At 40.9% G+C, this 72,089-nt stretch overlaps 3 protein-coding genes across 3 annotated transcripts in view; 1 reads left to right on the top strand and 2 right to left on the bottom strand.

Moving 5' to 3' along the window:
• Positions 1 to 14,831: 14,831 nt before the first annotated feature.
• LOC137915438 (A disintegrin and metalloproteinase with thrombospondin motifs 16) lies at positions 14,832 to 59,360 on the top strand. The gene is made up of 24 exons (XM_068758732.1): positions 14,832 to 14,915; positions 15,046 to 15,136; positions 17,726 to 18,081; positions 27,092 to 27,422; positions 29,558 to 29,760; positions 31,769 to 31,852; positions 32,794 to 32,953; positions 34,010 to 34,115; positions 34,466 to 34,603; positions 37,790 to 37,943; positions 40,529 to 40,624; positions 42,953 to 43,101; positions 44,609 to 44,781; positions 45,032 to 45,162; positions 45,532 to 45,655; positions 45,866 to 46,110; positions 46,229 to 46,364; positions 47,775 to 47,901; positions 57,149 to 57,353; positions 58,163 to 58,348; positions 58,454 to 58,510; positions 58,642 to 58,857; positions 58,938 to 59,085; positions 59,245 to 59,360. Exons 1-24 carry the CDS (start codon positions 14,832 to 14,834, stop codon positions 59,358 to 59,360), a joined length of 3,816 nt encoding a protein of 1,271 aa, XP_068614833.1.
• A 5,018-nt stretch (positions 59,361 to 64,378) lies between these two features.
• On the bottom strand, positions 64,379 to 66,748 carry iqcg (IQ motif containing G). Its single transcript, XM_068758697.1, has 8 exons — positions 66,620 to 66,748; positions 66,235 to 66,353; positions 65,945 to 66,029; positions 65,631 to 65,792; positions 65,258 to 65,332; positions 64,738 to 64,869; positions 64,576 to 64,665; positions 64,379 to 64,483 (listed from the first exon to the last, which is right to left on the bottom strand). Exons 1-8 carry the CDS (start codon positions 66,746 to 66,748, stop codon positions 64,379 to 64,381), a joined length of 897 nt encoding a protein of 298 aa, XP_068614798.1.
• Positions 66,749 to 68,041: 1,293 nt separating this feature from the next.
• LOC137917597 (lipid scramblase CLPTM1L-like) overlaps positions 68,042 to 72,089 on the bottom strand; it is a 5,501-nt gene continuing 1,453 nt past the window's right edge. Inside the window, exons 4-17 of the mRNA XM_068760319.1 lie at positions 71,938 to 72,065; positions 71,569 to 71,647; positions 71,373 to 71,490; positions 71,091 to 71,185; positions 70,852 to 70,936; positions 70,575 to 70,675; positions 70,429 to 70,488; positions 70,291 to 70,338; positions 70,120 to 70,202; positions 69,888 to 69,922; positions 69,690 to 69,745; positions 69,532 to 69,576; positions 68,952 to 69,085; positions 68,042 to 68,108 (exon numbers count right to left, since the gene is read on the bottom strand). Coding sequence (XP_068616420.1) covers positions 68,042 to 68,108; positions 68,952 to 69,085; positions 69,532 to 69,576; positions 69,690 to 69,745; positions 69,888 to 69,922; positions 70,120 to 70,202; positions 70,291 to 70,338; positions 70,429 to 70,488; positions 70,575 to 70,675; positions 70,852 to 70,936; positions 71,091 to 71,185; positions 71,373 to 71,490; positions 71,569 to 71,647; positions 71,938 to 72,065 — 1,134 coding nt within the window. The remainder of the gene's footprint in view (positions 68,109 to 68,951; positions 69,086 to 69,531; positions 69,577 to 69,689; positions 69,746 to 69,887; positions 69,923 to 70,119; positions 70,203 to 70,290; positions 70,339 to 70,428; positions 70,489 to 70,574; positions 70,676 to 70,851; positions 70,937 to 71,090; positions 71,186 to 71,372; positions 71,491 to 71,568; positions 71,648 to 71,937; positions 72,066 to 72,089) is intronic.

Below are 72,089 nucleotides of genomic sequence, written 5' to 3'. Positions count from 1 at the left end.
ACAGTTCTGGGGTTTCCCCATCCGACTCAAATCATTTTTTGGATTTCTCCAAGTTCCTTGGGGGAGTTTGATATTACCAACAGATTAACATACCCTGCCACCCGTGGACAGTGGGGATGTCTTTGCCGTAATATAATACAGGGGAATTGATCCATTCATGACATGAATCAATTAAAGTTTCAAAAGAAATAAATAAAGCCTCAGTAATGGCAAGTGGAGGAAAGTACTCTGATGGCCAGTGTATACCTTGCAAATAAATACATGTTAATGAGTAAAGATAAAGGGTTGCGTGTGCAACATGGACAGAAAAAGGCTGGTGGCTATGTAGCTGGTGCAGGTGGTCAGTGGCAGGTGTTGACTTGCCCTCAATTTTGTTCAAATATCAAAACCTCATCAATAATGCATGACCGAGACTATGTTTGAATGCCAAAGTCAAAATGTTCCAACTGATGAGTTTACACCAAGGTCATGTACCGTGTATTATCACATTATTTCCAAATGACACATGCAAATATTGTGCTTACACTGCTTGCATTCCAAGTATCTGAGCAGGTGCCAGTCATTCATCTTCTTAAAGAACAGCAGCTCTAATTATACAACAATCACAGAGCAATATTTCATCCTTTGAAAACAGAATTATAGACGCACTCACAATTTTTCAATTATAACAGAATGCTACTATGGCTATGTCTCTGTGTGTGTGTGTGTGTGTGTGTGTGTGTGTGTGTGTGTGTGTGTGTGCGTAGGTTAGTGGAAATAACCAAGAAAAAGGAGCCGATTAGGTGAGATGTGTAACAGGTGCGTCTCGTTCAATTCGACAATGCCTCCGCAGCTGTGCAGGGGCAGAAATCAACCCTGCAGCAAAACATCGTGGCAACCCTCACACATGTTAGGCTATATATGGTTCACAGCATCTCAGTGTTTCACAATCTCCTCTTTCTCAAATAACTTTCCACGGGGGTTCGCTGATGCCCTGACACAAGACACAATCTAGAGAATGCTTATAAAGATACTCTCACACAATCATGTATAAATGTAACATGCTCCCATCACCCCTCTTTTGCAGTGACATTTCCCACAGTACTTGCCAGTCATAGGGGAGTCCTTGCACTGACAATGCTAGACTTTGTCTGGTAGATGAAGTTTGGGAATATTCACAAAATCCCGAAGGGGTGAACAATTGAAGTTGGTGCCCATGAAGCAAGGCTGGAAAGCATGATAAGTAGAATACTTTACAAAGGTCATTCGGAGGCAACAATGTGAGATTAGAGGAAAAACATTCCCTGCATGGGACGTCCCACTTACGAAGACAGATTGCATGAAAATAAGAGATTTCAGAACATATTGCGCATAAGTCTCACTTTCTAACTGTAATTCATCATTGACCTCAGAAGCATATGCGTAATGTAAACCACAGACACAACTCTTCTGTTTCAGCTCATGTGCGTAAACCAGTTCTAATAGTGTAATAGAACTATAAAGGTTTGGAAGTGTACAGATGGCAGAATTTAGAGCAACCACGGTGAAAAAACAATTCATTGATTTAAGACCTGAAGTAGTATACGTCAACCAGTGCATGAATTATATCTAACTGCAGTTTCATGCACTTGAGATCTTGGTTAAAGTGATATGGTTTCAAGAACAAGTGTCTGGCTGGTGTATGAAACCCCCACTGCTCCATAGCCACTAATCATCATAAAACATCTGAAAAGATCATCTATTATTTTAAGCAAAATCGACATCCGACACATCTCAGAGAAAACCGTCCATGCTTCTTAAATCAACCTCCTGAGTATCAACAGGGACCAAGAAAAACTTGAAAACACCTGTTAAGGCAAGGGATCATACTGGTAAGTGCCATGTGGCTTTAATTATCACAACAGGTGTCTTCACTTGGCTGTTCTCCCAAATAGCAAAGACATAAAAGGGATTATTCAGACAGTTGGTAAAAAAAAACAACTGGTAGGAAGATATTATGTCATTTGGTAAACTGAATATATTAATACATCAGAGTGAAATCCATTTTCGCTTTCAAGCCTCCATCGTGCTGATGCCTGTATCAAATCTATAATCCACAATCCACAATGCCTGGAAAATCATTTTTAGTGACAACCACACTCTCGAGGGAAAAAAAACTCGTGAAGGATGCTTTAAGAAAGTAAAAAATATCTATGCATCAACACATAAAAACTGGTTATGAAGTAGAAAAATTGACACAGGAGTACATTTCTATAGTAATTTATGAATACCAGGTAAACTGCAAATACTATGGCAGAAGAAGAGGTCTATTTTTTTAGGTTCCACAATCTCAAAATGAAAACTGTTTTGAGCTCTCTCTCTCTCTTTCCTTTTTGAGGGGGAGATAGATGCTGCACCCTTTTACGCATTGGCTTTGGTACATGCTTGGCACAAAAGAGATTCAGCTTATCCACACAAAATATTTTTTTATATCAAATGATACCCCAAAAATCTCCCAAAGTACAATTGTTGAATTTAATTTGTGATGTTATCCTTCTCTTTTGACCTCGCAGGAATTTCCACCACCTGAGACTCTGGCTTCTCCTGCCTTTCTTGAATCTGCACTGACACTTCATTCACATCAAGAGAGCTTATAGATTCACTGAGGCATGAAAGCTTCTCCTGCTCCATGTTCATGACAATAGTGCAACTGAATGCTGACATATAATATACCACTCAACATCAACACACATTTTTACATCACATCATCTAGGGTGTGTTCAAATCACTCACACCACACCTTATGGATTCATTCAGGCAAGATGTGTGTACTTTTCACCCCTCAATACAAATCAACTCCACTCAGCAGTGAGTTCATCAAGATCCAATACTGCTAAAAAAGCTCCCACTGGCATTTAGTGTATCTGTGTTGGCACTGTTCCTGCTAGCCTCACATTAACTGCAATGATTATGGCCAAGGAGCCCTGGACAATGTCAAATATTCAAATTGTGAATTTTTACTTGACTTTTTTTTTCTTTTTCTTTTTGAGATTTTTAGTTTACCGGTAGTTTAAAATGTAATATAAACATGTTAAACATGTTTGTGTTCTAGTCTCGATTGTTTGAGGCTGCTTTAATTTTGATAATCAATATTGTGATTAACAATCTGTTTTCCAATTTTACTAGATTGTTTAAATCTTATACAGCAGGGGGGGGAAACAGTTTCTAAAAGTTAAACATTTCTCCTAAACCTTTTTAAAATCAGGTCTGTCATGCAATGCCTTGGCCTGTTTGGCCACCTGGGTGTGTTTGATCTCTTTTTGATGGAAGAGCTAACCCTAAACTCCTTTCATCTGGATGTTATGAACCAACTCATCCTTCCACAGTGTGTGGCGGATGGAAAAATGTACTCCCCTTATTCAAACATGAAATCACAACTTTGAACAGAATTGCTTTTTTTCATATTTTTTTTGTCTGCATTTGTGCTCAACAGTGACAACATACATGACGTTAGTCACTGCTAGAGTTTTATGCCATTTATTTTTACTGTGATTGTGACCGTCACCTGCCCTCTTGACAGACTAGCCTATTATAATTTATTACGTTTTATTTTCCTGCTTTGCTTTGATGGTGGTGAACTACTACTGTAGCCACAGCTGCACCGGGGCAGACTGACAGGAGTGAGGCTGCCAATTTGTGCCATCGGCCCTCCTGACCAGTTTTATATATTTTTTTACCTTTATTTAACCAGATAAGTCAATTGAGAATTAATTATCTTTTTCATTAACAAGCCGGACCTAAGTTGCATGTTTTTGGTGGTGGGAGGAAGCCGGGGAACCCGGAGAAACCCCACGCAGATACGGGGAGAACATACAAACTCCTCACAGAAAAGGCGCAAGTTGGATTTGAACCTGCGACTTTCTTGCTGTGTGGCGATGGCGCTAACCACTGTGCCCATTTTCTAGACACTAGTTATATTCAAGAAATGTCCAGATATAATCTAGATCCAATCTAGCTGGAATGTTGGAAAATATAAAAATGCTAACAATGTCAGAATGCACAAGAACACATTAGTTGAAGCAAAATGTTAAATAGAGGTGCAGTTGCTCCTTTCTTCCATTGGTTAAGCACCTCCTTTCATGCTGCTGTGGGTCAGCATGATGCCAATAAGCATGAACCACTTTAAAAAAAGAAATAATGACAAGCCACGGCTTCTGTCCACATGAGAATGAAAGTTTGATGTTTGCTGTCACAGCATGGTAACCTCACAGTATGTGTCTATTCTACTACAGTATAGTATAGTACAGGAACGCACCTACAGAAAAGTATACATACTTATTTGGTGTCGACGATGTGTGTAATAGATTCTGCCTATGACAAAGTAATATTGGGACCGAGTTGACTTGCACTAAGGCTACAACGCGCCTCTCCTGCATCATATTCAGGGCAGCTGCTACCAAGGGAGGCTGTTTCCAATGAAGGGGATTAGTGAAAACCAGTTGCCAGTGGATAAATGAGAGGCATGGGAGCAGTGGGCTCTTCCTGAAACAGAAAAGCACATACATCTTTGCAAAAGCCCATAATTTACAAGAGTACACAGTTGTACCATGAAATGGAAGGAAACCATTTGACTCAATACCACATACAAGCAGGCATATGCAGACAGAGCACTTAAAACCTTATTTCAGTACCTTGCATTTGCCCTACTTTTGCCTATTTTACAAGTGAAATTGATATTTGTACAACTACAAAGAGTACAGGTGCTTTTATTGTTCTGTCTATTGAACCAAAGATGGTTTAAAGACAATAACTCGCATTTTCAGAACAGAGAAAATAGTATAGCTGACCTCCGGGGCAAATATGAGTCTTGCAGAGCTTTGCTTAGAGAGTGGAGCATTTTATCATCTCTCTGTTTCGTCATGGACTTTAACGCTCGACAGATTTATTCCTTGTCTCTTCTCCCCTCCCACCCATCATTTTGCCCAGCAGTGTTAAAGGTCTCATCTTTACTTCCTTTATGTTGGCTCTGTAGAGAAACATTCTTTGTGCCAGGAGACTGATGGTCTTCTATTTTCAAATAATGGCCTTTCATCGACAACAGCCTGGGGAAAGACCACACAAAAAAATACTTTGTGGCATTCACACGAGGAAAGGCTTTGGTAGAACAGATTGATTGGCGACGGGCTTGGTTGGCTGTGTGCTGTTTTCTATTGTGTCACTATCATTATCCATTAATGGATGATACCAACTTTAAAATAAAGATTACTGTGAGCGAAACACTTTTGGATTTACGTCACTACTGATCTATGGAACTATGTTCTATCTTATTTTCACACAGCAGTTTGGAGTTTTCAGTCGTGAACGCTGACAATTATTAAACATATACTGTATATTCCACTGATTGTTTGGCATCTATATTAACTCCAGCGCTGATTAAAAAAAATAAAAATAGTGTAGCATAATGCTCGCCAAGATTTTTAGACTGAGGGCAAGAATGCAAAAATGTAAATAAAGCATTTTCATATTAATTGAATGTATTACCTCATTTCTGTCATCTTCCATATTGGACTTTGTTCATTACTGCTGACAAAACATTGATATGAGCATACCGAACTTGCAGGAATTCTGATCTTACTGTTCACACTCATGTCACTTCAATTGTGTCATATATATATATATACATATATATCTATATGTATCTGATTCTGGACCAAATATGAAGGTGGATCAAATACAGATGGAAACCAGATGGTTCTATGTGATTTGTTGTATTCACACGGCCTTAAAAAATGTTTTCACCAATTTTTAGATCTTGGAAAACAGTAATCAAAAACATGCCAAAGCTCTCTTTCTTTCTCGGCTGGAGGTTTAACTAAAACCATGTGTGGATCTTTGTATTTTAAAGTAACTTTTCATATAGTTAATGAAAAGAAGGAACAGGCATCTTTCACACCTCATCGTTACGTTAATTCTTTACTACTAAGAAATGAAGACTACGTGAAACGGGATCTTTATTTTCCCACCAAAGGACAGTCCCTAGAAAAGAAAAATGATTCACTAAGCAAATTATTACTGTTTAAATAATCCTCGTGCTAATAGGCAGGTAATTAGATTGTGTTTTTTGTTTCAAAAGGGGCCGTCAGATTGGGTGACCTTGTGGAAGAGAGATTATTGAATGTCCATAAAATGCAAAGTAATCCATCCGAGTCCAGGGACCTATCATTTCGTTCTCTCCCGTACTTTCTTGTCTGGTGTTTAAATCAGTTTTAAATAGGATCATGGCATAATTCAATTGAAAGGGACTGTTGGCAGACATTTCCTTCCACTATAAGATATTTATCTCACTTTCTAAACAAATTTGACATCCCACAACATGCATTTCACATTTTCAATGGTTGCATATACTATAGAATGCTGATAGAAAGTGACCTGATTCCAAGTTCATTGTGTTCAACTGTGGCCGGCATCAGGTTCTTCTCCCTATCTTCTCTGTCAGACTTTCTATTATTTGTATTTATCAAATGATGTCAGAATGATGTGTGGGATTTTTCTCTTCTCTATCTGAACAATGCACCGCTTTCAATGCACCTGAAGTTCAAATACTGCAGTAATTTAATTTTAGAAACAGTAATGAAAATTAGCACTGGTAGTGTCAGTAATAGTTTTTTTCAGAAAACCTGATAAATTTAATTCTATACATATTGTTTAGCAATGAGGGAAAACATGCCTCTGTACTCTGCTAAATAATGTCACAGTAGCCTACAGAAATCAACTTTGTGCATCCAGCATGTCTGCTGATGCAGGTTCCTCTAAAATCAAGAAAGAGCGTTGCCCTCCCACTTCATCTCATTGCCAGTTTGACTGTGTGCTACAATTACCCACCCGCATCACTGATGTGTGTAAATGATAAGAGCAAAAATTAATTACGGTTTAGAAATCCAAAAGGAGGATGTCCAGAAATATATGGCAACCAACAAATTCACAATTAGATGAGATGAGATGGAGATAAGATCAAAGTTGGTGCAGTAAATTACTCGACATCTGTGTGTAGTAATATATGACTATATTTTATTGTAGTCTTATGCATATGTCTTCCAAATTGTGTGCCTGAGTGTGAGATCTGTCTCCATTGTCAACGTCAGATCCCTGACGTCTTTTATCTCTGACCCAGATTGAAGGTAGGAATGTAGTTTTTACTAGTGGAGACATGGATATGTAAACTCCCTGTGCTGTGAGGTCAAAGGGCACGCCACATTCCAAAGGAGGCCCTTTTTCTAAGTCATAATAGTGACAGTAGGAATATGTTCATACTAAATTTATGGATGATGGTTTCACAGCACATTGTGGTGTTGACTAATTCTAATAGTTGTGTAAACTTTAGAAAGATGGGCAGAATAAAGTTTCAAAGGATGTAGAAATGCTTGATTTCTGTAACTTTTTTCAGGGTTTGATAGTGAGGCACTAAAAATACGTCACTGTATAATAGAGCTAAGTGGAAATGTTTGTGATTCCCTTCATTACCAATCATAATGTTGACTCGTGTTTGATGCTTCAAAACAAATATGTTCAGGTTCACTGTCACAGCCACTCAGACAGCCATGACAGCATCCGTCAACTTGCATCTGAGGACCTTTGAACCTCACAACCAAAATAAAGCTTTGCCCCGGCTACAGATGGTCGCCTACTCTGTCACTGATGGCGACACATGCTGACAGAGGTGGTGACCTGTGATCACTTCCTTCTTTATGGAGAGAGCTGTTGTTTCTCGAGGTGTGTGTGTGTGTGTGTGTGCATGTGTAGGTGTGTGTGTGTGTGTGATAGAAAGAAAGAAAGAGATAAGGGGAAGTTGCTGTTAAGAGACTGTATGAGCCACAGGGAAGGAGGTGAGGGAGATTAAGTGCTTTGGTCAAGGGCACCTTAGTGCTACTCTTCACTCATCCTGCACAGATTTAAGGTGTTATTTTAAGGACCACACCACTCTTCTTCCAGCCATTGGTTAGAGGAGCACACGGTCAATGACACTGACACCAACCCCCTCAAAACCTGAACACCATAGAAAGTCTTTCCTTCCTGTGGCAATTAGAATATACAATGCATCATTGTAACCTTCTACTGCTATTTTTTTTTCTTACTATTATAGTTTAGTATTTATATTAATGCACTATGTGCATACTGTCATTTTCGTATTGCTCTGTCTTGTTGAGTGGAGAAATGTTGCTGATAGAATATCCCTCTGGGATTAATAAAGTATTCTGAGTCTGATTCTTATATAAACCATTTTTACAATTAAGGTCTGAAAAACCAGGGCAAATAAAAATCATCTGCATTCAAAATGAACCTTTAAGAACTGTACTTGCAAATGGAGTGTATTTCAGTATGAAAACAACCTGGCATGGATTCATATTTGATCAAATTAAAAATATCAAATATTTTTACTTCAAAAGAGGATCCAGATGTGTGCCTGGAGACAGTTATTATATGAATAACTGTCCTTATAAGGTGTTGACGTTTTTAACCAAACATTTTGTGACCTGTTGGATCTGTTCAGGCTCATTCATGCACATTCAATTATCTCTGTGAGTAAACATATTAGTGTGACGCTGTTGATGCCTACAAGGAACTAAGCATTTCTACAGAACAAAGCAGGCCTTTCATGAAGAAAGGCATGTCCTGAAATCATGCATGGTACTCACTTCAATTGTGGCTGACATGCGCTGACTTAGTGTCCAGGTGGAGGATAATTTAATCATCAATTAGACCATTGTGCTACCTAACAAAGCAAAGACTGATGCACACAGTTCATGTGCATGTTTGGTGATGCAATATTTTCCACCATTAATCTGATATTTTAGTCTTGAGCTTTTGGTAATTGCACAGGAGTTTGTGGAAAAATCCAGCTTCACATGCTGCAGGGCGTTCTGCATCTGCACCATGCAGTACCTGATCGTGGGTGGTCTGTGAGATTTCTGTGCTCACTGAGGGGTTGAAGAGGGTTGTTGTTTTGGTGGCTGGAGCTGAATTGTAATGCTTGTCAGCATTATTATACAATGAAGGAAATTCGAATCCATGTGTCACCAAGTTCAAGTTGGTCTTTGTCCCTTATCTTATCCACATTAGAAGTTTTTGGGATCAATGCGGAGGAAGTTACTGCGGTAACCACAGTACCAGCCCACACACACTCCATGGCTCGCTATTATAGTTATTTCAGCCTAATGTGTTCTCTGGAACGTAGAGAGGTGCTTGTATGATGCACACTTATTTTATTACACAAGGGCAATGGATTGAGATCAAATCAGATTTTTATAACACTGTATCAGAATAACATGCAACACATTTTACTGTACATTTTCAAATTGAATGGCTTTCTAAATTCTGTTTCACGCTGCAAGACCTTGTTAGTGTGAGCATTCACCCATAGACTGCTGCTCTGTTCCTCATCTTGCTGCCAACAGGTCCAGTTCCACACAGCACTGTGGACACTGGTGGGCTGTGTGGGCTCTGGTACCAGTATCCAGACATGCAAATGTTTCACAGACACCTTCCTCCATACCTGGCGGTGGAGAATAGACCTACTGTACAGTGCTGACGGCGAGCTCAGCAGTGCCACTGAGACTAACATAATATTTATTCTAGATTTGTGCAAGATTAAAGGACAGCTTCTGGCGATTACTGGGTCAGTGTTTCCTTCACATTTTACACATGTATTAATCATGTAAGACATATAAGTTTATACCTAACTGTGATAAAAAAAAAAAATATCATTCAAATAGGTTACTTTTGATCTAGCACCTCTAATGAAAGGTACCCTGCCAGGATGAAGGTATAACCGGAGTGCTTACACAATACAGAGGTGGTGAACTTAAGCAGGCTCTCACCCCTGCAGAGTGTCATAAGACTGGCCACTTTGTTTTTAGGTTTCACCCCTCCAGAGATGCTCTTTCTGCCCCAGTGATCAAATACAGACGACTATCAATAATTAACACAATTCCTCAGGCCTTCATTTTTTATCTCGGCCACTGAAACCCACAGAGAGACTCTGTATTAGCAGGTGGCCAATTTTCCCCCGCTTTAATGTACAGGTGCACAAGAATGAAAATGGAAAGAAAAAAAAAAGGAAAAATCTATCTACGCTTTTAAGTTTCAGTTATGAGTTTATTCTGGTTATCTCAGGAAATAAAAGTCCATTTCAACATAATTATTTGCAGGAGAAAAACTGTGATGTAAACCATTAAAGACGAACGCGTCATAGTGAAAGAACAGCATGCATGCAAATTATAACCAGTATTTTCATAAGGCACTTGTTGCAGAGAATAATAAGCCACTGATTGGATTAATAGCCTTAACCACTACTTGGACAGCAAAAGATTACCACCATAAATCAGATTAATCAGGAATATGTCAGCTTCATCCTGTGTCATGTCCCTAAGTGAACTATCACTGCTCACATGATCAAACAGGGTCAGATCAAGACCTCCCAAACTGCAACGTTTGTCGGATGTAGAGCACTGACATCAGCACAATAGCTTCACTAATCAGTGATTATTACAAAGACTAATGCTTGGTTCACTCAGCCATGTCCAATATATTACCTAGTTCAGGGGATGGGGGGGGGGGTAAAGCAGCACAGTAAAGTATTTCAAGTGCAACTTTCCACTGGAGTGAACTAACAATCTGCTTTCCTGTGCAAAATAACTGATAGTACCAAAATGCTGGGGTTTTACTGGTTGCTGCTGTAGATCACAAATAGAACTGGCCTGATTTACATAATAGTGCCAGTTAATAACACTTACAATATATATTTGAATGGTTATTATTATTATTATTATTATTATTATTATTAAATCAGGAGTCAGGAAACTTTGTTGCAGACTCAATGTGCTCTAGACGTAACTTGTTTTGGTGCCTTTCTTCTGTGCTGCAGAGCTCGATATGTAAAGAAAGAAAGAAAGAAAGAAACCCAACAGTTTCTACCATATCTACCGTACCAGTAAAATACTTCACTGAGATTATTTTATGTTTATCCCCATTAGGATTCTCCTTGGATCTTTGACATTCTGTAAACTGGCCGACAGACTCTGATTTTGATTTTACTTCTGGCTTTGAGGCTGGTTCTGTCCTTAAATTTACTCTTTCACACATCCTGATTTGTGTTGATGCTCACATGTATTCAGTATTCAGTTTGGCTGCTGTCACAATGCTGTTCTGTATAATATCTGTGGATCTAGCCCTGCACTTCTTTCCACTCTTGCTCCTTAGTGGAGAATTTTGAGTATGCCTGGGGATGTGTCTCTTTCTTTGTGGAAACAATATTCTGTGTTCTCTTCTCAACTCCAATAAATGAGACCAGTATGGCTTTTATGTTTGCATATTTTATTTCCAAACATGATTATAAAATGAATAGAATTCATTGTTCTTCACCAGTAACTTTGTCCTTTTTTTATTTGTATGTATTTACTTGACCTTTACATTAAAGTACAATGATATAAACTGTCTTTTAAAATCTAAGGTAAAACAGAAACGGGACTGCAGGGAGTAGCTCCAGCAAAGGCTAAAATGTTAAAGTAAAAAAAAAAAAGAATCTGCACCATCTGCAAATATTTAGGGAAAAATGTTTATTCACTCGGAGCTGATGCATCCAAGGAGCATGCGTGCATTGCATTCAATAAGGTCAAGACAACAATAGTAAAGGCATCGGTATTCTTCGACAGTAGTACAGTATTTCTGCAAAGCCTGACTGAACTTTCAGTCATCAAACTAGCTGGCAACCGCCATTTCTTCTCCACCTTCATCTTCCTCTCCCACCTCCCTTCACTCCTGCTCCCTGTCAGCTCCCATCAGCCTCCCCTCTGTGATGCTCAGAGAGGAATTTTACAGCTGCTGTCAGCTTGCTATTCACACACACACACACACACACACACAATGACTGTAACACAAGCACATGCACAGATCCATGCACACGCACAAGACATGCACATAAATCATATGAGAGCATGCCCAAAAACATGCATATTCTCACCACAAGCATGCGCTCTCATGCACTCTCACCCTTATGTCATCTTTGTTGCAATTTTAGACAGCTAATTATGGAGCGAAAGCTACCTGGAGAGACTGAGGCTGAAAAAAATACTTTGACATTTAAAAAAAAATTGTTTGCCATTTCTGGGACATGCATGTATTTTACTGTCTTGCTCAAACTTAAGTAAGAAAATCAACAACAATCACATATAGTTACGGTGAATATGACACTACTACTAGCAGCCAGCTAACATTGGTTAACATATAGATTAAAAACAGAAGGAAGCAGCAAGCCTATTCAAAGGTGACAAAATCTGCCAAACAGCATGTTCAAAGTTCACTAGTTAACGCTAACCCTCTTCTGTGGAACGTGCCTAATGAAAACTGACACTAACTATATGTGTGACACGACATGCTTCAGTGTGCAGAAATGCATGGGAAGGGAGGAATGAGATCCTTTTATGTGCCAGCTCTTTGTCTTTCTACATCCACAGATGTTATTGAAAACAGCCAGGCAGGCACACTGTTGAGCTACAAGTGAGACAGGCAGGGAGACAGACAAGCAGACAGACTGAGAGGTATGAGCTCAGAGGTTCAGAGGTCAGATCACTCAAAAGCAGCTGGGCTCCCTTTGGAACAGTCTTTTATGCCCAACCTCTTCAAAAATGACAGCATCTTTACTTCTTAATCGGCTTTACCTGCGTACCGCACACAAGGATGCTCAGTGCTGTAAGACTGTCGCTATAGCCTTATAGCATGAGGCTATATAGGCTGCTCTCGGTCAAAGCTTGGGACATTGTCCTCTGAGCTGTGTGCATTTAGTGAAGATTTAATAAGACAGATTATCATTTACATCATAGCACATATGTGTAGAGTGAGTATTGCATTGCATAGTGTGTACATCAAGGGTGTGTGTGTGTATTAATGCAGGAGGATGGAAGGGGTGATATAATTTCTGCAGCAGCTGACACTCTAAACAGACTTCCTGGGCCTCCATACATATGGCAAGGATTGTCTTTTATCACTGATTAAATGCAGAATCACCAAAGTTCAGCAAAAATCTGGAAATACTGTACTAGAATCAGCCGGAATGAGGTTTCATTTATTATCTCATTTATTCCCTTGTTGACTCTTTTGACAAATGAATCCTCCGTGTATGACAGCCTCTCTAACACAACTCAGACTGTTTACAGGATGCATTAAATGCTAAGACACGGACCCAAAGGACAGAATGTCACAGAGAGCTGAGATGCTGTCCTGTTCTTCTGTGAACCCTTTGTTCCTGTGACGTCCATCTACTCATTACAATTGTGGGCATCTCCTCTCGCCTCACTCTCTATAGTGAGTTATAGGCCATACGAAAAACTAAAGTACAACTTTGCTGAACACTGAACTTATTTTGTCCAGCATACGTATAGATGTCAGCACTTCGGATATGTTGACAAACTGATTTAAATGTTGTAAAATGTTCCCGACATTTGATTCCATTAGTCTTAGCATAAAGACATAAAACACATGCCTTGTGCTTGTTGCACACTGACACGTGTTGAACAGAGGGTTTAGTTAAAAAGGAAAGGAATGAACTTAATTAACCAGCCTGTTTACAATCAACTCCTATTCCCTTCTCTGATGTTCTGACTTGGTGCCAAAAGATCACGCTGTTAACTGTGACACGTCTATTTCATCTGCAACGAAACAGAGAACTCATCTGGTTTGCTTTTAGAAGGGTTGAAATACTGCAGAAATATGAAACAAGCGCTCCCAATCTGTTGGCTCCCACACTGCTATGAAGCACTTCCATGAATGATTGTGGGGAGTTTGGAAGTGTTGGCATGCGGCCTATCGGTGCAGCTGCGGAATACAGGAGAGATGGGGGGGGGGGGTGATGAGAGGATTAAACACAGGCAAAGGTTATACATTTCAAACTGTAATCCATCCCAAATTACTGATAACCCATCCCGGGGTTTAATCTCCACCATCACTTTTAAGCTCCAGAATAGTGAATTAGAACTGTCTTTCTCCTTCCTGTGCGTCTCACACCTTTACATACATTATCAATACATTGATGGAGAGCAGTTATCAATCTCCCTTCAAGATGTATAGGAAGTGGAGCTGCTTTAGAAACAGCGCATTCCACGCATTTTCTCTTCCTCCTGCAACCTGAGCGGCAGATACAAAAACTCATCTCTCAGCACAGGTGTCAGATGTGATTGGCTGCAGGCTTTGCATGCACCACACACTCCCCACCACCGCCCACACCCACACCCACACCCACTCCTCAAAACGCACACGGCACTCGGCACAGTCCTGCGCGCATGCAGCGCTCCCGAGGGAAAACTGAGCGGGACTCGGAGCGAGAAGTTGCTGTTGCTGCCAAGACGAGACGCGGCGCATTTAAGACAGCCACGTGATTTCACTGGGAGTCAAAATGATCCGCGGGGGTCACTGGGGAGAGGGAGAGGGAGAGGGAGAATAATGTGCCAGAGAGTGAGCGCGCGCGAGAGAGAGAGGGAGTGAGAGAGAGAGAGAGAGAGAGAGAGAGAGACGCTGGATTCTGGTCGGATTGTCTGAGTGGAATAAAAGAAAATGACTTGCCCGGAGACAGGATTTGGGTTCAAGCGAGTTAAGTCCGGTAATGCCTGCAGCTGAGCGGAGACCAGAGCGGCACAGAGGGAACACGCCTGCAGCTGACGCGCGTGGATGTTCCATCCACCTCGGGCCCTTGCAAACGTGCGCGCTGCTGCTGCTGCTGCTGCTGCTGCTGCCGGACTGGTTTGTTGGAGCCCCCGCATGGGATTGCTGGCCCGGTGCCTGCGTGGTTTGAGCTGCAGCCTTTACCTGAAGTTGCCCCACGGGAGATGGCTTTCCCGCAGATTGGTGCTGAGTGGAGACACTGGATGCTGCTTCTTTTCCATGTCTTTTGCTTTTTCCCGCTGAGCAGCGTAAGTCAGTCGCATTATATCCGCCGTCCCTGCACGCACATAAAGTTGTCAACACTTCACATGAGTGCCAATTGTTGTCCGTGATGTTCTGCAGGAGACGTTAAGCACGACTGCATTTCCTCCCCTGCAGAGTTTGCTGTTAAACAATAACAAAGACAGTTCTGAATCTCCTCGAGAAGCATCTGCTCTGCTCCGGGATCTTAATTTACCTCAACACACAGGTATGCTTGAGTGTTTTTTTTTTCCCGCACGTGTTATTCGTGTTTGTGTTACTGTGTTTACCGTCGGAGAGTTCATTGTGATCCGTCTATGAGCATTGAAAGCCAAGGCATCCACCGTATCCCACTGGGGGAATCGGCATCAAAAGCCGCTCACCTGCGCTGTGTTACCTCTCTTCACCGCTAGGGGGCAGCCTGCAGCCTGACACAGAGCCATTAATGCAGGCTGCTGCAGAGGAGCTCAATTAGGATCCACAGCAAAATACAGCAACTGTGGACTTTTGAATACAAACTGAATTGTTTCTGGAGCCCTTCATGAACAATAAGCTTTTGAGATAATAGTATCAATATGTGACATTAAAGAACTGCTTAATGAATATGGCTTCCTTATGTCAACACTGTTTTATGAGTTTTTATAATTGGGGTGTCTCCAGAGCTCCCAGTGAAGATGTACTGTTTCACGCCGTAGCTATGCTGTCATTACAGTAATTAGTGAATGAAGTCAGTGCCAGATCTTCATCTGGTCTTAGTTTGAGAATATAACCCCATGTAGTGTGCCGAGTCAGCAAATGTTTGGCACTGAAATTTCCCACAGATTCTTTCATTCGGTTTTTTTATGTTACCAGGAAAACCAGATCCGTAAACAAATAAACAAATATCAAGACATTCTCTGGAGACATGTGGAGATGATCTGAAACAGAAGTGAATTTAAGCCTTCAGTTCTGTTTCGGATCATCTCACAGCTAGCATTTTAAAAACTATTGCTCAGTGTTAATGTGTTTAGCAGTCATATAGTGATGCTGAGTGAGGAAAGAGTTCACATGTTCTTTTGTTAAGTTTAAGCCAAGGCACCCATTGGTTAAAGCCCCTATCGGCACTAATGGCACTCAGGAGCCACTAAACCAACAAACTATCCAACACAAGATCTTGTCTCTGTACATCAGACATGGTGTGTGTGTGTGTGTGTGTGTGTGTGTGTGTGTGTGTCTCGTGCGCGTGCATGCCTGCGCCGGTGCGCTGTTCCCGCAGGCTCTTTTGTTTGTGTACTCTCAGACATGGGTCACTGCAGCTGGTTTTTGAGTTAGGGCGGAACAAACACAATTGACTGGTTGTGACTGTGTGTGTTGGGGGTCGGTGGACAAAATGACAAAGATGGTGAAGACCCTTTTTTGCTTCCTCCTAAGTGTCTGCACCGAACAGTCTTGACACTTGAAATATGTGTTTGCTCTTTGCAGTCCTGTAACTAATCAAGCATCAGAGAAGGACCCCCCCCCCAATGCAATGCATGTGCAGCCATGCTAATGGAAGGTTTTAAAGTGAATGCTTTAAATAAATGCATCAGCTAATAAGTATTTGCCGTGTTGCGGCTGTGGGCTGTTCTTCATAAATAAAGAGCGAAGTTCAAATCTTTGTGCATTCGCGCTGCCAGTGATGACACACTGTCTGTCACCCTGCATGATGCACCTCTGCCAAAGCATGTCTGTCGCTGAGCTATATTTACTCATCATTCTGGGTTGCTTAAAGCAGGTTATACTACAGTAACTGAGAATGGCCCTCGTTGACTGTAAGTCCTACGTTGCTGTTATTTCTGTGCACTTAAGCTGCTAAATACAACACGCATCAGCTTCTAAGAGCGCATGCATTTGCAAAGGCCGCTACACCACAATATCGTCACAAAAGCAATCATGACATTGTTTTAAGTGTTTGTTTTGTGATTATTCCCACAGCAAAAGTGCATTATGTTTCATGACCTGTGATGGCTTACGGTACCAGGCTCCCATTTGAAGCATTCAGGCCCCACCACAGTGGCAAAAGTTATTGTGAAACTCTTCTCGGATAAGTTAAACTGGAAGCAATATATTTTATAAGTTTTTTATGCATTCAGCATGCAAGGCCTCAAACACCCTGTAATATATCCAGTGACACTCTTCACTCTTTAAACATGTTTCACTCCTTTAGTAGGTAAGTCCATAGATACTGCTGTCATGAGTTCCTCCTGAACAATGTTGGTGTAGTTTCAAGCATCAGTTCTCTCAGTTTGACCTTTGGGGGAGGACCTGTTAGTCTCTGTGGTCGCAGCGCTTTTAGACATTTAATGGCTGTAAGAGGCCCGGCCTGTGAACTACCACCACACTACCTTTATGACCAGCCGTTTTCCAGCCTGAGTTATAGTAAAAACTAGTAAAACTCGAGGTCAAACATGATTCACTCTCTGATAAAGGGCCTGAGTTAGAATTGTCTAAACTCGTCCCTTTCTTGTAATTCCTTCTTGACCTTGACCATCAAAAATATATGTGGCAGGTCAAGGGAAATGTACATAGGAAGGTAAAAGGGTATCATTTGAGATTTTTGTTGTTTTTTTAACCCGATGGTCGCTGATTCAAGCTATTACCCTAAACCTAAATGGTGTTGACAGAGCACATTAGTGAGGACTGGCCACAGTGTTCTTTATTTGTGCCAAGCTGCATCCACACAAATATCATCAAGGATATATTAAAAGATAATTCTCTTGTTATTTTGCAAATATTCTACACATTCAAATATTACATTTTCCTTTTTTCTCTCTCTTCTATGCTCTCATATCTCATCTAGAATATGAGATTGTATCTCCGTATGAAGTCAACCACCAAGGTGTTTACATCTCTCACGAAGTTGCCCACCACCAGCGCAAAAGGCAACGCAGATCCCTGACTGCAGACACAGACTCATCAAACGATGGTGACAGCACGGCGGTCCACTTCCGCCTGAGTGGCTTGGGGCAAGATTTCCATATGGAGCTGAGGGAGGCCTCAGACAGCCTGATTGCACCCGGCTTCACCGTCCAGGTCCTGGGAAAAAATGCCACCAAGAGCCTGAGGGCCTACCACCAAGATGAACTCTGCTTTTACCAGGGGTCACTGAGGTCAAAGGTCAACTCTTCTGTAGCGCTGTCCACGTGCATGGGGATGGTGAGTCTGAACATGTCAGTCTGTGGTAGGATGTTGATTAAGCCGAGGGACGGGATGAGTCAGATTTTGATTGCTGCATGTTTCCATCAGTGATAAAGTATTGAGGTTCGGTTACTTTCCTATAGTACTTTGAAAGCATCTGCCTGATATGGCTGTCAAGTGAGGATTCTAATCAATCACTGATCTTGAAACAACTGTGAGCCTTGGAGCCAGTTTTAAGAGATTTAAGACTTCCTACAAGAACTGATAATATAAACAAAGAATTAGTGACAGAGAGAGACAGATCCCCGATCAGATCTGGATTGAATCCTAAGGGTTAGAAAACACGGAATTAAAGCTATATAAATATAAATACACCTTATGAATATAAATATACCTTACATCTGCAAATATGTTCGGCAAAATCCATTTTTCTTTTTTTCTTTTTGAGCAATCCTAACAGACAGAAACAAACAAACAAAAACCAAACAAATGCTAGACACTGAGATGAAAATAATAAAATCTTCCAAACTTCCAAGCCCACTGTCTAAGTTGACAAGTGATGTAAAGGAATTTCTTCCCAGTTCTAGTTCATTGAATGCACATTACAATCATCTAATCTATCTGTTCTCGTCATTCAGTTTGGGCAATCGACCAAGAAAATCCCCAAGATATGCATATTAAAATAATGTTCTGGCCTTTTATATTTAGTCATGTGTTTTACCAGTTTCTATGGCAACACATGCAGATGGTCATACATTTTTAAAAATGTCTTAGCCCTAAATGATGTCATTTGCATGGATTTTATGAGGTCCTTGACTGAAGAGAAATCATATTTGCAGATCTGCTACAGCGGGCAGCTGAAGGAACTGACTGTGTGCAAAATTCTTTAGAGAGGATATGTAGCAAAATAACCTGTGAGTAGTGTTCATATTATATTTAAAACTTTGAAAAGCACACAACTAATAAACTGATACCTAAATCCAAAACTGAACAGATGAAGGTGTATTTAATGTTAGACTGAGTGTGTGAGCCTAGGATTAGCTCACCTGTTGGTGCTTGGGAGGGAGGTTTAGTTTTCTTTTCACTTCTTTTCTTCTACATCCAGTTTTTTCTCAGAAAAACTTCATGATCAAGATGGGGGCTAATATTTTTAACTGTCCAAATTCTAAATCACGCACCTGGATCTAGTTTTTCTTGTTCCATGAACGTTGGCTGAATAAATTATTTTGCCTTGGTGGTCCTCTTCTTCTGCAGGAAAGTAAATGAGACATTACTGTAAGAATGACATTAAGCCTGAGTGAAGCAGCTCAAGACCCCAAGTGCTGTAATATTCCTCTAAGCAGGCTGGACAAGAGAACAAAAGGCCGTATGAATACGCAGTAATCCTCTCGGTCCTGAGCTCACGTACAAACATGTTCGATTAGAGCCCAAGAGTCACTGGCGTGAGCAGGCAGCAGAAAGAGAAACTCCATGATAAATAGTAAGGCCAGTCTCGCCCTTCTTCCCCTGAGAGCACTCAGAGAAGCTTTGCAAGCTAAGGACTGCAGGAGAAAACAAAGTCAATGACTTTTACTGTTTTGAAGCTGTTTTCGCCAAAGACATTTCTGCATGAACTTTAAGTGTTTTTGTCTTGGTAGGGTTTCTGTGTAGATTTATACTAGAAAGCTACTGCTGTGTCTGAGATGTGTGTGTGTGTGTCTTGTGTGGCGAGTGTGGTTCTCACGACTGAGGCTGGGCCAGTGCATCAAGCAGAGTGTATCTTTTTTATTGCAAATTATGAAACTGCAGTCAGAAAGACTCCTGGGGAAAGCAAAAGATAGTTTGTTTCTCACAAAGCGTCAGTCTTATCATGAAACCAGCTGCACGTTTTTACAACTGTATAGGCTTATGCAATGTGACCAAAGTACCAAATATAATAAGATATGATGCAGCCATGCAGATTATTGTGGGCAGCAGGGTAGCACAGTGGTACACTCGCAGCAAGAAGGTCACAGGTTCAATTCCAACTCGGGGCCTTTCTGAGAGGAGTTTGTATGTTCTCCCAGTGTCCACATGGGTTCTCTCCGGGTTCTCTAGTTTCCCTCCGCCTCCAAAAAACATGCAACTTAGGTGGATTGGTTACGCCAAATTGTCCGTAGGTGCGAGTGTGTGTGAATGATTGTCTGTCTACATGTGGCCCTGCGATGAACTGGCGGCCTGACCATGGTTGCCCGTTGACTGTTGGGATAGGCTCCAGTAGATCCCATCACCCGGATTTCATAGAAAGCGGTTAAGAAAATGAATGAATGAATGTTCCAGATTGCACCACTATGACCGGTCAAAACCCAGCAAAAAAGTTCACCAGGCCACCTGAGAACTCGTAGCAGACCGTGCACTTTGGTCAGGTTTCTATTTGGCAGGAGGAAAGTAAATATTGACAAGAGGAAGCAGGATCGATAGCCGTGACAGTGAATGTCTGGCTTCAACTGTATCATGTGGAATATGAGAAGCAGACCAGTCCCACCGACTCTGCTGACCTGTCATTGGATTTTAAAAAACTGCACAGTGACACACATGAAGGAGGAGATCATAAAGCTGGTCCTCCTCAGTGCTGACTTAATGCTGGAGCGTAATCCTCTTAAGTCTGGCTTTTATCAGCACGAGCGAGTTGGGGGGTGGGGAGTGAATGAATCATTATTATTTCTCTGTATGTGGGATTTCTTTGCCATATGGTTTGTCAGGTTTGCGCGTCAGCCCATCTCTTTCACCACTTTTTTTTCTTGCTCCAGACTCAAATCAAACAATACATAAATTAGAACAAAAATGTGCAAAAAGATTTGAAATCCACTGAGGAAAAACATTTGTGAATTTGGTGATGCCTTAACATGTAATTTATGGCAATCATTGGGTCAAAAGTGTAGTTCTTTGGTATTATTAAATCAATACTCCATTCATAGCAGCATGCTAAAAGTCAATATGCTGGTTAATTTATTAAATATGGAAACAAATGCATTTCCTTAACTTTAGCATGTCAGCCTTACAATTTTGAGAATGTTAATACTCTGATCTAAAAACTCTGCTTTGCTTTAATGCAGCCCTACAAAGCTGCTAGCGTAACTGTCAACTCTGCGCGTTGTGAACTTGGAGTCTGTCATGCTACCAAAAACTGGAAACAGTTACCTGCTTGCATCAGTTACATATTGGCAGAACATTTTTCTGTGCACATACAGTCCACATGGTTTAGGTTGATGGTAATATAGAACAGGTAACAGCTGACTCCTGTACAAATTGAATGTCTCTTGTAAAGACTACTTTTTTGGGGGGTGGATTTAGTGTGATGTCTCAGTAAATGTCCTTTATAAATATGACGTAACTGTCTCTCACGCTGTAATCAAATAAACACCAATAAGGGGCAATTCTAGCTATGTTTCTGTTTATTTTATTTTATTTTTCTGCCTAAATTCTACAACATTACCTTTGAGCTTTGCTTATATGCATCATCTATCTAATCAAATTGCACTCAGACATCTAATGCCCCCTTGTACCAAAGGGAAATGCTAAGATTTCTCCCAGTATAAATCACTTGGAGGTCGTGTATTTCCTCTTGTAAAAGGATGGGTGCGGCTTTTTGCCTCGGGTCTTGTAGTAGAAATAATAATAGAACGCCGCAGACTCGTCCCACTGCTGGGATTTCCAAGAATAAATGAGGAAAAACGTTGATTGATGTGATGAAGCTTTGAAAAGCAGGCAGTGTGGTCTTGGTGTCTTGCTATCATCAGTTTTCAAAACATACATTTGGATCAATCAAACTATTTCAAAGAAATGTTAGCAGCTTTACTATTTGTTAAAATCATGTATGGTTTTTCTCATTTATACAAAGCAGATTATGTAAAAGAAAAAAAAAGGGAGACTGGAAGTAGTTTTCTGTCCAATTTGATAGACCTCCAGTTTGTTTGATGTGTTTAGCACAGCCAGCGAACAGATGTCCGAGGTACGTCTTGAAGTGAAGCAGCTAAGTGATTAAGAGCGATGTCAGAGTCCTGATTTTACAATAAGCACCTGCTTTCAATTCCTAGAGATGCTGCAGTCATGGAATCGGTTCTTGATGAACCAAAAACAAAGAAACAATATGTCAAAATGAGATCAATAGAAATATTATGAATGAATGTTATGAACAATAGATATGATGATAAATTCTAGTGATGCTTTTTTTTTTTTTTTAATCAGTAACTGAACTCTCTAATCTTCTCTTATATTTGGACTCAAATCAAAAGCAAATTTCAACCAAAGATCTAAGTAATAAACTGGAGGCCTTGGTAAGCCTTTGTTCTCTTCTGTTCTGCATTAGCTACGGCAGAGGGGTGGACAGAATGAAGGGGAGAGCTACACACAGCCCACAGTCAGGTGCACCTTGTAATGCGCTGAATGCTTTACCTTCCCTCCTGCCCCCTCCATCATTCCTGTCACTGCTTGTCTGGATGCATCTGACTCCAGAGAGTCCAGCTGTTTTGCGCCCTCCCAAGTAGTGCTTCAGAATTTTATGACTGCTATTTGCACCTCATCCACACAGTGTGTGTGTGGTGACTTTGACTATTTAGGAAAGGCACCAACTGACCTAATCCCCTTACGTTGTGGTTCCCTTACAAAATGACATGTAGTAGTGGATTCGTGTTGTTTTCATGAGGTCAGGCTTCGACTTGGAAACTGCAGAAATGACAGATTAGAGACAGCCGGATATTTTTCACTTCTCTGTTGTTGCATACTGATTGTGTGGGACCCTTCAAAGCTGAGATGCTCATCTCAAGGGGCTTATCCTAATAAATTTGAATGATGTGATTGAATGATTATGTAGCCTTCTATGCTTGGGAAGACAAAAAGACTGCATATTTATTTGTTTAAAATCACATTTCTGAACACGTTTTACTTATGTTTCAGCTTGTAAATCAAAGCTCACTCTGCACGCATTTTTATGATAATTAGCATGATTTAGACTAACTTAAAACATACCAACACAAGCTAACAATTCAGCATCAACATCTGGATTGAATGTCTTAAACAAAGGATAAAAACCACAAAGGCAGTATGACACATAAAAGCTTAATCTGCACAATATTTATAATAATAAGCATGATTTAGAAGAACATAGAACATACCAGCACAAGTTATAATACATCACCAACATCATGGATTGAATATCTGAAGCAAAGAACACAAAACACGCAGACAGTATTCATAGAAGAACACCAGAGGTCATTAGTTTATCTGGAGGAGAAACCGTTCACTCCAGCCAATTTGACAGCAGGCGCATGTGAGAGGAAATAAGAGGTTGGAGCCCGACCCGTGAATCATGTGATGACAGAGCCTCAAACAAAAGACATACTGGTAGTCCATCCCTGCTTATAGAAATGTGCAGAAATAATGAAGTTGGGAAAACCCTTAATAAGGTTTACTAAGGTGGTAAAGAAATAGACAGTTGTCATTCTGCATGTCTGCATGCACGTTAGATTTAACCACAGTACAGCCCTCTCTTCAGCTTGTAGGGTTAATTCATCCCTGTTCTACTACATATTCAAGAACAGGACGTAGAGTGGTTACAAACAGTCTATAAGAGTGATGAATCACATATTTGCTGAGGCACTCTGGTATTCAAACCTCATCAAGAAACAGTAAGAGCTCCGGAACACTTTTTTTCTTTAGAATATCTTTTGGCATACTTTATAGGACAGCCAGTGAATGTTGTTTTTCACCGGTCATCAGGACAACACAAAGCCTAAAAACCAGCACTGATGTTGAAAAGAAAGATCAAAGCAGATGCACTGACATCACATTCTCAGCAGAATTAAAGTGGAGTCAGCGACTTTAATGATCACTGAACATGTAGCCAGGAACTGTGAACTGAAAATATCACGTTAGTTTGAAATAGATTTGTTCATGCCATCGCCTTAATGTTATTAACATTGTTGCCACTCATTCTTTTTAAACTACTTCAGCTCTCTGTGAACTCACATGCATAGCATCTGAAGAAACTCTAGAGCCTAACGTGCGAACGATGGAGAGACACAGAAGAGAGGTCATCCTGAAATGCAGCCTTGGCTATCCGGAGCATCGTGATTCATCCATGCTTGTTGACATACCGCAATCCTTAAAACTTGCAATGCTTTGAATGAGTTTGCATCACCTTTTAAAAAGTTTACTGTGGAATTGTTTGCTGCATGCATGCACATATCTGGATACTGCTGTGAATAGTGCATCACATGCAGAAGTAAACAACAGTGAGAGAAGCCATGTTTGGAGGTTTCTTGCTACATGAGTTTGATGGTGTTTGGCAGTATAAGAAGCTCACTTTGTACAGTAAATGCAAATTTTTTTCTGAACTGATACTCCTTGATGTATATCTGAGCATTGTGAGCATTGAACGGCTATACAACAGGTCCTAACTAAACAGTTAACGCTACAGACTCTAGGTGTAAAGTCCCATGGTTCTCTCTGTCCACCATAGATTTCTTTATCTGCCCTGTGTCCTCGTAGTTACAAAAAACATTGCATAAAAAAAAGTACATTTTGAAAGTTATTTACTGACCTTTTGGTCAAATATCATAGGGAGTGGCTTGCGTTCCACGCTCATGCACACAACTCACACAAACCACCCACCGAGACAGGATCAGTTCTTTGCATGAGAACTTTTCAAGGTTAATTCAGTGCAGCTCAGGTCAGAGGCCTGACTTGGCACCAAATTATGGCAATCGCCTGTGATTACACAGTGCGAGGGCGGCCGCCATGTGGGTGACAGGATCACGCACCAGTTGTCACATGTGATTTTAGCCAATGATCAAATGACAAAGGATTACTTTTTGACCATTGGCAAGCAAGCTACAGCATAGAGGAAGGTGGTAATGCATTGAAAGCCTCTCTCTTTTTCTGAATAATGGATTGTCCACTCTCTCCTTTCTTGTTCCTTGAAGAAAACTGCCACGTGCATCAGGATCTGTCGTTAACAGTTAACACATCATTGTCATGAATGGTGAAGAACACAAAGAATGAAAGGAAGGATGAAGCAACAATTACTGTCTAAGATTTCATGACTTAGTTATGAAGCATTTATTGTTTTTTTTTTGTTTATGGGTCTAAAAGATCATAGTCATAACTGCTGGGTCAAAAATATTCTAACCTGTAAATTTGTCTCCAAAAATATTTATGCATTGCTGAGTTTGCTCTTTTTTTGTTTGCCAGTTTCTATCCTGTGGGAAATGGTCATTACCAAACACAGAAACATCAGTAAACAACAACCGTTCTCCACGGACTTGTTGTCAGGACATGAAACTTAGTGGGATTTGAGCAAGTATTCCCAACATGGGGGGGGGGGACTATATTTCACAAGAACTACAATGAAATCCTTGCGCCAGATCTCTTTCTGCTATTGCCTCAGATTATGTAGCAGTTGAATGCCCATATTTATATAGCATTTGTCAGAGTAAACCAGAGTTCATCATTTTTAAAATCGAGATGATGATGATGAATATATTTATGAGATAGAATGTTAGAGTACAAGTACAGTCAAACAGTAGAATGTATTACAGTACAAGTACAGTCAAACAGTAGAATGTATTACAGTACAAGTACAGTCAAACATCCTGTCTAAGAGGAGCATTTAAAAAAAAACCTTGCTGTCTTGTTTCCATTGGAAGTCCTTAGTACATAAACCATCTGCATTTAACAATACCAATAAAATAAAAATAAATTACTCCACAGATGCAAAATAACAATAAATTAAAAAGACACATTATATGTACAACGTAGGTGGACAAAAGAAGGGGGTGGGGGATTGATCCGGAGAGTCGTGATGACTATCTCCGTTTCTGCCAAAAGCTTAATACAGTCAGAGCACTTTTAACAGGCTGTCAATTAAGGTGAGGCCAGAAATAGATGATGAAATGGGATCATGATAGCGTTCATCTAAAACTTTACAGACAAAGGTCTGCTTCTGCTGGGTTGAATGATTGCAACAGTTTCACACACAGGTAGTCACAAAAAATGTGCATTTGTGATCTAAGCCTCCCCACCTTTTAAGTTCAAGTTGTTCTGTTACCCATAAACACATCTGCTCTCTGCTGCGCTCAGGCAGTCACACAAACTGACCCTGGACCAAACACATGTATCAGTTTCTGACAGGAGGGCAGCCGCAATGACAAAGGATCTCACACTCTACTCACAGTTAAAGGTTTAGACAATTAAACGTACTATATTTTAAGGAAACGGTTGTGTCTGCCAAGAACAGTAACACTTCAAGCACATGCCAGTTGACTGTCAACACAGATGTGGTGTATGTTTGGAGAGACTGAGACGGACAAATAGAGAGGCAGAGAGCAAGAGAAAGAAATCTCCGTGTGTCTGAGTTAGAGCAAATGAGGATAAAAGAAAAGCTATGTGGAACCTTCAGAAATGTATACTGGGCTTTCCCATCGTTTATTCCCTGAATAAAGAGGAAAAAAGGCACTGGTGAGACCCTCATACTGGCAGTTTAAGTGCGAAAAATATTCAGAACATTATTAAAAAGCATGTATTTCATATTGTAATGGAATAATACTTTATTCCTGTTTGTTTAGAGTGTAATGTAATGTAAATATTAAACAAATGCCTAAACCCTGAGAACTCTCATGGTTTAGAAGGGAGAGACCTCCTCCTTCTATCCTTCCACCAGCCTTTTTGTTTGAAACTTAGTCCTTTTTAGATTCTGCTGACATCAAATCTGACCCTGAATGGCAAAACAGATGTTGAACATGAAGAAATGAAACACAGAGGGGTTAAGAGGAGTCAAGGGAGACATTGTGAGGCTAAAACTGGAGATCGCTGTTGTGTTGTTTGTAATAAATGATTAAATTGTTGTATTTACCCCCTGGGGTGCATATAATACTATTTCTACAAGCTACTGTCAAATACTTTATTACATAATTGTAGGGAAAGGCTGGGCAAATAGCTGTAAAGCCATGCATTGGGTTCCCATTTGAAGTGGTTGCTGCAAAGCTAATAGAACCTTCTGTTGTGCCTCTAGTCAGGTTTGATCAGAACCTCGGATGCAGACTACTTCCTGAGACCCGTGTCCCGCAGCCTCGCCCACAGAGAGAATTTCACAGCACCCTCCAGTCATCAGCCACACATTCTCTACAAGAGCAACGGGGCCTCCCGGACCGAAGAGAGGAGCCATGATCCTCGGGCGCTTCAGAAGAGATCCACAGATTCATCTCATCAAACATCACACAGGCACACAGATAATGATAACAACAGCAACGATCACAGGCACCAGATGAATGGCGACGGCCATCGCAGTGACTACAGACATGGGGAGAAGCAGAGACAACACTTCTGCGGGAGACGGAAGAAATGTATGTAAGGGCAATTTCTCATTCTAATCCACACACACACACATGCAGCATTGTGATAACTTGCTACCATGTCAAAAATGAGTATTCCTGATTCCATATTCCTGATTCTAACATGTCTAAGACATAAGTTGGAGAGTTTTGAAAAGAGAAGGACACTGCACGAATCTGTTCTGGACTAATATCACAAGATTCTTTTTCTACAGTTGAGTTTAATCTCAACTGTTTTCTCACTCCTAAGGGATATTTAGTCTTTTTACTGGAATTTCTAAAATTAGATTACTGGTATGTGACATTTTTGTTGTAAAAACAAATCCCATGTTGGAATGTTTGCTGTTTGTCCTCAAATAACATTGTTTAACATTTGACACTGAAATGAGAATGTTTTCATTTATCATAGCTCCCAGATTTAAACTTTTAGGTACTGACAAAATATTCTTACATTTCCAGTGATTGTTAAATGAGTGGTTTTATCCCCTAGTCGTGGTTTAGCCACATTTTGAGGAATTAATAGTGTCATGGAGGAAAGAAAATACTAGTTCAATTTGTTGATATTTCTGGTTAACTCTCTCAGTGGCGAGCCTCATATGGCTGTGGTTGGTGTAACAGGATCACAGAGACACCACCCTGGAATGTTATGGCAATCAATGCAAATAATAAATTCTCTAATTGCTGCGAGATTCCCCCGTACGATCACATAGTCAGAGCAACACATGGTGCATCATTTTATAACACCACATTAAAAGTCACACGTTCTGTGCTAACGTGTGCTGTCATGAACACATCATTAGTTCCTGTTTTGTTATGAGGACAGAACAGATTTGTGTTTTTACTGGCTTAACAACAGGGTGGAGCATAAATTCAGACATGCGGTGACTGCATGCATTTCAACTTGTCTGCCAATTGTAACCTTTGATCACCATGGCAAATCGTACATTTCTTTGGATAATCATCCTGAGGGTAGTAAACTTTCAGAGTTGTTTTTTTTTTTGTATTTCATGATTCACGTTGACATTTTTGGTGACATAAGTGAGGTGACTGGCAAAGGGCAAAGGGAAATCTTTTATATTCACTTTACACTGTGACAAATGTTTGCTCTGAAGAAATTACCACAGGATCGGTTAACACTGATGATGTCACAAGGGTCAGATTAAACAGGGTAGGCAGGGATTGGACTGGTTCCGCCAGAGTTACCCTGCAGAACCCAGCTGACTATCCCTTGTGAAAACAAACAGATGTTTACATTCCATTAGGATGATGTCACTGAACACCTGTGCCATGTTTTATTAAATAAAATTAAAAAAGCACTTTGGTCGCTGACCTGTTTTCCAACTGTGTAGGTAAATTTTCTACGAGTTTATCACAGCGATCGGTGATTGGTGAACTCTATGATAACCTGAAAAAACATGGAAGCATTGACCTGGTAAGCTGCATTAGCTTTGTGCTGCTGGGACTCGTCCACACCACAGACCTCAAGTGGCATGTGAGGCTTTTTTTTTTTTTTGCTCGAAAATAAAAGTTCAATGCAGGTCATTGCTAGATCTCCTTTCTTCTGAGTTAACAATGCACAGGTTTTCACAATAAGCTTGTGTTGTTCGATTTATAGATTTTTGGGGGGGACACACTGATTGAATGTTGGATATTATTCAAAACAACCATCACTGGTCTCTGGCAGAAAATTCAATTTTCTATTTTTTCTGAGTACATAAAGTTTTCATTTAAACAGAATATTTGATATAGTTTAGCTATTGCTAATGCACAACCACATAATTTGGTTACACACTTTACATAATGGCAGCATAACGCTGCCAGAGAGAGAAGGAAAGCGACATATCAGGTTAACAGTATACGGAATCATCAAGGATACTATGCCAGAATTGCGTTATAAGCGTCAAAAACAAACAAAATCTTATGACTATAAGTACAATATTTAAGTATAATTATTAAGGGTCATATTTACCATAACTGTAATCGACTGCTATTAAATTACCAATATGCACTCTTCCTTCTTTGGCTCGACAGCGGGTGTCAATGATTGAGTTTCATTCATTTTGTTCTATAGATGTTCCTATTTTTTATGGCGCAAATAACGCTTGCTAACATTTCACTCACACAATCTATTATTCTGCCTTCTTCAGACATGCCCAAACCTCCAGGAGATGATGTCTTTATCCTTCCAGATGAGTACAAGTTCAGTCCCAGGAACAAAAGAGCTGTGTTAATGAAGAATGAGCACAACCAGCGGCTCAACGTGGAGATGCTGGTGGTGGTGGACAGGAAAATGATGGACAACCACGGCCATGAGAACATTACCACATACGTTCTCACTGTGCTCAATATGGTGAGGTGAAGTCTATTGAACTAGAACGATGGAAGCCAGTAACACCAGAAGAAATTACTGGCACCAAATGTTTTAGACATTCATGGCTCCCAGATAATGTTTTCTATTGTACCGCTATTGGGTTCATATTTTTTGTTTATTAACTAATCAACTTTTCATGGAGAGCCACCATCTGATCAAGCTGCAGATTTTTCCAATACTGAATTTAATGGCAAATACCTGGTAAATCAGGATTGGCTGTTTCTTTGAATTAGGTAATTTGCAAAAAAGAAAAAAAAATTGCAAACACCAAAGACTAAGCTGGTGAACATGAAAAAACATACTAGCTAACCATTAGCACGTATGTAATTGTGAGTATGTTGTTTTCAGTACAACTGCAGAGGATGTCTTTTATTTTCATGACGAATGGGAAGTGCAATGTGTTTTCATAAGTCTAGTGAATTTCATAAGTCTAGTGGATTTCATAAGTCTAGTGGAGTTCATAAGTCTAGTGGATTTCATAAGTCTAGTGGAGTTCATAAGTCTAGTGGATTTCATAAGTCTAGTGGATTTCATAAGTCTAGTGAATTTCATAAGTCTAGTGGATTTCATAAGTCTAGTGGATTTAAAGACAGTAGCCACAACAAAGTCTAACTTTACTTGCTGCCAGCATGGCTTTTCTTTTTTTACCTGCCAAACAATAGATGTTAAAATTGTTCTTATATGTCTTGTCATAATAAACCTCACAATTCTTCCATTTCCTCACTTATCCTACGGAGCACATCCGAAAACATGAAACGAATATCTGGGTGAGCTCAGCATCCCTCCCGTCCCTGTCAGCTGATATGCAAGCGCATTCCGTCATGCTCGTTCTGCTACTTAATGACTGACTGACAAATCCAAAGATAATCTGTCTATTTTGAAAACACAGTCCCCTTTAGTAGAAACCAAGTTAGAGCAGTCACATCCTGCCCCAGAGGAGGCATCTAAATAGAGTATGGAGTTTCATAGAAAACACTACCCCCCTACTCCACCTGCCAGTGCTTGTAGTTCTTAAAAACGTTATTTAATAGTTTGTTGAAAATTAAAAGTGATATGCCATTCCAGTATTTATGTTTTCTTAGCGGCAGGTTGGAAAGACATCAAAAAAAATTCTAATTACTGATTTAAAAAAAAAACTTGTATATTATGAATGACAAAACACTGGAGCGCTATGGAAACTGGGGGTTGTTTCTTTTACGAGGCATTCGAAAAGCAGTGATTCACTCTATCTGTTGAGTTGTGCAAAGCTGACGGTCTGTCAAACACTGGTGTTCCAGGAGATCTCTAAGCAGTGATCGCCTCAGAAACGTGCTCGGATTCAGCTACTAATCAAAACTGTGGGTCGACAAATGAGTCAGTCCAGAAGAAGAGCAAAAAAACTGGACCGTAAGGAATCAATGTGAGTGTGAGAGTGTGTATAAAGACGCCTGACTGAGTGGCACCTGAGGTATTCACAGAACTTGGGAAACAGACAGAGAGGGAACTAGAGCAGGGATCAGGAGTCGACTTTCAAAGCCAGATCTGATGTGATTGATGGTCAGATATCCCTGTAAGTATAAGAAACTCAATTGGAAACAGCGGTTGTGGCTGTCAAACCTCACTGATAATACCAAAAAGGGGATTGTGTGTTATTTCTGCAGGATTGAAAGGTGAGACACAGACTTCTCTATTAGCTTACACACTGCAAGAATGTATGATTCAAAAGGTTGAAAGCAGTGCTAGTAAACTGGATCCATAGACAAAAATATGATGGTCTCTTTACAATACGATATGGGATCAAGTCTGCCTTCAGATCAAATGAAGGTAGACTTTGATGAGAAATGATAATTTGCTGTAATCTTGTAGTGGAGCAATATGGAGCTTTTTTTGACACAGTACATAATGTGGTTCAAAGTAAACTTGTGACATTACAAACAAATTCTAAAGATTGTATGTAGAAATGATTGCAAGAACAATATATGATGAAAATTGTTTGTGTGCTCTCCAGGTCTCCAGTCTCTTCAAAGATGGTACAATTGGGGGGAACATCAATATCGTAATAGTGGGCCTTGTACTCCTGGATGAAGAGCAGGTGAGATTCATGCTGAGCACCGTCAGCTTAAAACCACACAGCCACAAGGTCAGCCTCGCAAAGAGCATGAATGGAAAATACTTGTTTTTATGGCTGAAGGTCTGGATCTATCCGAGATTTTTCAGGGGCATCTCAAGACTGAGCATTTCTTAATTGATTTGATACAGGGGGCCGTCGACTTATGACGTATGCCACTCGCGACTTTCTACTTTACGACTGCACTCGTTTGTTGTTGTTTTTTTACCACATGTTTTTCTGACATACTGGAAAGCGAGTGAGCGAATCCCAAGGTCTACCGAGAGGAAATGTTCTCTTTCTACTCAGATGTTTTCCGTATTATGACGCAGCATAATATACTTACGGTAATTTACCATGGGGCGACTTATGACCGAGTCGGTATACAACAAAACCCTCGGAACCAATTGTTGTCGTAAGTCGACAACCCCCCTGTATTTGAGACTGAAGAGGGAAATTCTCAGAGTGCAGGATAGGAATGAACCGATAAAGCAGGGCAAAAAGAGCAAAGGGCAAACAGGTTGGGCACAACCAAAGAAGTAGGGTAAAGCAGACCCAGGAGACGCTTTCTTCAAGATTTCTTAAAAGCCCATTATCAGGAAGAGGAATGCCAAAAATGTCTTTTATTTTCATTTTAGCAGAGATACTTTTCTTTCTCCACTCTCACATCTTGGTGTGGCTTTCATCATTCAAATGTCTAAACATCTTACATCACTGTAAAGACCAGAGCAGATTGCTTTCACTCACTCTATGAGGTTATGAGGTGGGTTCATCGGTAATTGTCTAAGTAAAGGGAAAGAGAAGGATAATGTCACTTCAGTGAAACTGCATTTTTCTCATTTGAATCAGGCTCTGTGTGCTCGTCTTCCATCCATAAAGACAACATTGTGTCTCCCTCTGCCTCCTTTATCTGCTTTATCTCACAGGACGGCCTGGTGATCAACCACCATGCAGACCACACACTGAACAGCTTCTGCCACTGGCAGTCTACGCTGGGAGGCAGAGAGGGCCGGCACCATGACCACGCCATCCTCCTCACAGGGCTCGACATCTGCTCCTGGAAGAATGAACCCTGTGACACGCTTGGTAAGTCTTCAGCAAGAAATAAACTATGCAGTTAGAGGAAGCCTGATAGTGTCATTTGAGACAAAATAAAGGTTCTTGTGAAGTTCAAGTACTAGAAAAAAAAAAGAATCAAGAATACAATCTCACAATTTGATATTCTCTGTTTGTCTCTGGGAAAGTGACCCTGTCCTCCATCACACGGTGTGACAGTGGGTCCCATCAGGCAAACCAGGATTAACCGCTTTCAGCCTGACCCACTGTGGAATAGTGATGTGAAAAAATACGAGTTTCAACAGCAATCCTTCATGACTGTAACAATCTTAAACAAGTAGAAGGGCAAATTTCTTTTTTTAATGACATTTATAATATTAAAATAGACCTTGATAATAATAAAAAAATCAAGCATAGTTATCTTGTGTTTGTTGAAATCACAATACATTAAAAAAGGAAAATAATCCGAGTCACCTACTTTAAGCACAAACAGTCTTCCGCACTGTGAGAAAAAACACAGATTGGCTCACACTCTGCGTCTTTCAAACGCCAGACGTTTGACTTCAAAGTGTTGAGGCTAGCATTAGCTCCAATCGTCGCTGTGAAGGCACAGTTCAAAGGTCAGTGTGTCTCTGAGGGTGCACGGTCGGAAAAAACAGTGCGATCTGACAAATCCCAAAGTAAAATAAACAAGAAAACAAGCTTAAAATCTCGCTGAAACACAGGCCAATATATCAGATGTGGCTATTGTCCTTCTCGATTCACAATCATGGGTGCACGTGAGAAAATGGAGGTTAAATAAGAATTGAATAGAGGATGAGGGATGTGAAAAAGTGAAGTGAAAGAGGTTGATCTGCATGTAGGAATGATCACACAGAATTCCATATTTTTACATTATGGAGGAATATAGTGAATCCTCTGCTTCCCATCTAACAGACAGCTCTCAGTTTACATTGCAAGAACTGAGAAGCCCATTCTCATTAAATAAATATCAATACTGCTTGTCAGTGGTTATTGTAGTCATACAGTCATGACTGATGAAGGAACTGAACTGTGAGCTAAAAACTGTGTTGCTGCTTTTGCCAGGCTTTGCTCCAATTAGTGGGATGTGCAGCAAGTACCGGAGCTGCACCATTAATGAGGACACAGGCTTGGGTCTGGCGTTCACCATCGCCCATGAATCTGGACACAGGTAAAAAAAAAAAAAAATCTATGATTACATGAATACCCCAATAACGACTGAAAATCACATCTGGTGTCAACGTTCCGACCAGGCACGACAACATCCATAACTAGGGGTGTCTGTAGCACGTTATTCTCCATCTTTTTCCTTTTATGCATAAGAAATGTGTTAAGGTGTAAGTGTATGACATGTGATGTGTGTGATTTAAACATGGACAGCAAAAAGTATTCTTAAGCCGTCTCTTAATTTGATGTGCAATAATAAACAATGCTTAGGTTCCAATAGTAATTCTATGCTGTGGTTTAGCTCATCGTTGCTACAAACATACATACATGGGCCCTACTTTTTTCATTCCCCAGTTTTGGAATGGTCCATGATGGTGAAGGGAACATCTGTAAGAAGTCAGAGGGAAACATCATGTCCCCCACATTAGCTGGTCACAATGGTATCTTCTCCTGGTCTTCCTGCAGCCGCCAGTACCTCAGCCGCTTCCTCAAGTAAGCAGCCCTATATTCTATAACTGCTAAACCATTCCAGGAGTTTCAGAATAAGAACATATCTAATATCGCTGAATAATGTGGAAACAAGCATGGATCATGCAGCAAAACACTTAAATCCCAGTATCAATATATAAAAAAATATTTTTTGACAAATTTATAGCTGGCAAAAGCCTCTTTGCTATTAGGTATTGTGTTAATTGTGGACTGAGCGGTCGTGCGAGATAGACATTGTACGAAGAGAGGTCAGTGACAGCAAAGCAGCAAATCGGAGAAAACTAATGTTTCACAGCTATCAAATTCTAAAGGACAGTGAAACACTCTCCCACCTCCACACACCCTATAGCTAGAGGTGCACCATTGCTGCTGCTATTTAACCATCTGCGACACAGACAGAGCAGAGGAGACAGACAGTGATCTAACGTGGTCGCTATGTTTTTAGCCGTTAGTCCAACCTCACACCCTATTTTATGATATTCTCATTATTATCCCGGGGGCTGTAAACCTACTCTCTGACATTGTAAAACAAAAACAAAAAACAAGTACACAGAAGCATGCACATGGTTTCCATAGACCCTCCACCGCACACTACTACAGGATTATAAATGAAGATTGAGAGGATATGGTGACAAAAGACGGTTGCTAATATATTCACACATTAATTGGTTGCATGCACGACTCTGCATATTGTTGAAATTAGGGCTATTGGCCTTGATAGATGATTGCTGTCTGAGTGCCCTCGTACTTCAAAATGTGTTACTGATAGATTAAACGTGTTAAGAAAAAAATATGTCAGCTGATGATGCATCACTTACAAAGCTGCCAAGTAGAAAACTACTCTAATGTTACAACCATTACTGGGTTTTGCTTTATTTTGCAAAAAACAAGGACAAACAGGCTTACCTAAGTGTGCATGAGGCTGAAATATAGAGTTGGCATAGCAACTTCAATGATATGTGGGGCTGGTTTTGTTTTGCAGACTGCATACTGCAGGTATTATGTATCAGGGTGCAGATGAGTGAAAGTGGAGGAGAAAAGTTACGTGTGTTTAAATGCAATAAAAGCATTTTCATGCATGCGGACCTTCTTATCTGAGTTATGAATACAGGCGTCGCAGACAACATGCATGTGTCTGGCGTTGTTACTGTGTGTCTGAGCATGTGTGTTTGCTTGAAACCAGATAACACAGACTCTGTACCCTCCACTAAATTTACCAGTGTGTTAAGTGAACTGTCAGGTCTCCCCGCTCAAAGTAGTGGAGACAGACACTGTGTATTTCCTCACTGAGTTATTAGAGCTGGGGTGACCTCACCCTTGTTAGTCCTGTCAGCCTTATATTAAACCCCCATCACCCCCCCGGAGGCCAAATGGAGGGCGATCTCTGCACCACAGAAACAACCAAGGGTCGGCTTCCTGCATAATCACTGAATGATAAAAATGCTAAAATTATGTATGTTTCCATAATTGCAATCAAAAGCATGTCTTTGGATCAATGTGTCTGCCTGACTAAACTGAATGCTTCTACCTTCATCTGCTTTATATTGAATGTTGTTTCATCCAAAACAGTGGACACCATGATCACTCTAACTCGGCTTCTCCTCAGTCAGCCATGACAGAGAACTCTGAGCCAACACTGTCCTGTATAGTCAGAGGCTTTGTCTGAGCTCACGCTAGAAATGGATGGACAGCTTTTGTGGTAGGGGAAGTCAATTTGTCTTAAAATCCACTTTGAGGTTGATTTCGTTTGGATTAGCAATTGTGAAAACCGTCGAAAAATCAGTGACACGTGAAAGTTACTCTCGAGGTCCAAAGCAAACACACCATGAAGAACAAAGCCCAGCTTATTGGTCACCTCATAGGCTAACAGCTGTAAGACAACACCTGAGAATGCATTTCCGTGTTTCTTGTAAAGCTCCGTTCTCAATAGTCAAGATACTTAGTGTAGCATAAATGCCGGAAACAAGGGGGACCTATAGTAATAATAATAATGCATTGGTTTTATATAGCGCTTTTCTGGACACTCAAAGAAGCTTTGCATTTTGCATTAATCATTCACTCCATACTTGGTGGTGGTGAAGCTACCGGGGCAGACTGACAGAAGCGAAGCTGCCAATTTGCTTCATCGGCCATTAGTAACTTTCACAATGTCTTCACATGTCAAAATGAATAAATGTATTGTTTTTGAGTTTTAATACCACATGACTATAAGATAATGATATAAGTCTGTAAATTTGCAAAGAATGTTAAAAGATATGGTGATTTTCTTATTTATGTACTTAGCATATTTTGGCTGATGAAAATCTTGTGGTGTGCAGACATAGCTCACATATTCTGAATTCATACAAACATCTACTCTTCTCCAGGGATCATGCAAAACAGTTTCATTGATCTGGTAAAAATGGCTGATTGCCTGTGTTGATGCATGCCTGCCCACCTTGACCTTACTTGCTGAAGTGAAATGGAAAAAGTATGTATTTTTGTACATTAATTCCAGAGTGAACAGCCATTGTTCTCATAGATATCCTGGCCTCATAAAGCAATAGAAGATCGCTCTCTCACACACACACACACACACACACACACACTTATATTCTGCTAAAGCAATCAGCACCACTCTCTAGTCGAGCAACCTTCCAATATATTTTGCCCGTTCATGCGCTTTCCTCCATATTTTTGCATTACGTACCCCTGACTGCAGTGTATGAGCTGTAAAACATTTCTGCATAGTAACCAGTCATATCAGTTAACTGTGGAAACCCCCTGCTGGTGTTAGCGTATGAGCGAGTGTGCAAGGATATTTATGTCTGTCAATTGAGTGTCTGATGAATTAAAGCCATAACTTTCAAGGTTTGCGTTTGGCAGCTTGTTATATCACCACGGCAACCCTTTACAATACTCCACAAAGTGGGAAACAATGGAACATCAAGGGCTGATTGTTTCTGTGTAAATAACATTGAACTCTAGATTCCAACTGCATTAAGTTTATAAAGCATGCCACTGAATCCCGTCTCTGTTGGGCTGTTTATTTCTGCGTGTTTGTTGACTATTCCCAGTTGTTTCACGATTAAAGTATTATTCCATACTTTTTCACTTCCACTCCCCTCAAAACCACCTCACCTTTTATTTTTCTGATCTCCCCTCTTTCTTCCATTACCTTCTACTTTATGATCCTCTCCTCCCCTCCAGTTCTGCCCAGGCTCTGTGCTTATCAGATGAACCCAGAGCTGTCAAGGAGTATCGATACCCTGAGCAGCTGCCCGGCGAACTGTACGATGCCGACACACAGTGTAAATGGCAATTTGGGGAGAAGGCCAAACTCTGCACCCTCGACTTTAAGAAGGTAAATTGATTATGACTCAATTACGCCATTCAACTCAGATTTAGATTCAAATAAAATGCCTTGCCATGCTACAGTTCTCTGGGGTTTTCTCAGCACAACCACTCAAACTCAAACGTTTAAGTAGTTTAAAACAATCTGGTGGCAATTGTGTCTTTGGAAAAAACAGAGAAAGAAATCAAGAGTGGGGATGGGGGAATGAGGTAGAGGAAAAAAGGAAGAATAAAGGAAAAAGGAAGGAAGAGAGAAACCAAGTAAGGGCTGGATGCCCTCAAGAGCATATGCACACACACAGACGCGTGTATACTCTCTCTCTCTCTCTGGGAGTGGGAGTCATAATGCCGCCCATAGACTGCTCACTGGGATGGATGACTAAATATACACTGGAATGTTGCCAATGGGAATCTCTCCTTGTTTCTCTCCCATTGTCTGATCACTCCTGTTCGAGATCCTCTGAGTCCAGATAGGGTTTTGGTTACTTCCGTGATTAATGGGACAGTAAATGTGTACATATTTATTGGTTTCCATCTAGATTAAAGATACTCTTGGGTCCAGATTTGGTACCTCACCTGAACCGGATGGATGGATGGATGGATGGAAATGGAGTAGCTGATCTTGATTCTGTATTGGCAGATTCTGTATGTTCTGTCCAAACATGTTTGATTCTTTCTCATGCCTTTTAAACTTCCCATTTCCCCCCGGATTGTTCCCGTGTTACTCATCTTTTTTGCTGTTCTTCCATTTAAACATTTCCCCTTAAATTACCTCTCTCCTTATTCGTTCTTAGAAATAAAGATTTTGTTAACCCCGACTGTAGGGATAACCACTGGATGTATGTGAACATTCTCCTCTGGAAAAGTGGGTGACAGAATGTGAAACAGTATCTCTGATATGTAGTAGAGAGAACTTATTTAAGAGGAACCTCAGCATGAGGATACAGCATGGAGGAACATGAGAGGGATGGAGTGTTTGCCAAGAAGACCAAAGTTTGTCCAAGTATATCACCACATCTCCCTCTTTTCACAAAAACCACTGAACCCATTTCCATGACACTTTATGGAGGGGTGTTAAATTTGGGGGCGGATGTGGATAGATGGGCAGATCCAGGACTTTTTTTGTTATAACACTCCATAACATTGCGCGATAGGTTATACAGAGCTTTCATGACACTTTGGTGGGGTTTTTGGGACATGGGCCAGGCGAGCTAAACAAACATGTTGGACTCTGCAGCCTTGGCAGATGCATGTGCTCTACTTAGTGATTTCTCGTTTTGTCCGACTGTTTTTTATTTGAATAATAAAAATGTGCTCACAATATGTCTCCTTCAACTAGATCGGACCTCCTAATTGGAGGCTCTTAAAACTTTTCAACGCTTTGGATAAGCTCAATTTAATTTTTCTTGATATATAAATGATTGTTTTTGTTTTTTTTTATTCACATGTGTAGATTCTGTTTAATGTCACTATAATCCTTGAATACAATTCTTGAATCAGAACCAGCTGAATTTCTATTTAGGGTATGAGGACATTTATTCTTTCATTCAATGGGCTTCTTCATTGTGTAAGTTTCTTCGGGATTGGACTGGAGAATGGGATGCAGCATCATCTAATCTGACATCCATGCATCCATGTAGTTAAACTGTGTCATACAGGGGGATAATTCCTCCCACTTAGTTTTGATTTTGTTCTTTCACTGTCTATGCTCATGCACCTGAGAGCATCGAGGTGCACAGGCGCTGTCACGCCCACTTTACTTCCAGGTACTTGCTATTCTTAAAAAAGCACAGTGCAGTGCAAAGTAATACGTATATTTGGGTTTTTTTCTACTTTCTTAAATTGTCCCACCATGTCACACTTGGTGTCCTTGTCATTTGTACTGCTGCAAAAGACCTAAGCAGGTATAACATCTGGACAAAAAGGACTTTAGGTTAATTCCATGGCGGCTTTTGGCAGTAACTATCAGCTGCTTGAAGTTCCTATCAGCGTCTGCATTAAGTCCGATGTCAAAATCCGATATAATCATTCAGAAAGTAATAGAGTGGACATGTTAGGAAGTAGAACGCCATGTTCCTCAGGAGATGGGAGACTCCCTTCTGAGTCCTTCAGATGACTGCTGAGAAACACAGCCGTGACATCATTTCAGATTGATAAGGCAGTTTTGTCCTTTGAATGCTTGTTAATTTATATTATTATTATCTCTTTGTCCCATTGTCTATATCTCATGTGTGTCATTTTGGCTGACAGAATGTCTATTCTATCATCTCTAATGAACTGAGTGATGCATGGATTTTTCTTTTGTTTTGTTTTCCTGTTTTCCTTCTGTCATATAAATAAATATATGAAAGATGCAGGGTCACCTTACTATGATCGTTTGTCAAAGGATTGTTATTCAGACTATTACAGCAGGTTTCCATCAGCATTTATTTAACAACTCTCTATAGTGGCAGAATCACCATTTATTGTCATTCTCATGGGTTTGTTGCAGCTGTTGTTTGAGGGATAGTGATCAGCCAAGTTCTTGAATAAGGAGGAACACATGCTAGCAATGCCATTAAAATTGCTCTTGGCTTTTCTTTATTGTTGTTCCAGGATATCTGCAAGGCTCTGTGGTGCCACCGTGTTGGGAGGAAGTGTGAGACCAAGTTCATGCCAGCTGCCGAAGGCTCTGCCTGTGGCCCTGATATGGTGACTTAACATGTTTCTGTGTGTGTGTGTGTGAGAGAGAGAGAGAGTGAAAGACAACTATAAAGGTGGAAGGAGTTTGTGATATGCTCACAAACTTTGTCGCATCCACTGGAGTGGTATTAGATAAATGGCATCACTTCTTTTAGACAGTTTTATTCACCAACTTTGAACCAATTTATCACATTTTGAAGTATTGAATAAATAGAAATGGGTTATCCATTCATTGGTTGGCGCAAGAGCTATTTTGTTTTTTTTCCTGTTTTGTTTTTTATACTTGGCTGGCTTAATGCTCTGCTCTAAGGAAACATCTCACCACATAAACGTATAAATGAAAGGTGCCAAAAAAAAGGGCTTCATAAACATCTATTTGCAGTTTTGCTGAAATTATCCCTTCCATCAAAACAACACAAATGCAAAACAAGAAGAGATTTGTCAGACTCCATGTAGAGCTACAGACTGACCCGTCCTACACCAGTGAAATAAGCCATATTCAGTGTCTTTTTGCTTTAAACCATCAGTTGGCCTGGTCATTTCAGCATGTTGCTTTCTCTTATCAACGTTGTGGACAGTTAGTTTAAAAGGGGTAGAGCTTGTAAAGAGATGTCTCACACACACGTGGATTCCTCCTCCTTGGATACCACGACCACAGACTCAGTATTGCAATTTCAAAAAAGAAAGCTTTGAATTAAGAGGTATTGTACTTTTAACGGCATCTTTTTCACCTCCAGAGCACTTAATAACTTTTAAACAGTTTGTATTGACTTCATTGTGTTTCAGAGTTGAGTTCATCTGAGTGCAGTGTCAATAAAATATCTTTCTGATTGAGGTGCCACACTGTCAAGGACCAGCTGCAATTCATTTGGTGCTGACTTGGCAAAAATATGACACTGGGGTTAGGGCCCAAAAGCAATCTGTGCTCTTTATTTATTCTTTGTTTCTTTACTTATTTCTTTAAAGAGGATTCTCCCCCAAGGTTTGCTCTTTCTTACCCTGACTCCCCTGACAGACCCTCATCAACAATTGCTTCTCAATATATTGAACTTGATGGTGTAATACCGCCCTCCCTCTCCACAGGACAATTAACTGAGCATAAACAATGACAGGCTCACTTAGGAATCCGTGGCACTCGGCCACAGGGGGAAAACTGAGGGGAAATCAGCTGTTCTAATTTTTAGTCAAGAACCACAAGATCGTGCAGGAGTGTGTGTGTGCATGTGTGTGTGTCTGTTGGCCCATGTGGCAAGCATGAGCACACAGTGAGAATAACAACAGCTGAATATATGCACTTCTATTAATACTGATGCATGAGCAGGTTGTGTGTGTGCAGTGGGTGTGTGTGGGTGTGTGTGTGTGTGTTCTTGAGAACACTCCATGGCGAGCAGTTGAGTATATTGTGACTGATTTAATCTTGGCATGTACAAGTCCAGATCATTCTGGTGCCAGGAAACAGCTTGTGACATAATGTTGCTTTAAGGGAGTCTAGATTTTGCAAAGTATTCTCACATTACATTAAGGGATTATGAGTGAAGTACTGCTCATTCTGGAACATGTGACTCGTTTGTTGTTTAATGGCAGCCCTTTCGAGGCAAATATGGCAAATAACCTTGAGCACGATGAGGCATGTGCGTCACGGAGCTTGTCTACTAAGCTATGCAGTCATCTCTATAACCCAACTGTATTCACTTTACTTGTTACTTAGTTTAATATTCTTCCTCTGCTGGACATTTGGAAGTGTTCATGGCGGGGAAAGCCAGTTGGTCAGGGTGGCCCCTGTGTTGGTGCTATTTGAGTAGGTAATTGTGAACACCAGTGAAGGCCGTCTCAGTAGAATGAAAAGGAACAGCTGCTGACTTGATGCGTGCATTTCGTTGCAAACTGTCCCAAGAAAAGTATAGAAAATAAATTAAAAACTGCAAGTTTTTAATGTACTACTAAATAACGTTAATAATTACAAAAGGTCATATAGGTCCTTTTACAGATATATATATATATGTTGTGTGTGTTAAAATCTCAATTATTTGAAGGATAATTAAAGTTCAGTATTGAGATTTATTTATTTATTGTCCATTCTGCATTGTTGAAAATGTGTCACATTGATGGAAACTGTTTTATATAAAGAAAGACAAAAAAGCTGGTTGTGTTTGGCTCAGCTCTGTTAATTCTAGCTGATGACAGCTCTTGTAATTTGACAGACAGCCATCATAAAGAAGATGAAGGGTCCACTGGAACATATGTTTCTGACACTTTTATTATTATATATTGCTCTCGGCTTGTGTCCGCCTATCTTTCCTTCTCTCCCATTCATCAGTCCTCTCTTTCTTTCTACAGTGGTGTCGCAGGGGCCAGTGTGTTAAGAGGGGTGACGAGGGTCCGAGGCCTCAGCATGGCCAGTGGTCAGAGTGGTCATCCTGGTCTGCATGCTCACGAAGCTGTGAGAGTGGAGTCACCTATCGAGAGAGACAATGCAGCAACCCCAGGTAGAGAAACAGCAAATTCAGCTGTGCGTGTTCAAAAAATATTAGAACAGCACACAAGTATTAATATCGTCAATCAGTTCGGTAGGAAATTATGAAATTGGTGGATCTCCATGAAGACTGGGCAGTGACAGGGAAGTGAACTGGCATCAGAGGTAATAAAGTTCATCTGAGAAAACGGTTCAACCACACCCCTGAGAAAATGTCAACAGACCAGCCCCTGCCATCTATTCAAAATGTCCTGCGGTGGGGGTATGTGCTATCTGTGTGTGCTCTAGTCATCCTACTGCTGTCTGGTGGAACAAGCATTAGAATGATAATGATATGGAGCATTTAATTTCATGCAGAAGAGCAGACTTTGTTCTACACATCATGCTTCTTTCACTTCAAGCTTTGTCTGTAGTGTTTGAAACACATGATTGAAATAGTGATGAACACTGACATGGGACTGTTGCATCATCACTCATCTGTCCATGCTGCCCCCCCCCCCGACTCATCAATCACTCAGGATTATTCACACGTCCGATCTGTGAGGGGGCCCTATCCCATATGCTTCCTCTTTATCATGCCATGCCAAGATCCTGACAAGTGGTGAGCTAAATTAGACGGGGTGGGGAGGGAGGCAAGATGGTGCTGTCTCGTAAGCAAAACATGGGGTGGGGGTGGGGGTTGATGACAGAAAGGGGATTTAAAGGAGGAGAGATGAAATACAGCGATATCAAAGGGGAGAATCTAGGGGCAAGAGAGAGATATGTGACAATATGATTGGTGGGAGGGGGGGGGGGGTTATAGAAAGGGTAATTGTTGGATTTTATGGAATGGCCTGGGGATACACAGCTGTGATTGGAGAAGACTTCACAAAGACGCAGCCCCATACACACTGAATATTATTCTCTTATTCGTCAGAACTTCACAGTAACGCATCACAATCTGACATTACCTGTTACTTCTCACATATCCGGGTTCATTTGCTTTTTTACTGTCACTGCCAAAGACTCCGTTGGGTTCAAATATAGATACATTGCTTTTTTTCATTTTTTTTATAATAAATTGGACTACAAAGGAATATGTGGAAAGTCAAAAGTTATGTTTTAGGTCTTTTTTTCTATTAAGTAGGTGTTTGGTTTTACATAGAGAAAAGCTTAAAAACACTTATATGAAAACAGGTACTTATTCCAAAAATGTCTGTAGTCTCAATTTCTATTAGGGAAAATGGTGCGTGGTCAACCATTATGCTCAAATGTTTGATGAATCACTATAGCATGCAGTGAGGGGTTGACACAAGGTGCAGCTGTTAATTTTGTATTAGTAGGTTTGGTGAAATGCTTCTTTACAGTGAGATACACCAATATGTGTAAAAGCTTTATATAAACATTGAGCATGACATGGGCCTTCCACTGGGACATACCATACACCTGTGAGACGATGGGACAAGTGGACATTCCACAAACGCACACAAATGAAACACCGAATAAGCTTTAACAACATATTTTTCATGTCTACTCCGCAGACCTGCATATGGAGGGAAGTTCTGTGACGGGTTGTTCAGGTCGTACAAACTTTGTAACACAGAGGACTGTCCCCCCAACGCCGTTGACTACAGAGCGGCGCAGTGCGCAGAGTTCAACAGCAAGCAGTTCAGAGGATGGTACTATACCTGGAGGCCATACACCAGAGTGGATGGTAGGACTGAAAGACCGTCTGTCCATAAATCTAATTTGGCCTTGCAGTGGAAGGAAGCTATGTAAATCACGGTTAATGCATATTTCTATTTCATTCATTCATTTGTGCTTTTTTACTATAATACTGCAACTGTTTTCTTTTGGCTAGTGGCCAAGATAAAACTTGGGGGGGGGGGGGTTATATACCCTTGCCACCAGAATACCCAGAATTGTCACATAAATAATTTGTCCCTGTGGTTTTATTTGTCCAGATCAAGACGTATGCAAACTGTACTGCTTTGCTGAAGGCTATGACTTCTTCTTTGCGCTGGCTAGCAAAGTTAAGGATGGGACGCTCTGCTCACAGGACAGTTCTAATGTCTGCATTGACGGATTATGTGAGGTAACACTAATCTCGTTGTATATCCATTATGCAATGACAATAGAGGCTTTCCATTCTACTTAAGAAGGTCATGCAGCAACGCGGTACCATTGTTTGACTGAAGCTTGATTTCAGTGATTTGTTTTTTCCATAGATGATATCATGTGTCTTTGAAGTTGAGCTCCACATGTTGAGAGCAGATTTAGCAGCAAAGATGCGCTTTCACATCTCTTTAATGTCGTGAAAAAGTATCGTTTTTTTTCTGTCAAAACAAAGGGGACTGGTGATGGCAATTCTCAGTTGTGATTTATGTCATTGTATGTTGAAATGTTGTATTTAATGTAAATCATTTGCACAAGTGTGAAAAGGAGTCGTGTTTTTCTCGTGCAGAGAGTGGGCTGTGACCGTGTGTTGGGCTCAACAGCTGGGCCCGATGCTTGCGGGGTTTGTAAAGGAGACAACTCCACGTGCAAGATCCACAAAGGACAATTCACCAAGCAGCATTATACTAACCGTAAGAAAACCCGCTGGGTTAACTGATTTTGATGAAAATATATTTCAAAGATTTGTTTCTTTTTTTTTGTCTTTCGCCATTTTGAAGATCTTATAAAGATACAAAAATATGTTTCCCTGGGTTTATAAATTATATTATTGAAATTGTTTTGTCAGTCATTGTTTTTACATACCATTTGGTGCCTGTTCAAAGTTTGGTGTTCTTTTTCAGAGTACTACGGGGTGGTAACGATCCCAGCAGGGGCTCGGAGTATCCGTGTCATAGAACTGAACACATCCAGCTCCTACCTGGCTGTCAGGGACACCCGTAGAGGCTACTACCTCAACGGACAGTGGACAGTGGACTGGCCAGGCAGACATCCTGTCGCTGGAGCCATTTTTGAATACAAGAGACCCTATAACAGACCAGAGAGCCTCATATCAACTGGCCCCACTAATGAGACTCTAGTCATAGAGGTAAGACCTGAGAGATAGCAGATACAGTAAATCCCCAATGACTTGCATGCATATTTTATATATGTGGTGCTTGTTTATTGGCCGTCACATCGTTCTTTTCACATTCTTTCTCCTGCAGATACTATTGCAGGGCTGGAACCCAGGTGTACGGTGGGAATACACCCTGAAGAAAACTGATGAGAAGAGAAATCACATCAAACACAATTTCACATGGGCCATTGTACGATCCCAGTGCTCCACAACTTGTGCCGGAGGTGAGTGTAGATAAGAACGACATGAACATCTAGCACTGAGCTTAAAAGGTGTTTTTCCAAGCTGCCTTATATCAAAGTGTCTTTAGAGTCTTTTCATCTTCCCTAACACATTCAATCTTTTGTGCAGGCAAATTTTCTTTTTGTTTGTTTTTCCAAAACTTTTTTTTTTTTTTATTGTTTGCCAGAAATATAATTCAAAGTCAAATGTGTTGATGAAAAAGAACACATCACCTTTAGATCTTCAACCTGGCCTGGCATCTAAAGCTCAGTCTGACCTCTGTGATCTATAATGAGGCGTTTAGCTGCAGGTTAAATGGAGAGAGGGGAGCGTTCCCATCATTAGTGAAGACACATTAGTAGCTCTTGTTTTGGACTGGTGTGACTTCCTCTTGTTCAAATAGAGAGCTGCTATTTCATGCACGCACACACACACACAAAGAAATGCTGCATAAGCACACACACGCATGACTTCAACCAGTGGCCTTTGTCCCACCAGAGGACTAGTATGAAATTAGCACATAAGCACACAGCCTGCATAGACGCTGGCCTGATTTGAGGCAGGAGGTCAGTGAACAACGATATGTGCACGACCGAGGTGGTGTGTGAGCAGTCATGTGTGTTCACTCATACACATTTCTTTTTTGCCAGAGATTATATGTGTATGGGTGTGAACAAAGCCCCCAGTGTAGTGTTTCTATTGATTGACAGTGCAGGCTAAAGTCGTCGCCCCCCCCCCATGTCTGAGGCAGTCAACCCCAACAACCTCCACCTCTTTGTGTCCTGATTGTAGGCCACGATGGGTTAGGGGTCATTTACTTTATTAAAGAGTGTCACTGACTGACCTGCGTGTGTTGAGATGTGCAGACTAACCGTGCCTAAGGCCAAATACCTGCCGTGGTATCTGTGAGGCCAGGTTTCGGGTTTCACAGGAATTAAGTGACGCGGTCAGATTTTGTATTTGAGCCGGAACAAACTGACACAAAACACCAGGTTCCTAATTTTCCTCTTAGAACGCAAATGATGACAATTAACAACAAAGTTGGTTGCTTAAAAAATGTTTGAGTGTTCGTATGTTACAGAGACCGAATTGTTCCCTTGTACATTACACATCTTCATGGAAGTGTGGTGAAAAAAACAAACGTATGGATGACAAACCACAGATATTTTACACCTACATGGAATCGGTGTGTGAAAGAAATAGCATATAGTTGCTTTGTTAAGCATTTTCCACATATCATGCACGGATTACCGGTATATGATATGTCAGATTACCGTATATATCTTCAGTTAAATAAACTTTTTATAACTATTCCATAAATATGCAATCCACTATTGCAATTTAAAAGTTTTAATTCAAATAGAAAATTCGATTATTCTGTAATAATGATTGACTTTATATAACCAATACAGGCCAGATGAGCACCAAATCAGCATGCTACAAAGACATGAGAGTGCAGGTGAACACATCCTACTGTAATCCCAGAACAAGACCAGCTACTGGACCGATGCCCTGCAACACCCATCCATGCCCTGCCAGGTCAGACCCGCTTTGCTGCTCTATCATATGACAGTGTTGTGTCTTCTAGTTACAGCAGTGCTTATGTTGCAAATAAATAACAGTTGGGGTTTTTTTGTTTTTTATTGAGGTTAATGGTTTCTATTAAAGAGATTGTTCTGGTGAAATGGCACACATATATTGTTTGGATTGGCAGAAACTTTCATTGCAAACATTTTTACTTCCCAGAACATAAAACCGGATCACTTTATTGATTGACTAACCTTTAATCAGTCTTAAGACATTCCCATCTGCCTCGGCTGCAGTTCATGTTTTGTGCTAATGAACAAATAACGGCACGCTAACTTGCCAGACCAAAATGGCTGATGCAGTAAACATGATAACTGTTTAACATCAGCATGCTAATGTTAGCAGTCCTCACATGCTGGAGGACTGCTGTGCCAAAGTAGGCCTGCAGCCTCATAGAGCTGGTAGCGTGGCTGTAGATTCATGTTTAAGAAAAATAAATTCTTTGACTGATGAAAAATCACAACTCATCCAGCTCAAACCTCCGTAATGTCATTGATAATCTGTGCGCTCAGACCTTTGTGTATGACCTCATAAATATATCCGCTCTGATTTTAACCGGCTCTCAATCTGGGGGTCATTAAAACATGGTATTTGATTGTTGCAAAGATTTCATCATATTTTCTTGATACTTGAAAAAGAGGGAATATTTGGCCCTTTTGGGCCTCCAGATTTCAAGGTATGTCAATTAATCACCCATTCATTTGATGTACGCTGGAAGGCCTCTCTACTGTACTGCAGGCTATGTGATAGTCACAAATGACTCTGTCAGTTTGACATTCTATACATGCAGGCTCATGCTTCATACTTGTGTAGACAATTTCAGGGACCTCCAGTAAAAAAAAAGTAGATTTCGCATACTACATTTTTAATGTTCATTTTTCTGTTTTTCAAAGTTTTTGCCAAAAATGGTTGCAAAACACAGAAAAAAGGGGCTTGAAAACACCAACATGTGCAAACCAGGGCAGTAGCTGTCAAAGGAACTTTTCAAAATCAACGCCATGGAATGAGATCACAGTAGTGGTCCGGCAAAGCTGCATTCAAGAAGTATTAACATACCGGTACTCAGCAGTGTCTGCAGCACAAAGAAAACTGGCCAGTCTGGCTGTTGTTCTGTTCATACAGTAGTGCTCAATCTGCATATCAAACCATGATGGAGATGGTTCACGTGCAGCTGTCATCGTTTCTGGAGGAATTGTATTTTACCACTTGACACATCATTTACAAAAGATTACACTGTTTAGAGTTGCATGTTTTCAGTTCCTTAAGAAGGGCATTATTGTGTAAATCACTGGCAAAGCCTCAGCAAAGGTTATGGTCGAATCATTATAAACAGCCCCTTAGGCTTTAACCTTCCTCCTCCTCCTCTTCCTGACTGCCATGTGTTACTGATCTGCGACACCTACACATCTGTTCTGTAGTTTCTTGACATGTCCTTGTCATAAAGAGCTGTTTATTGGTTGAGTCAGCTCTTCCAAATTTCTCACACTATCTCCCCATATAAAATGAATAAAAGGTGTCAATGCGGCACCAACTGGATTCTGTGCCGTTTCCCAGCCAAGTAAACCACCTGTTCTGTAATGATGACATGTCCCTCTCTTTTAATGAAAACATGACGTTTTGGCCAAAGCACATGTGGGGCAGTTCCAGTAGATAGTCTGTCTGTGTTTTAATCTTGTTCAGCATGATACCTCATCAAGTGTCAGGAACGGTTAGCTTCTGTGTTTGTTTAACACAGCAGGCCAAAAACTTGTTACCCTTTTCAAACGTAACATCACTTTGGGACACAAATGCAGAAGAGCACGCCAGATCTCCATCAAGGCCCACCAGAGACATTTAAATTAGTAGTTTAAAACACATTGCCATACGCAAAATGCAGCAGAACCGATCAGGCAGATTAGTTCATCCATTCCCTGCTGACCCTCAGAAAGTTGTATTTTTCCCACAGGTTTGCACTAGAAATAAGCTCAGGATTCATTTGCATTTGGGAACCAAAGTAGGATATGTTATCGTGTATTAAAGGTTTGCTTTCAGGTTGTCGCTGCCAAGAGGGCTTTTCTCGGTGTTGTATAATGTGACTGCTGACACTTAGAGTGGCACTAACACATTTAAAATGATTTATGATGAGACAGACAGAAGGAAAGTGGGAGCAAGACTCACTAATGATTCTATGGTTTCAGGGTGTGGTTCTGTGGAATCTTGGCTCGGCTCAGTTGGTTCAGTCACTGTCTATCCCTGATATATATATATTGCCAAGGCAGGGGATCAAAGATCAGTCAACATGGTCCAGCATTATGGACATCATAGGGAGTGGTGCGCCTGTTGACAGGCAGGACATGTGTGTATACACGAAGACACGCACAGGGGAAATGTCCCTCCCTTGTCTGTGTAGCTCTGGACAGTGTCATGATGGGTAAAAACCTGGCCAGAAAACTAATCAGGACAAAAACATTCCTGGGATAATACTGGTTTAAATTAGTGGGAGCGTGAGACTTTGTTGATGAAAATGGCCTATTTTAGGCCAAAGCATCACAAAATAATTATAATGGCAGTATAAATAAAGATGCATTAATTGTCTGCTGTTTTTCCGTGTACATGTACATGTGCATGTGCATGTGCAGTGACTAACAGTGTGTCCCTCCTACTGCAGATGAAATAATACTTCCCCATAGTGAATTTGTGTGTGAACTTTTAAAATGTCACGCAGCCCAGATCTCTGGGGCTTACATACGTCCTGAAAGGGAAGTGTACCAGTCCAAGGTACTGAAAAGATGCATAAGACATGGAAATAAAGAGTGTCCCTCTGTAGTGTGGTGTAGAGGTCCTACTATTATTAAGCATCATTTGAATAAAGTACTGCTGTTTTTTCTTTCTAATACAGACTGTTGCTTAGAAAAGCAAGGCAGCTTAAATGTATACTTTGTTTGCATCAGTCTGTTTCACTTTTTTTTGCGTGTATCACAACAGAAGACATTCGTAGGCTAAGTAACAAATGCTTTGCATGCACAAAATGGGATTGCTAAAGTGTATTCCCAAATGTAATAAAGCTAAAACTAGTCATGCTTCTACCCTCCGCAGAGCGCAGACCGCTGCACAGATGTTGTGCTATTACAAAAGTGGCATCCCCAATGCAATTTAATCCCACAAATTGGAAGGAATAATTAGTGTAGTTGCTTTGAATTATCACTGTCTAAAGTTACTAGGACGCGTAAGTGATTTAGACAGACATGCCATTTTTTACGGCATGAAAAGTGAAAAAGACTTTGTCCACCAAACCTTTCATCTGTGGACTATCTGACTTTCTATAGCTCCGAGCAAACTGCTTCAGCATGTGGAGAAATCCAAAGCTTGGCATGCCTGCCATGCCGAGTCACAGTTGCTAAGCTATAACAGGACAATCAATGGTCAGGGGGAGGGGTTTATCATACACTTGGTTTATACTGTATATATAACCTCTGTGTATTGGCTTTATTAATTTTGCTGACATGGTGATTCTCTTTCTGAATTTGCTAGTCCGATGTCTGAAATTATTAATCATAAACAAAGTTTAGGCTGTAGCCTCATTTAGCAGATCAAAAATATACAATTCTTAATAGCACCAAAAATATATATATATATAATATAGAGTATAGAAGATACTGGATAATCCCCAAATGGTTATTTTCAGTAGATAATGATCAAATAAAGCAATATATTTAGAGTTGTCTCTTAAGGAATAACAAGAGCTCTCATATGTAGACTTTTGACAGCTGCTGCTGAGGCGTCAATTCCTCTGTGTCTCTATTCTGAGTATTCCCATGCACACTCTTAGCAATGGTCTGAAATATCAGCCAAATTCTTGAAAATGAAGTGGACACTGCTGACAAGTTGTCCTTTGATTTACGAGCAGAGAGGGGTTTCGCTATACGGCGCTGACCTCATCTCGGTCGGTGTTGCCTAGAAAGGTTTTGTTGTTGAATGAAGCTTTATACCCGCCTACATGTAGAAAACGTTTTCATATTCTGTAGCCAAGTCAGCCCTTTTAAAATGGGTTTGAAACTGTCAATGTATTTTAGCATTTGAATGCCAACACCCGACAGGGCCTTGTTGTATCTTTGTCCCTGGACCTTGTCGCCTCTTTTTCTGAGTCCCTTTCTTTCAAAGCGTTTGCTGTTAAGATGGGGATTATTTAGCTCAGGTCTGTTCTATTCAAAACCGTTATTGTCTGCACACAAATGAGTACAAATCATAAACATAAACAGGATACACACAGTCATGGTGTACTATGCTGTTGGCTCCATCATGTTGTCAAGATCAGAATGATGGTCATCATCGCCATGAGGGGAACGGTTGTGGTATCTGATTACTGTTGGTCTCACTTCCACCCAAACTCTTTTAACCCCCTCATCAGGACGCTCAAGGAACAATTTCAATGTCTCAACTGTACCCCGCCCAATAAACACAGCAGTCCACAGTTTAAAATGACTAAAAAACAGTTATAGTAACATTGATGCGTGCATTGTCTGAACTATATTCATGTTCATATTCCTTCTGTTGTTCTAATAATCTTAGTCATCTCTTTCCAAGTCGGTTTTCTGCAAAAAAGAAAAAAAACCCGAATGTGCACCAAAGGCACCAAATCCAAGCATTCAATATGGAAATAATTGATTCACACCATTTACGTCATGTTTTATTGTAACTATAGCAGCTGTTCCATGGTGGAGTTTTCCTCCTCATTGCAGTGTCTGCGCCTTAATATTTCCTTCTTTCTCACTTTGTGTATGTCCCCGTGTTGGAACAGGTATCCTAGTGAAAATCCCGTACGACGACGGCAGAGCTGGGCCGTATTTATAAAATAATAATTGTGTTGACAGAAAACATACATGTAAAAAGTTGTCATAAAAGAAAGCCTTGTATTCCAGGGCTTTGTTAGGTCAGAGATGTGAAGTCAAAATTGCATGTTTGTGGTTCACTGTGTCATCATGTTCTGTAATGTGCTATGAAGTATATTATGTAGTCACTCCTGATTTGTATTCATTCTCGTGTTCAAGACAAAGTGGTACTGTTGATGACAGTGCACCGCTGCCAGAATTACCTCATTACCTCAAGATCCAAATTATTGCATGTTGTTTCTGAAGCTTTCAACCCCATCTTGTGGCCTCACCGAGCATATGGCGTTGCCCAGTTGTCATGCCCAGTTGTCATGGCATTATCAGCCACATTAATGTGAAACACTGAATGGCTGCAGTTTGTGTTATTGGTGTCGTCTTTGCTTTTTGTTTTTTGCCATGAAGGGTTTGGTGGTCAATATTAATTTTAAAAAAACTTATTCAGAAGTTTACTCACAAATAGCATGTATGACATAGATAGACAAACCCAAACGTGATGCTCAGTGAGAACAACAAAGTAGTTTTTCAACATGAATTCAATATACAAGATACAATGCTATCTATTTTCAGTCAAGAATTTTGTAGCTCTGTCTGTTTCTAGTTTCTCCAATTTTGTGATTGGTTCACACGTGTGTCATTTCACTGGTCGATATGAAGACTGAACCTTTTTTTTACATCTTTCAAAGTAACTGAATTACCTGTACAGTAAATTCATGAACGCTCTTCACTTCCTGTGTGCAAAGCTGGTTAAATTAACATTGTGTCATTACGGAGATTATTTACAGGTTACATAAAGCATTTCACATTTAAGTATCTAAAGAAATCAAAATGTTGTCTTATTGCCCATACTAATAACAATTACGTTTAATCTGGTCTTATCTCTTCTAATCTTGAACTGCTCTGTTTGATTTCACACTTCAATCAATTAGCAAACTAAACGTTCCAGGACCGAAGGGAGGAATCAGAGCAGACATGAGAAGCTTCTCTCTCTCACACCGTTTGTGGGTTTATGCCGACGAGACGAACAAGTCGGTCTTTATCTGCATATTTACAGTCTGTGCTCACGTTGGCATTGCCTGGCAGCCCCAGACAGTGACTGTTTCCATTCCAGTTTACAGACAGTACTTAACGTCTTACTCATCCCTCAGGATGCTGGAGGTACGACAGATGCTCCATTCTCTCCTCAGCCGCTGCAAACACATCAAGTTTGTCAGGGTCATGTCCATCCCACATCTACCTCTGTCTCACAGAGAGATAGGTGGAGATCATCTTTCGTACCTCTCACCCATATCTACAGTAACCCTTAACCCCCCCCCCCCCCCCCCCCCACACACACACACACAAGTAGAGATGAAAAGAAGAGAGCACATAGCAGCACCAGATTGGTTGTGGCCAGACATCCACTCCATTACTTGCATGTGTCTTCGTGCTCAGCTGTAAACATAAGCCCAATGGCCTGAATACTTTGGCATGACGTGTCTTTTCTTTCTGACCTATCCAACCCTTCTCTCTCTCTCTCACCTAACCTTCTTTTTATACACACACACACACACACACACAGATACCACCGAGTAGACAGCTAAAGATAGGTGTCATTCAAACGTTGTTGTGCTCTGGCCTCAGCAGGGCTTTATGGGGTTGTGGCTTTATGATAATCTCATTCTGTCTGCTTGTTTGGCCGTCTCACTGTCTGTAAGTAATTTCTAAATTTGTTCAAATTCACATTCCCTCTGTCTCGCATAGTTTTTTTTATTTATTTTTTTTTAAACTGGGCAACAGGCGCGCCGACCTTTCACTTATCGCCATGCAACCTCGTTCCTAAATACTGATTCAGCCTTCAATGCTGTCGGGAAAATTATTCTGTTACACAACATGTAGTCTTTATTATAAATATCCTTTATATTTATATTTTAAAACTGAATGATAATCATGGTAACCGGGCCGTTTACACATCTTAAATGTTAATGAACAAACCGACTTTTAAGCCAAGTAATGGCATCAGCAAAATGTTCACATCTCTCGTGAACATGAGCCCAGACACTTATAACCTCCTTTGTTTGACACATCAACTCACCCCCAACCCACTGACTTCCATCAGAGCCCTCGTCTTCAGAGTTGGTCAGCCTGACTGTATAGATGGCCACTTCACACCCGGTTCCAAACCTCTGCTGGTTGCTAAAGATCTCAGACCGAAGAAGAAAACAGAAGCCAAACCGGTTCTTAGCTGCAAGGAAAAGCTCTCATTTTACAGTTAATCTATGTTCTAACCTTCACCTGTGGTCAAGGCACAAGACAAAATATGTGCTGAAGGAACCGAACCATGCATGCTAAATTTGACAAGGTGGCTGTGGTCATCATCCCATCCCTGTTATTCTGAGGCCCAGCCTGCAGTTACTTCATTTTGCTGTGTCTGCAGGAGTAAGCTGCACAAGACAGGATTGCATCATGGAAAAAGGTTTTTGATACTTGGTCGTGTTTGGAGCATGATATCATCTCGTCTCACCGTGCCGACAGACTGGCACACTGATATAAGCAGAGAAGCCGACTCACCTATGTGTAAAACACACCAGTACAGTGGCATAGCTATAAACACAGGTCAGTGGTTATTTAATGCCCCGGGTGGGCAGCTAGATGAACCGCAGAGACGAAGTGACACCAGGATATGTGATCCTCTGTGCGTCGGTCCAGACAGACGTTACTCATCATCTAATAACGCTTACAAATAACATAACAAAGATCATAAGGTGGTTTTTAACTTAATATAGTCTTAATCTCTACCTTATGCCTGTGGCAGGGGGGGGGGGGGTCACTGAAGTGGTACATTTGTTCCTTCAGTTTTAATTACAGATATAATTTATCACTAACTCGGGTTGAGAAAGAAATATTGTAAATATCTGATGAAAGAGTCTAAATGATATTTTTTGAAGAATGGAATGGCGCCATATTGTTGCAGGTTGTGTTGTTTCATAAAAAGAATCCACAAGATCAGTGAATCACACTGAGCAGCCATGCTTCATCCTTAAAAAAATCCTGCAGTTTTAAATCAAGACGATAAATTGAATGTCCTCGTGAATGCAAAACCTAATGTGTCCAAATATTTATCCTGCCTTTAAAAAGAGGTGGCTCTAAAATGTATTTTAGTTGAACATCAGTTGCATCTATTTATGTATATAATCACTCTGTGAGGGTTTAATTCCTATTCCTGCACCTAGGGCCAATAAATATCATCAGAGGATGTTAAATATGTTACGTATGTGTTGATCGCTTGGTCTAATGTTCAGAGGAAATAGCAATAGAACATCACATCATCCTTTGGTGATACGCCGGCATGTATCTTCCTCCTGACACGCTATAACACGTGAAAGACCAGGTGGAATTTCTCCATCCATTATTTATTTAGATTCGATCGTGCATGTATAATGCCATTTGCAGCTACGCTCGTCTGATCCTTCTCATACAACATTCCAAGCAAGTGATGCAACAAATTATTACAAATGAAGTTTAGACTGTTAATATAAACAATTGCAAGTGCTAAAAGCTATGTTTTAGGGGTTGTTTGTGGTAGATCTTAGGAAACTGCAGGGTGGATACATTGGGGCGAGGATGACATATTGTGTGTTGAGGATGGAGCTGCCTACACCTTGTGTTTCGGGTCTCTTCGGAAGTATGCAAAAACGATTTGAGGAAAATAGAAGGAATAGGGGCTCAGGCATGTTGATGTGCTGGGTCACAGTGGACTAAAAATAAGAGTATACTGTACTATCCTAAATTGAGCACTCTTCAGGAGCACCACAATTCATATTTTTGAAATCGCTAACATACATATAGAAGCATACAGTTCATTTGGTTCATTCTGAGGTAATTATGAAATAAATGTGTGTTGATTAGGGCCTGAAAGTGGGAAATTTGGTGATTTCTTTTTTTAGTAGAGCTTAAATGATGGATTTACAAGCCTGGTGTTTGTACCCATTAATAAATCATGTCTGAAGGCAACAATATATTAAGATCAGTGTTTAGTCACACATTTCATTTTTATATGTATGGCTGACATTGTTGTCATTTTCTGCGAAGCAAAAATATGTTTAACTCTGAAAGATGAAGAAAGATGTTTGTTAAAAAGAAGTTCAGAGCGATTTAGGCTTTAGTTGAACCAACAGTCAGTTTTTATTTTGGAGCCTTTTGAAAGATCTGCTGGGTCTGGCAGTTAATAGAGGTGTTATAACAGCATCTATAACTGCTATGATTGTACACTTATTGTGTCATTTCTTAAGTCTAATTAAATGATTGCGGAGCCATGTGTGTCGACTCAGTGGGCTTGTGTTGTGTTGTCCCAGCTGGTCTGTAGGAGGGTGGGGGGGGTGCAGCCGGAGCTGTGGAGGAGGGGAGCAGACCCGGAAGGCCCAGTGCATCCAGAGACGCAGTCGGACTAACCTAGATGACCTGGATGACTCGCGCTGCACCCAGCCCACCCCAGCCAGGAAGCAGTCCTGCAACACACACAGCTGTCCAGCCGTCTGGACTGCTGGTCCGTGGTCTCAGGTAAGCATGTGTGAAATTGATCTACGGCTGTCATGCAGGGATGAGAGCTTTCATTGTGCTTTAAGTCACTGGATGCACACTACTGAAGTAGTTATCCACAGTGGGGGGTAGGGGGGCACTTTAAAGTTGCACAATCACCCATTCAGCCTGGAGCGCTTCACACAATGTGTTTTGAAGTGAACCCTAGCGTTGATGGCTTCACCACATTTTATGATCTCAGTCTCTTTAAACTGCTAATGTTCACATTGAGACCTCCCCAGTTCAGTTCTCCGTCCAAACCCACTGCACTGTTTTTAAGTGCCATTTTACACCAAATACCCCAAAACTGCCTTCCACAACCAGAGTCCGGTTTACTTCCTCGGTGGTGTGTCGCAGTTCCCTGATGTAATGGAACCCATTCAAAGATTTGTATTTAGGCTGTGCCATATCACATATGCATAGGACTAAAGGCAAATAGCGGGAGGAATTTTTAGACGACCTCAAAGGAATTAATAAGGATGTAAAGCAAAAGAAATGTCACTGTGTAGTATGTGAATAAATGTTAGCCATGTTGAAGTGATTTCCATGCATAGCTGGCTGAGATCTTTAGGCAGGGACATATTTTTTTGCCCAAGTCATCTAATAGCTATGCTATGCAAAATCTTGGATTCATCCGCACAAATTCCTACAGCTAGCAGTAATAAATTCAGCTACATGCGAGAGAGACAGAGAAGCAATTCGTTTGTGCTGTTGTTGGATCATAATCAGATAATTAACAGTTATAAAGGGAAAGACGTGGACTGAAGCTTCACCATTGCTTAACTTGACAGTGCTCTCGTAAGTGTGGAAACGGCGCGAGGAAGCGGACGGTGCTGTGTACGAGCGCCAACCCCGGTGTCCGGACGTCAGACAGTTTGTGTGCAGGCCTGCCAAAACCCACCAGTCAAGAATCCTGTTTCATCAAACGCTGCCCAAAACAGCGTAAAGTTCAGTGGTTCGTTTCTACATGGCAAGAGGTAATAGTAGAAAGCAGCTATATGTGATAGTAAAGCATTGAAAGTATCATTTAACTCGGGTAAACGACTTATCTCTCTGTCCTTTCTGTTTCTTTGATTGTCCAGTGTTCAGTAACATGTGGCCTTGGTCATCAGGCGCGCTTCATCAAGTGTGCAGAGAAGGTGTGTAAAAGGACCTCAAGTTTAGTCGCATTCTGCAAAATGATGATTCCCTCGCAGTAAATTACTAACTTTACTACCCCGTTTGTCACTATGACACTTGCTGTGACATATTTTGGATTTCCATAATACAGGACACTGCAGGAAAATACAGAGAGCTTGCTGCCAAGAAGTGTCACCACATCCCCAAGCCCATCGTGGAGCTCCAGAGGCCCTGCATCCAGACCGAGTGTCCCATCCGCACTACGCCTCCAGTCCACCGGTGGAGCACGTATCATCACTCCTACCCACCTCAACCCCTCCCTCTGCCTCCGCCTCAAGCAGAGTGGAAATCATCACCTTGGTCTCAGGTATGTTAATTGGTGAAAGGATCATATAGCTGGATTTAGGCAACGTTATACATCTTTCATGGCATTCATGTAATCTACAGTGTACGGTGACATGTGGAGGCGGAGTGCAGGTCAGGACAGTTAAATGTCTGGAGAAAGGAAAGCCTTCTCCTGACTGTGCCCTCCACCTTAAACCTTCATTGTCCCAGGCCTGCAACACCAACTTCTGCCCACAACCTGAGAAGAAAGGTAAAATAAATAGCCATCATAATTGAATACCAATTTCACACTCTAAACTAGAACTGTGCTTTTCTACCTGTAATCTAAGGAACATTATCTTAAAATATGCTCTTAGATTTTGAATTTTTCTTTCTTTTTTTTTATTGATTTGTTATTTTGTCTCTACAGACAATGCGTGCAAAGATTACTTCAACTGGTGCTACCTGGTGCCCCAACATGGAGTCTGCAATCACAAATTCTATGGAAAGCAGTGCTGCCATTCCTGTTCTAATTCAAACCTTTAACCACAGAGAGTGGATCAATCTGAGTAGTTAAATATGCAAAAGACAATATTTGACATCAGAGCAAAGACAATGTTTTTGTTTAAGTGTGTGGCAAGCACTGAAGAAAAAAAAAGACATTTCAATGAAGTGCAAGAAAGTTGCAGTGCCCTTTCTTCTCCCTGCGATGCCGGACATCTGGATGCAAGGACTTGATGCTGACACTACTACACAGGACTGTCATCGGGATGGTGCAGAAAATAATGTAGAGTATGTGTTTAAATGGCAATCTTGTTTTAAGCAAATAGGACTTGTATGTAACTGAAATGATTTGTACCCAGGACACCCAATATCACCCAAAGGTCAATGATGATGGCAGGACAGCAGAGAAAAAAAAGAGTTTACAAGGTTCCCAGCTTTGCCATAGAACAACATGAACTGAACTCCTGTCTGCACTGCAATTTTTTATCAACAGGAATTCTTGTGCCTGAAAGGAAAAGGCATCATTTAAAGAAACAAATGAAAAACCATGAAGACTTGATTAAATAACAGGTTGGGTCTAATCTTCCTTGGTGGCTGGACGATATTGGGAAGTTTTTTTTTTGCTGTTGTGCAAATTAAAAAAGGAAAATCAAAAATAAATGCATCATAAATAACAACTGTTTTGGGATGATTAAAGCTGTCTGAACTGACTTTTGTACTCAGTGGTGCTACGTCTTTTGTTATCAAATTAATGTGAAATACTCAAGTTTCAGGAAAGAACAAAGGAATTGTTTGACCCATGTACAGTATTGTTTGTTTTATTTATTGGCTTTACGATACAGAAAGACTGTAAAATGTGTCTTTTTATTACACTACCCTAAAGCTCTACCCATTACCTTTATGTTTCGTATTATATTTCAGCAGATTTCATGCTGACAAATTGCACCTTTTTTTATTCAAATAAGTCCAAATCAGCAGTCTCAACCATTATTGATGATCAGCAACAACAATGGAAGCAAAACCTTTGAGAATGCTGTTTGAGGATTCGCTGCCCATTTTTTCCCTAACATTCTCCAATATTGTCGTACAAGTAATGTGTTGTATGCATTAATATGGCACAAAAATGCATTACAGTACATGTTATGGTTGAAATGTGATCACATATGATGGCTAAATGCTAATTCAAGGTGGTTTTCACAGTGTAAACAAATAAATGTGTAGCATGTCAGCGGTGGCCTGACTCCTTATTTCATACACCGGTCCGTTAGAGTGGATTTGATGAAGCCAACTGATCTTAAGATCACCAGACGGCCACCTATATGAGCTTCGATTCAAAAAATGTGTCTTAAAAAGTGAACTGATTGTTGCCCCACTACATTTCTGCATTTAGAAATGGTTCTGTTGTGTTGCTCATTTCAAGTAAATTGTGTTTCACAAAAAATATATATATATATATATATTCAATGCAATTCAGTGACCAAGCCAAATACAGTAGGTCTTTTAAAACCACTTACATTTGTGGATACATTAACACATTATAGCATGATGAAAAGAAATTTAACATGGTGTTTAATAAATTAATTCTAAGCTGTGCAATAGAGTTGCAGTTTATAAAAGGGCACTCTGGTTAACAGTAATGCCAATGTGGTATTAACATTTCAACACCTATGACATATTGTGTCTGGGCTGTACGTTTGACTTATTTTCCAGCAAGTCAAGTAAATGCAGATTCCCCAAACAAAATTCCCCATTGTCATGATCCCCAGCGCAAAGTCTTAAGGCCTTCGGCGGGCGAGCTAGGGAGGAGTGAGGAAGAGTGTGAGAAGACAGGGAGAAATGAAATAGAAGGAAAAAGGGAGGAGGGAGGGAATCTTTGTATTTGATCCTGTCGTGGAAAAATGCTGTGAGAAAGACTGAATGAGCCAGAGGGAGAGGTAGGTACAGAGAGAAAAAGGGGATTTCCTGCACGTCAACCATCTTCTCTAAGGTTGATTTATAGTCGGTCAGCTGTGGGCACAGTGTTAATCCGTCTGTGGGCCTTTGTGTGCAAAGACATTTTACTATTGAATAAATGGAGACCTTTGTCCCATGTAAATGTGTTCAGCCTTTAAAAGAAACAGTTTCTGAAATGAAAAAGGAATATATATATATATATAGCAATGAAGGCAGAAGTGAAAATGCCAAAAAGTGGCTTCCTCGCTTACATTCGACAGGAAACGAATTTCCACCTCGGTGTTTATACTTAGCCTTGCAGCTGCTGCATAAAGAAACAATCCAACCACACAAGGAGAAAGGGATTGAGAAGATGAAGCACTTTGGTTCAAGCAGAGATAATTAGACAAAGGCTTCCTGTAGATGACAAAGATGATGTAGATAAATCTGACAATACCCAAAGTGTTGCTTAACCCATGCCAGACAACAGAAGAGATGATCTGCCAGAGAGAGAGACAGGAAGCCGGAAAGCTTCCCCTCAGATAGAGAAACTGTTATCTCTGACTGCATCTGTTTGGAGACAGTTGACTCTTCAGCCTCGAGGCTGCACTAAGATGCTTCATCTGAAGTTGGGGGGGATATTATCTTTCCACCAGGATGCACCAGTGTTCCAGCACCTTCAGTTACTGTCTCACAGCTATTAGAATCACCAGGTTGGAGACAACCTCCTGCCAACGTAGTTTAGCAAGGCATTTACAATGATTCTACAGTATATCTAATTGTTGAAATACAATTTACTGTCTGATAAATGTCCTACTTTGGGTAAAAACTATCCTAATCCTGCAAGGCCTTACCTTCCTTGTGCAAAGCATTCTCACCCTTCCACACGACTGTATGCACTACACACAAGATCAAATTAAACTGAGTCCAAGACCCCCCTTTTAGAGCCAATGAGAATCTAGATAGAGAATCGCTGCACCAACTAATAAACGACACTAACAGCTGAAGCACGAGCACCAGAAGAAGTCGCTGTCACAGGGAAAACAAGCTGAACAATCAGAGATCGCAGACCCTCGCCTCCAAATGCCCAAGTATCTCGCAATGTTAAAGAATCCTTTAAAAAATTCTAGAATCTGGATCCAGATCCGGATCAACGCTATTCTCGGGGAGGACCGAGCCACGGACTTGCTTGTGTATAAATTTCAAGTCGATTGGGTTACTAGTTTTTGAGTTATGCGCACGGACAGACAAACAAACAAACAGACAGACAGACAAACAGACAGACAGACAGACAAACAAACGGACCCAATTGCAATAACCTCGCCTCCCCTTTGGCGAGGGTAATAAGTTCCTTCCCAAAAGTGTGTCTTCCTTGGATTTTTAGGAGATTGATAAGGATCCTCTGCCCTGTGCGCTGCTCACTCTGTCCCGGAGACGACGCTGCTAAAGTCATCAGCTTTCAATCCACTTCTGACGCAGCATCCATGACAGAGATAGTACTTAATGTCATTTCCATGTTGTTAGTTTACAACATCGAGCTTTCTTTGGCATCATTACGGACTTGCCAGACTTCTCTGTGTGGTATGAGATCACTGCAATTCAAAACCTCCCACTCTCAAGCACACACACACACACACACACACACACAAACTACTGAAGATTCACCATCACATCCAGACAGAAAACTGATGAAACAGTTTCACATCGTAACACTGGAGACAACTTCCTTCCTCCCTGTGGAGGACCTGTCCTTTGCGTTTGTCCTGAGTCTATTGCTGCAGCCATTGTGTACCACCCAGATGCATCTATCAATATTATCCACTAGATGGCAGTGGCAGCTTCTAGGAATGTTTGAGAACCACAAGGCTGCTGCTGGAGCGGTAGACGCAGTGAGCAGCACTACAGCAAGAAGGTACCTGGATCCACTCCACCAGTGAGGGGTAAGAAAGTTACCCCCGTGTCTGTGTGGGATCTCTCTCTCTCTCTGCAGTCAGAGAAATGCCTTCTAGAGCTTTATCTCTAGAAACAAATAGGCCTACCAGCCTGCTGGGCTGGAGCGGTGTGTTCAAGGGTGACCAGTAAAGGCTGTCTGGGGAACACGCCTCCACAGCACCCATCTAAATGTTTGATGATTTCATTGGTATTTCTATGGCTGAAATATTTTCCTCAACGGGCTTGATGTGCATTCAAGACGCACAATTTATTATATCAACCATGTTGCATGGCAACAAGAATGTACATTCATGCACAAATGGCCAAGAATTCCATGACACTCCTATTCCTCACTGGCTTTGATTTGACCTGGTTGTAGGTGGCAAAGCCTGCTCTTCATCGGTCTTTATTGATCTTTGCTGCTGCTTGAATGTACTGTTGGTACAAAGTTGTCCTTTTTCTGAACAACCTAATATAAATCAGGGAGGTGTTTTCTGCTGTCAAGGTTCACTTGCCTGCAATGTCAAGTCAAAACTGTGTGTGCTTTAAAAACCCTGATGATAATCCAAATGGGTTTTCTACTGCGAGCTTGTAAATACACAACTTTGTGTCAGCAGAGGGCAGCAAACTCTGAGTGTGTGTTTGCATCTTTCCTTGATTTATTTTTTTTGGCACTGTTTAACACATTGAACTGAAAATGAATACAATCTAAAGTTATAGATTGCAGATTAAAGAGTATTTCCTGATCTCATTTTGTTACTTTTAATGTACTTTGACAGAAGTGAAGAGTCACAGATAAAGCAGTAAAGTGTGAGGGCAGATAGAGAGAGAGAGAGAGAGAGAACACAGAGAGGTAGAAAGAGATTGATCACTTTGTGGAGAGCAAAGAGACAAAGCAATTGAAGCTGAGAGGAAGAACAGAGCAGACCATTGACTTCAACATTTAACCTGGTTCTCATGTATTACTGCTTGACCCACCCGCTGTCGGCTGATTTTAATGATCTTGTTATGGCCCCCAAATGTCTAAAAATGGTCATCAGTGAAGTTCTTATTTTCAATTTCAGAATTTGGACATCAATATTTCTAAAAACCCCACATACAACCTCTCTCAAACGGAAATAAAAAGCGAAATACTGCTTGGTGTCATTTAATTGTAACACATGACATCAATATCTTAAAGGACAGTTGGAGAAGGCTCATTTCTTTTTTTTCCCCTTCTTCTTCTTTCCTTTCTTGATTTCCTTCTTTTTGAAACTACCGAGGCCTCTGCGGACCATGCAGCCTCTCCACCAGGCCTGTAGCTGCAGGGTCAAAGGTCACGGGAACGGGTTAGGTTTAGGAATCCGTACTCTAAATGAAGATGCAGATCTGAGTTCTGACTGGATGCTGTTACCTTGGTAGCAGCGCTGGCCTTTACTTGCAGCTGACGCAGTTTCTCCTGTTCCTCCCTGTCCTCCATCACCATCTGCTCCATGTCCCGAATCTGAACACAACGTAGTCTTAGTGATGTTTATCTAAACGTCACTTTGCATCCTGTTCCACAAAAGGAGCTCACCTTCTCCTTCGTGTCCTGCAGCCTGTCTGCAATCACTGTTCTTTTACACAGCACATTGTTGAGCTGCTGCTGTTTCTGCCGAGGCATCTGCTCTGCCTGCTGCTGCCACTGCTGCAGCTCTTGCTGAAACTTCTGAAACAAATATGGAAAAAATACAAGAAAAGGTGGCGTATCTGCTCTGCTCCTGTGCCAGTGAGATTGGTGCTGGGGCATAGCTCCTGCTATAGGGGGGGAGCTGACCACCCTGTGTGTTTTCAGTCAGACTCATTACCAGCTAAATTATTCAGTAATTGAAAAAGAGATATCAGCTTGTGTCACATCAAAGGTCGTGATTCGCTCTCCCACACGCCCTGCTGAATCTGCACAAGTCCCTGTTAATGGGGTCTCACTTTCTGTTTGTCCTGGTCTTTCTGTGCTCCTCCCTTCACAGGTGTTTCTATATATAGGAACTTGATCCATGCTAAAGGGAACCATATGTTTAACAGCATTAAAAGATTAAAGGCAATGTGATTGCACCCACCTCATGCTGATTGTGAAGGAATATCATGACCATCTCCTGACACCTGTTTGTGTCCTCGAGCTGTTGGTGTCGCAGCTGAAAGGGGAGGTGATGAAAGAAGAAATTGTTTTAGAGAACATTACTGTATTTTTGCAGTCAATTGTTTTTTTTTGCTTCTTTCTTTTTTGGGGGGGGTCAGATGCACACGTTTTTGACCAAGAGGAGTAATAAGAGTAATATAATCACATGAGGTGTGATTTTGGACAACAGAGAACATATATCATACATAAATTCAGTATGTTGATGAAGGGTCATTGGAAAGCATGCACTGTGGACTTGCTGGGCAGGTGGAATGAGCTCAGAACCAAAGGACTAGAGGGACTGCTGGACCCACCTCCACCTGGTCGGAAAGCAACTTCTCAGCCTGGAGGCTCTGATTTCGCGCCTCCTGGACCTGCATCTCTTCATAACTTTTCTCAATCCTCTCGCTGCTGGCAAACTTTGTTGACTCCTCATTCAGCTGATGTTTCAGCTCTTTGATGAGGTGGTCCATGTCCTGAGGAGACACGGCATTCATGGCTCTGAAACACTGCTAACAACAACCTTCAGATTAACTAGTTTGATTCTGTTGTCTAAGAAACCCTAACCAACAGTAAAGGAAAGCAATACTTTATACGGGCAGCTTTGGATCTGTTCTTAGCTTGTCACCTGCAGTTTCTCAATTTTCTGCTGGGCCTCCTCATGCAGGCTGTTTAACGTATGATGTTTAAGCTCCAGCTCTCGCTTTTCATCTCTAGGTGGAAAGAAACTTTCTTTACTGACATTATATGCATGATTTCCCTCCTTTTTCTTCCTTGCCAGTCAACTTTGCTCCCAGAAACAATGAAAAGTTGTCTTTACAAAATGACTTTTGTAATCACAGCCAGGTTATAGTTGTACTATACTAGTTATATTACTATAATTACAGTCAGATATTGTTTCTGAATGATGTGCTCCACCTTTCCGTGATCAAAGACTTCTGCTTCTGCTTCTCCTCTGTTAACGTCTGCTGCAGAGAACTGAAACTTTGCTTCTCCTGCAGCTCCAAATACAGTTTAGAAATATGCTGTGAGATGTACTGACTGCAGAGAGAGAAAGAGAGAGAGAGAGAGAGAGAGAGAGAGAGCCTCAGTCATGACACATGTCCATGCAGCACAATGATTTTCCATCTGTGCTACTCACCATTCTCTTTTCAGCTTGGTCAGCAAGTCCTTCGAAACGCACACACACACACCCACACACACACACACACACACACACACACACGGTCACCATCTTAGTCAACAAATGCCAGACACGGTTACATCGTCATGGTGAGCTGGTGAAAAGCAGTGAGAAAATCACCTGAAGATCTGCACGTTCTCTGCTACAGTCGATCCGCTCCGTTAGAGTATGTCCCAGTATGGACAGCTGGTCTGAACAGTCCTCCAGCACAGCTGCCATTAGGACACTCTCAATGTAGGACAGAGACATCCTGTGGATGTTGACAGAGATTGTATTTAAATACTGGTCAGTTAATTGCAGACATTGATATTCCGGCGGCTAATGATAAGAAAGATGGATAAAAGTATGTATCTGGTCAGTGCTGGGAGGCAGATGGTTCTTATTTTACAGTTCATAAACGCACTGAATCTAATCGTCACTTTGATTATGGGATGTTTTTGTATCGTGACTATCGCTGTTACCATGGCAGCTAGCTAGCTAACCGCGTCTCTATGTGAAAAGACAACATGCTATCGACTGTACAGATAAAAACACTCACCTCTGTTCCCCCGGTTACAGGAAATACTCCTGCTTTATTATTTATTATTTAAGACCCGCTCAATACTGAGCTAATTAAAGCTAACCTCATTTGGCGATAGTTCAACAGTGTACCCGTCACTATAGTAACAAACGCGAAACAAGTTTGAAAACTTTATTTAAACGCCAGTAACAAACATTGACATGGCAACTCAAAAGGTTGTGGATGGATATTGATGAAAATTTCAGGAATTGCTGGGAATCTTACCAGGAACAGTTGATTACATTTTGGTGATGATACAGAAGAGATCCTGGATTCTGGATCACTTTAACATTTCGGGATCATTGCAGTAAATGGAGTTTCAAAATGTATTCCTCAATATCTGAATGAAATATTTGGGTGGAGACCTCTATCTTATTACTGAATTCCATCCGGATTGGATTTACTGATTCAGCACACTGATGATATTTTATACAATAAATAATATATAAAGACTACCAAAATATTGGTAAGATTTTTTTCAATAACTTGTCACTATCTGCAATGCTCCAAAATGTACTATTGGTCAGGTTCTAAGCAAAACTCAGTTACAAAGCATACTGGATGTGTACAAATCTGCATAAAGACACATTGAATAAGCTATTTTCTAGAGGTAAACATAAAGGGCTCACTCTGCAGGTCCAGGTACATCACCTACTCGGGTGAGCGTAAAACAACAAAATTATGCAAATACACATCATCAATCACGAACCAATGTTGCCAGTATGGTTCTCAAGAGGTTAAAGGTAGCATAGCATAATGTGCAGCAGACAATAGGAACAATTTCAATTGCTATATAGCAGTAAATGAGAGGCAGTGCCACCATGAGTCAACAGCAGTAAAGAGAAGCAGAGCAGCTTATTCTTGACAACTCTAAAGCAAACGCTCCCTCTGGGCCTCCATTTCACTTTTTCATTGCTGATTCGGAAATAAGATTTTGACTGTTTGTTTCTGGAAAAGTGGGTGGAGATCAGTCTGTCCTCTCCTCATTGAGTCTTTAATTTCTTGATGTGCATCCCAGACTCTCGCTTCCTGGCTTTGGGATTGTATTGCCTGGTGAAGATGGACAAAGACACAACAGTCACTTGGAAGTAAACAGCTCAGAAAGTGCTTCTGAAACGTCTTATTACACCGAGGCAAGAATCACACCTCACTTTAACGTGATTCAAGGTTGTTTCTCAGGTTTACTGTTTTATTAATATTTCTGCAGAATGATACAAAAAGTTAAACACTGAGGGAAATTAATTTTGGTTTAAATGTGTATACAGGTGGCCCCTCACTTAATGATGAAGTTATGTTATGAGACCGATTAACCGACAACTTGGCTGACATTTTACGTGGTAAAAAAAAATCTAGATTTGCATATGTATAGGCCATTTATACTGTACATTTGATACATATATAATATATGTATACTGTAAATATTTTGTTGGGTATGCCAGGTGATTTTTGTTGATGGAGGAGTGGTTAGCGCTGTCCCCTCACAGCAAGAAGATACCAGTTCGAATCCAATCTGTGCGAAGTTTGTATGTCCTGCCCGTGTCCACGTGGGTTTTCTCCGGGTTTTTCAGTTTTCTCTCACCTCCAATAAAACTTAGGTGAAAAGCACCTCCAAATTGTCCATAGTGTGTGAGTGTGTGGAATGGGGAAACTATATTCCCAGGGAGAATGAAATACTCTCTCTTCTAAAATGGGTAATAATAAGTGCTCAGTCACTCACAACTCCGCTGCCAGTACGTTCCGCTGGTCGTAACAGCAATTCTATGTCGCTCGGCTAAACACACACTTTTGAATTTCGGAAAGCCGGTCTTAACTCCGAGTCTTCATTAAACAAGTCCGTCGTTAAGTGAGGAGCAGCGCTATTTTGTTGTTTTGTGTGTATTTGGAGAGTTGTACCTTCGTTGGTAGAGATACAGGAAAAAGAGGAGCTCATCTCTGAAGCAGGACAGTTGATGAGGGGAGGAAAGTGATTCAGAGGAAGAGAAAAAGGAGGCGCACGAGCACAAATCTGTGATTAGTGTGTTCACTCCCTGTTGGGACAGAAGAGAATGAACTTATTGGCAAAAAGACACAAGCATTAGTAATATTCCCAGCTGCTATCTGACTAGTAAACCACTAAATTGACTATCTAATATTGGAGGGTAAATAACATTCCCACATAGTTCCCTCAAAAATGTTTGAATCTGCTGCTGGTTGCAAAGAACTTGCAACTCAACGAAATGTACAAATAGACAAAACAGCCAAATTATGCAACAAACAAATGCAACAAAAGAAATAAATTTTAAATGTATGGTTATCAACAACAATATGTCTGTCATAGTTTATCCTTTTGGTGACTCTGGATTGATTTGTAGCATAATTGCTTCTTGGATTGTGCAGTGCATATATGTACGGTACATGCAGTTAAGATGCAGTTAGTTGACCAGTCTCAGCCACCATAGTATAAGCCAGAGAAATATAGCATGTTCACACTCACTCTGTACATCAAGACTGCCCCCTGCAGGTGGCTCACAGACTGCAGCTGATCCAGATAGAGGGGTGAAGAACAACCACACAGAAGTCAGAGCGAGCAGAAGCCAGTTTATAGAGAGGGTTACATCGTTTTGAATTATTCGCATTAGTTGCCAGACAGACCTTGTAGTTGATGAAGAGCTGTGGGCCCATAGACAAAAATCCAAAGGCATACACTCCTGAGAGGAAGAAGAGAGGCAGCAATAAAGCATAGGTCAATAAAAACAAAATCTAAAAACAGAACGCAATGAATTACACTGAAGTACTCAAACCAACGGATGAAGTAGTTTCAGTGATAATAATTGGTGTAAATCAACTCACCAGTCACCAGAGTGTTCATCAACCATGAAAAGTAACTGTTAAAAACAAATGGCATTTAATTTCAATATGATAATCACAAATTGTTGTTGTTGTTGTTTTTAGAGTACTACAGTAGCTGTAAGAGTTTGGACTGAAATATGACAATCGGACACTGAAACAAACTTGGGTGATCACATAAGATGCTACTTACAGAAGGCAAAACATTAAACTTGTGTCAGTGAGATCACCTCACCTCTTCTGATGTAAGTAGGCCAGTGAGAAAATAGCTCCACTGATGCACAGAGGATAGACCAAGTAGGACAAGTATGTCGATGCCTGGAGAGACAACCAGAGCGGCACTATCAAGGCAGAAAATGATAAGGGAGGTCAACCAACAACAGAATAGATACAAACAAGCCGATACCTCTCTATCATACTCCACTGTCTTTCTTTCTCCTTCATCCATCTTTACCTGCACAGTAATGGAGAAGACAGTCTTAGATTAAATCGCTTCACACGTTAAAACCACCGTGCGCTACTGGTGAAACGCTGACACACTCACATGGAGTTTGGAGTTTTTCAACTGCGGCTGGAAGTTGAAGACTTTGAAGACCTTCCACACCTGCCAGAATGACTGGTTAGTTTTGTGTTTGTATGTTTTGGTCATAATTTGACTCTTAATGCAGGCAAATAATCATACTAACGTACCTCTACACATGCTCCCAGTCCAACAGGAAGCAACACCAGCAGACTGGTCTCTTCTAGCAGATGGAGGAAAATCAGCAACGTGCTCAGACTACGCCACAAGACTGGAAACATCGGAGGGAAGCAGATGGAAGTCAGGCCCCAGAGCGAACCGTTATCCAGGTGCTGCATCAAAACTAGTATTTGATGTCATTGATTATTGCTGGTGAGCGTAAGCTACAAAGCCGTTAATAATGCACAATCAGTTGAAAGGTATAGCTGCATACTTTGATTTTCTCACCAGTGTTTCTTGACATTCCCCCCATTTTCTTCTTCTTTCTCCATGAGCTGATGTCATTTTTAAGAGCCAGGAATTCACACATGAGCTGTAGAAAAAAAATAGGGCAGAAAAAAACACTTGTTTTCCCAATATGTAAGAGTCACCACGTACCCTCACACTAAACCACAAACACATAGACAGAGGTTGATTAAAGAATTCATCAGGGACATTCTGGTGCATGCGACATTGTAAACTCTTACTTGTAGCGCTGTTATGAGTGCAGTCACGACCAACAGGTACAGGTTGGAGCCCACCAGTGTTTCTTTTATCTTCTCTACGTACTCCTCTGAGAAACCTACGCGAACACAACGATGGACAAAGAATTCAGTTCTTTTGATTAAGTGGCACGACAACCCAAAGAAACCCAAAGGCTGAAAGTTATTTACTTTTGTACAAGGTCTAAAAAGTATTTATCTTCATAATTTCTTAATACACCAGCATGTTGCAAACTGCTTTGACTCTCTACATATCTGTTATCTCACCGAACTGTCGCAAGGAATAAACCACGTCCTGCAGATGCACCGAGAACCTGAACCCCCTTAAAGAGATCCCCTCATAGGACACAGTCAAAGGGAGCTGGGCAATGCTGCTGTTGATCTCCTGTGATCATATGGATGCATACATGTCAGGACGTGGTCACATTTATGGGACAGAATTTGGGCGTAAAAATCGTCCCACCATGAGGTCTCTCACTCTGAAGCTGAGTTCATCAACCAGCAGCAGAGGAAGGTAAATCATCTGTTGTCCGTCCTGAGAGCTGCAAGGAGAGACGAGAAGGGACACGTACATGAGACGGCTTGTTTACATCCCAGGGGGAGCAGAATGAACAAATATTCTTTCAAGTACAATTACCTAATCATTAAGCATGGTCAAGCATTTACCACTTAATGTCGCTCTGTTTCATTTGCTTTTATAAGTGAATTGCATTCAAATAGAAGCCGAGCAGAATGCGAGCCTGTGTTTGATATTCTGACAAATATCCTGAAGTGCTCTGAAGGACAGTGTCACTAAAGCAGATTTCGGCCACCGTCTGTCTGTCTGACTGACACTCTCATGTAGCGGCGCACATCACTTGGGACCGCCGCCTTGCTGAAGGTGAAGTCCTCTGACATCATACTGATTGGCAGGTGAGGCTTCCAATGGGATACAGGATTTGCGGATCTTGGACTCGGCCTCTGATGGAGCCACAAAAGACACAT

Source organism: Brachionichthys hirsutus, chromosome 3, assembly GCF_040956055.1.
Source record: "Brachionichthys hirsutus isolate HB-005 chromosome 3, CSIRO-AGI_Bhir_v1, whole genome shotgun sequence".
Lineage (NCBI taxonomy): Eukaryota > Metazoa > Chordata > Actinopteri > Lophiiformes > Brachionichthyidae > Brachionichthys > Brachionichthys hirsutus.
This window is presented reverse-complemented; position numbering and strand designations above follow the sequence as displayed.

Bases quoted from the DNA above. Each gene is read 5' to 3' on its own strand.
- LOC137915438 (XM_068758732.1), top strand. From the start codon at position 14,832: ATGGCTTTCCCGCAGATTGGTGCTGAGTGGAGACACTGGATGCTGCTT. The intron at 34,604-37,789 runs GTAAGCAGCCCT...CCTCCCCTCCAG, and splicing joins TACCTCAGCCGCTTCCTCAA to TTCTGCCCAGGCTCTGTGCT. The intron at 37,944-40,528 runs GTAAATTGATTA...TTGTTGTTCCAG, and splicing joins GCACCCTCGACTTTAAGAAG to GATATCTGCAAGGCTCTGTG.
- iqcg (XM_068758697.1), bottom strand. From the start codon at position 66,748: ATGTCTCTGTCCTACATTGAGAGTGTCCTAATGGCAGCTGTGCTGGAG. The intron at 66,030-66,234 runs GTGGAGCACATC...CTTTCCACCTAG, and splicing joins AAGTCTTTGATCACGGAAAG to AGATGAAAAGCGAGAGCTGG. The intron at 64,484-64,575 runs GTAACAGCATCC...TTGACCCTGCAG, and splicing joins AGGCCAGCGCTGCTACCAAG to CTACAGGCCTGGTGGAGAGG.